Consider the following 56,124-nt stretch of genomic DNA (forward strand, 5'->3'; position numbering starts at 1 on the left):
CACACAAATCCATGTACATTTAGAACAAAAACATCAAAATAAAATTTATTATCGTAATTTATAAAAAAAAAAAATCAATTGTGGAAGTTTCAAGAGTTCCAAAATATTCATTTATTTTTTTATTTTCCAGTGCATTTGATTTTTATTTGTATTATTATTTATTTTTTGGTGAGTATTACTTAAATCTAATAATTCCAATTTTTTCTTTAAACCCAATCATAATTTGTTTTCAGTTTTGAAAGAAGTGCAATAAAAATGATTTCAGCTATGAACACATTATGACCCAAATAATTTAAATACCCAATCTACGTACATCTAAACCAAGAATGCATGAATTGAAGGCTGATTTTATAATGCTAACTTAAGTACTTATATATGTGTTCTTATCTAGTATATATCAAAATGCTTTCCATTATACGTTTGCTTCTACATATAATGCACAAAAATACGAAAATACAAATAAAAGCATTTGTAATCAAAATAAGTAATAATCATTTCCAATTGTATTCAAATATGTTCGTGACACAGACTTTTAAGATTAATGAGAGTTCATTTATGAAGAACCCTTAAAATATTTGTGGAATATATTTGAAAATGTGAATATTTGCATTTTAATTAGAAAGTTGTCATTTAAAATATGCAAGTATGAAATCTGCTTGTTAGAAACACATACACAAAATTTGATGGCGAGTAAATTAAAAACATATGTATAACGATTGCAATAAACGATTTCTGTAAACACACCTATACACATAAATATATGGTATATATATATATACAAAAATAGTTTTGAATTATATGTGTACTTCGAAAATGTATAATAAAAATATATGCAACCATTTGACAATTTGATGATATATATAAGCAAGTATATATGTATTTTTAAAAGGCAAACGCTTTTGATCTTAACATTGCGACATTTAAATGTATGTATGTGTTTGCCACGCCCCATATTTGGGCGTGTGAGGCACAAAACTGTTCAATAGTTGATTGAATTTGGTCAATGCGACTTTTTTTTTAAGGCAAAACAAAAACAAACGCATTGAAAGCCCTGCCTAAAATGTCGTCTGTGTATTTTTTCGCCAGTCTATCACAGAACTCCGCTCCCCCTTCTCCATGACACTGGGTGTGTGTATTCCACAACATGTGGTCAAGCAGGCAAACAGCAAAAAATAACACACAATACCACTTGATGACGATTCCGTTTTCCAATGTTTGTGGGTGAGTCAGTCATGCAGAGCGTTGACTGGCTGCTCGCTATTGTTTTCGATTTTGCAGTTGTTGATTAATTCGGGCACAAACTACGATTGTACAGCCGTGCATGTACATACATATATGTAGTGCATATTATTGCCTTATAAGGTAAACGATAGTGCCAACAGCTGTTTTGGTGTTTGCAATCGATCATGTGAAGTATGCCGGCAAGGGGTGCGGTCCGTTCCGCTGATAAGCCACCAAACGATGACCGCTGCTGAAACTTGTCCCGCATTTGCCACACAAACAACAGTGGCAGTTGAGATGAATTAAACATTTGTTTATCAAAGACTTCCTGCAAAATATGTACGTGCCTGTATGAAGTCGTTTGTTTATTTTTAGGAAAATATCAACCGATATTTGCTTAACACAGCATTAGTAAGCGCCTTATCGTCAACGCTCGCGCGATGACAAATATTATTTCCATGAGTTTTAAGTGTTAGTCATTTGAAGCATGAAACTAGTTAGAATGCTATAACCAAGAAAGCTCAACTAGGAAATACCCAGTACTAAGGGTTTTGATACAACAATATTGTAGGCCTAATGTATTCAAAATGAAACACGCTTCGCCTAGTTCGACTAAGTTGTTAATCCTGATCAAGAATATATACTTTATGTCCTTCTGCCATTGACATGCTTTTGCACAACTTCATCATACCCATTTTCCCTATTTTTAATCAGTTCAGGTTATAACAGAAACAACAACTATATTAATAAGACATAAAAAAAGTCGTTTAGCCATATTCAGTTCTTCATCGCTTTTTATTGTTTTGAAGCGGTTACAAATACGTTTTAGTTTTCATATTTTTTTGGGTATGTGTATTACATATATATGTCGATACATGTTGGAATGCTTGAGGAGGTTTAATGCCAAATATGATTACTTTTATAATACCAATGTGTGCGTATGAACTCGTGAATTTTGATAGAACATAAAAAAGAGCTTATTGCTTATGTGTAATAGTGTATGTGGTATGACTTCGTATAAAATTGTTAGAAAAAAAATAGATTAGTTTATCTTTGTTGCTGTTGATTTGGTTGCTATTTCTGTTGGTGCATGTCCTGTCTCGCCATGCTGTTGGTATTTTTTTATCCACCCTTTGCCCTTTGTCTGAATGGAAATCAATGGCAGTTTTTTTTGGGTAGGAGGCTTGTAGCAGACAGAACCACGCCCAACGGCTGCAGCATTCTTTTTCTTTTTTTTTTGCAACTTAGAAGCATTTGCGATGAACAATGGATGGGCCAGACTCGTCGTACTCCTGCTTCGAAATCCACATCTGCTGGAATGTGGAGAGAGAGGCCAAAATGGAGCCACCAATCCAGACGGAATATTTACGCTCTGGTGGCGCAACAATTTTAATCTTCATGGTGGACGGAGCTAGAGCTGTGATCTCCTTCTGCATGCGGTCAGCAATGCCTGGATACATTGTGGTGCCACCGGAGAGCACAGTGTTGGCATACAGATCCTTACGGATATCGACATCACATTTCATGATTGAATTGTAGGTAGTCTCATGAATACCACATGCCTCCATACCCAGGAATGAGGGCTGGAACAGAGCCTCGGGGCAGCGGAAACGCTCGTTGCCAATGGTAATGACCTGTCCATCGGGTAGCTCATAGGACTTCTCCAGCGATGAACTGGAAGCGGCGGTGGCCATCTCCTGCTCAAAGTCCAAAGCGACATAGCACAACTTCTCCTTGATGTCGCGCACAATTTCACGCTCAGCGGTGGTGGTGAACGAGTAGCCGCGCTCGGTCAGGATCTTCATCAGATAGTCGGTCAAATCGCGACCAGCCAAATCCAGACGCAAAATGGCATGTGGCAGGGCATAACCCTCATAGATGGGCACGGTGTGTGAAACACCATCACCAGAATCCAAAACAATGCCAGTAGTACGACCGGAGGCATACAAGGAGAGCACAGCCTGAATGGCTACATACATCGCAGGCGTGTTGAATGTCTCGAACATGATCTGAGTCATCTTCTCGCGATTAGCCTTGGGATTGAGGGGAGCCTCGGTCAGCAGGACGGGATGCTCCTCAGGTGCCACACGCAGCTCATTGTAGAAGGTGTGATGCCATATCTTCTCCATGTCATCCCAGTTGGTCACGATACCGTGCTCAATGGGATATTTGAGTGTGAGGATGCCACGCTTCGACTGCGCCTCATCGCCCACATAAGAGTCCTTCTGGCCCATGCCGACCATTACGCCCTGATGACGGGGACGACCGACAATTGATGGAAAAACGGCGCGTGGTGCGTCATCACCGGCAAAGCCGGCTTTGCACATGCCGGAACCGTTATCGACAACCAATGCAGCAACTTCTTCGTCACACATTATTCTGATGTTTTATTAGTTTTCTGTGGGAAAGAGATGAGAAAAGGCACACGCCAAAATATGTACACTTGAAATGACAAACTCAGACTGCCGTCGATGTCGATGTCGATGTACAGACTTCAGCTCAGACGACGCACACGCACAAAGAAAGACTGAATTTATTACCTTTTAAGGAAATATAAGAGACGAATGTAGTTTTTTGTCTTAACAAATTCTCCGCTGCGCAAACTTCACACAATGACTGACGCTTCACAATTGAACCGACGCCTACTTTTTTCAAAAGTGGTTGAAACTCGCCGTTGAATTGGCGTTGCCACCTCATACAAAAATACCAAACAGAAAATGCCAAATGCCAATGTCTATCGATAAGCGATGGAGGAAAACAGCTGCCTAAGCCGCCGATCTAGAGTTGTTGTGTTTGTTGTTGTTTTGTGTTCTTAATTCTTAATTGATTTTAATGTGCAATATACATTCTTTGTTTAATTAATGAAACGCTTTCGATATATTTTCACAACAAATAGCTCCTCTCTAGTCTAGCTACAGCCACCCACCCAACCACAACACACAACACCACCCGAAATCGAAAGCGGCATTGCGACTTATTTGATAGGCGCCGTGCTTTCGTCAACATGGTCGACATTAACTTAGAATGCGTGGAGCTGATTGAGCCACAGCGGGCGACATCCACAGAGCAACAGCAACAACAGTATCTGGAGGCGGCTCGCATACTGCTCGTCTTGCTGGAGAATGTGCTCAGTCAGCCAAATAACCTCAAGTTTCGCACCATACGTCTGGAGAACAAGGCGATCAAGGAGAAACTGCTCTCATTGCCAGGCAGCGAGCCGCTGCTCATTGCAATCGGTTTCAGACGCACGCCAAGCTCCAACGTGTACACGCTGCCAAGCGAGGTGCCGCTGCAGCAAATACAAAAATACAAAGACGTCCTAAGCAAGCGGCGGGAGGCATGGCTAAACGGCGCAATTCCAAAAAGTAACTAAATCAGATATTTATCTTAATCATTTCAATTGATGTGTAAATGTTTTTTTCTTTTTCCTATTTTCTAGGTCCATTTAATGCTCATGCAAAGCCTGTGTCAACATCACGCCGCGAAATGGCAGCTGTATGTGCAACGCCTTTGTTCATTCAACCTTCAGTGCCCTATAAACAACGCATTACCTTTCCACGAGTGCTGGTTAGTATACAATTATAATTTATGTATAGTATATTTGTATTAGGCCATTGTTCAAATTATTCTGATTGCTGAACGTACAAAAAATGAAGAAACTAATGAACCTACACTATATTTCAAATAAGCGACTAGGGTAAATAATTGACATACAAATAACAATTTTTAATGATCCACCTTCATGTTTAGCGCACACCGAACCGATTCCTGCAGTCTCTGGAATTGTACAGCGATGCCGTTATGCAGTACGAGGATGAGGCGCTGCTGGCCACCGGTCGCAGTCTAATACCCGTTGATGAGCTGACAACAAATGCCAGCTGTAAGCTCGTCGCCATGCAGGAGCTGATCTGCTCAGGCGAGTGTCAAGAAAAGGAGCCATGCATACGTGATTTGTTGCTTGTGGAACTCGTTAATTGGTTTAAGACGGAGTTCTTTGAGTGGGTCAATAACATACCGTGTCAGGTGTGCGGCAGTGAAGATGGCAAATTGCGTCGTACCCAAACCGAGGGTGAAGTCCGTGTCGAGGTCACCTTTTGTTGTGGCCAAGAAACCAAATTCCATCGCTACAATGACATTTCGCAGCTTTTGGTATCGCGCAAGGGGCGCTGCGGGGAGTTCGCCAATTGTTTTACATTCCTATGCCGTTGTCTGGACTACGATGCGCGGTTAGTGCACTCCCACTTCGATCATGTGTGGACTGAGGTCTACTCAGAGACGCAAATGCGCTGGCTGCATGTCGATCCATCGGACAATGTGGTGGACTCGCCGCTGATGTATCAGCATGGCTGGAAGCGGAGCATTGACTATGTATTTGGCTACTCCCGCGATGATGCACAGGACGTGACCTGGCGATATACCAACAATCATCAGCAAATACTGCAGATACGTAAACTCTGCACTGAGAAAGAGCTCATCGATACGCTGAATATGATTAGAACAAAGCGTCAGCAATTCGCAACTGTCGAACGCAAAAAGTTCCTAAGCCAGCGTAACATGTTCGAGGTCATCTCAATGACCGTGGAACGGTATGCATTGATTCTTTTTGTTGTTCTTTGTTGTTGTAGCTAAAGCTGTTCTTAACACATTTTCAACTTGCACAGCACCCCAACGGAGAGTGAGCTGAAGGGCAGAAGCTCGGGCAGCTTGTCGTGGCGACAGTCGCGAGGTGAACACACATTCACCAATGTGAGTCAGCAGCAGCGCGCCAATGTAATTGCCTGCTTAATTGTCTACATGATCATGATTATTTAATTGCAGATTTTCGTATTCACGCCAAACGACACCGAGCTGGAGCGGCGTCAGTTAAATCTACGCTACAGCTGTGCCAACGATATGTACGAACGATATACCAAAGGTATTTAACAGACCAGGCCACATTAGTGGCCCAAAATTGTTATCTATTCGCACTGACGATCGATTATCTTCTTTTGATAGATGGCGAACGGGTGAACGTGCTCGAGACATACAAAACATGGCAGAGTGCTCAATTTGCGTCGAAGAATATTTTTCGCAAGGTAGAGCGTGACTGGAAAATGGCCTATTTGGCGCGCTTAGGTAAACCCCCCCTAACTAATTAACCATTCATCAAAAACTAACAAAATCGTTTCTTTTTTTGCAGAGGATACGGACAGCGCTGAAATCATTTGGAAATTTAATTTAACCAAAACAAATCTTAAGGTGAAATCCTATAAACTTATCTTCGAAACGAAAACCTTTGGCGAGGGCAAAATAATTGTGAGCGTGGAAACCAACGATGGCAACCAGTGCATCGAAAACGCCAGTGAATTCCAGATTGTAGCCAAATTAAGCGGTGGCAAAGGTGACGTGGCTTGGCAGCATACACAGCTCTTCAGACAAGGTCTCAACTCAAGAGAATATCCTTTTGAGTTAGAAGTAGTATTGCACTAACAATTACATATAACTTGCATATGTCTGAAAAAAAATTCATATTCAATTGTAAATAAGTCAACCATATATATATATATTTATATACAATATACAAACGAATTGTTCAATGTATTGAAAGGATCTATTTTTGTTCTTACTATAAAAGAAAAGAAAATGGTATTACGAACTCTGCACTTAAGCCTAAAATAATGTGTACAAGTTTGTCAAAATAGAATATTGGCTCAACTGCGTCCAATATGCTGACTATATACAAAAACTAACTTATTATTCACTATTGACTAATTCGAACCATTGTCGCATGGCTTCGCTTAGCACCAGTGGCAGTTGGTTTAGGTCACGTACAATCACATAGTACGGAAAGGGAAAACTGTCCAAATATGAGTTAATTTTGACCGAACCATCAGCATTTACCTCCACGTGCTGTATGTCCAGAATGGAATTCTGCATGAGCAAATGTTATACATTAGAAACAACCATAATTCGAGTATATTTAAAATGTGTACCTTATTTTCCGGGTTATCGATGATAATATAAACGAGGAATATACGCTGCAGTCGTGCCAATTTAATGGCATTCTTGACCTTCTGATTGCCCTCACTGAATATGTTTCGACCATCGCTCAATATGAGCAGCAGATTCTCAAATAGTCCATTATCACCACCAAGACCGCTTTCCTCGATGTTCACGGTGCGTATAAAGTCGAGAAGACCCGCGATTTTGGTTTTATCTTGAGCGAAGTTGAGGGCGCTCACCAAACGCGGTCCATCAAACTGTTCCGTATGGTTCAGAATTATTTGCGGCGCTTCTCCAAACGAGACAATACTCAGGCGGCCACTCTCCAGCAGTGTCAGCGCTTGTGACACCAAAGAAATTGCCTCTAGTGTCAGGGTCTTGGAATTGTTATGATGCATCGACTTGGAATCGTCAATGGCAATTGTTATTTTATAGTCACGCTGTGCCGGTTTCGTGCGACGCAACCAAATCTTATCCTTGCGGAATTGAGACGCAATATACGGTATAATCTTCTTCATGTTGATGCGACGTCCTGTACGATAGTCACCCTTGAGGCGTGTGCATTTCGTTGGCTCCAATATCAGACGCAACTGTTCGCATAGCTCTCGAGCATTTTGGGTCATGCGATTTGATATGCTGGACCAGCTCTCATAATCCTCGTGATGCGGTAATATCTACAAAATATTTATTGTGCTTAGCAATTCTCTTAATTTAATCTATATAGATTTAACTTACGGCATTAGAGCTGGTCAACTGTTGCTGATACATTTGGCGTAGTTCAATTTGCTCGGTTGTGCTCAGCTCCTGAGCCAGTGTGCTCTTGTCCAGCAGCAACTCCGTACTACAAATATAATTGTTTATAATTTACAATTGTATATGATTATACGGCATTATAATGTGGCATTACTTGCTGTGCGCAGTGGTTTCAGTGCTGCGTGGAACCGTCATTGTGGGCACTACCTCGCCCTCGATTTCCATTTGCTCCGGTGTTTCCAAGCGTTCCTTGGCTTGCTCTGTCTTCGAGGGTTTCTCAGACTTTTGGTCAGTTTTTTCACAGCTAAGCTGCTCTAGTTGAGCATCTTCCTCCTCATGCGCTGTTGGTTCTTCGTCGGCCATTAGTTCATCTGCATTTTCCACGTCTGCGTTTTCCTCCTCTGTCGCCTCTTCTTCCTCTTGATGTTTGATTTGCTTGGACTGCTCCTCTGTGGCATTGTCCAACGTTGTCTTATCGCTGCTCTTTGGATCCTTGACATGCTGATATTCATCGGCCTCAACATTTTCGTCCGTTTGATCCTGTTGCTCGTTTTCATTTTGCTTGGACTCTTTCATTTGGTCGATTGTCTTGAGCTGTTTTAATTTGGTCTGCTCCGCTTCTCCTGTGAAGAGTATTCAAATTAGAGACTCGTATCGAGAGTGTGTGTGTATATATTTATAGCTACCTAAAGTGCGTTCCTCATTGGTGCGTCCTTGTTTACGCTTCTCCTGAGTTTGCTTTTCATTTTTACGTTCTTCCTGGGAGATTGTTTCCTTAGTCTCGGCTACGCCCTGATGGCCTCCATCGTTTGTCTGGAATACAAATGATTATAAATAGAAAAACTCTTCGCATTCAATTGATTCAAACTTACATCATTTTCGGCCTGTCCAACGCCATCCTTTTCTTCGCCCGTCTCCTGCTCGTCCATTTTTTGCTCCTGTTTGATATTTTCATCTTGCTGCTGTTGTTGCATCTGTTCTGCTGAGCTGTTCTGCTCGGTATCGGGAACGGATTGCACGTTGTCTTCCTTGCTGGACTTGTCCTTGGATTGTGCGTGCTCCTCTGGTTTCTCCTCACGTGCCTCTGGCTCGACAGGTGGTTCTTCCTGCTCTTCCTCTTCTTTATTTAATTCACCACGTGTTTGGGTTTCGGGCTCTTCCTGTTCCTTTTCATCTTCGGCAGAAGCTTCTTCCTCTTCAGCATTGTCTTTGGCATTTTGAGTGGTTTCATTTTCAGTGCCGCCTTCCTCAGCCTCGGAGTCGCTATCATCCGACTCGGGTTGACTCTCCTTAGCTTCCTCTTCGTCGGCGTCTGCCTCATCGGGCTCATCGGCTGCTTGCATGTTTTCCTTCATGGCGTCGATATCAAAAGGATTCTCATCATTTGGCTCGTCGGCGTCCTTGTCGTGACCTTCGTCGACGTTGTTCATATCGCCCAAATCCATTTCCTCGGGTTCTGGTGGCTCCTCGAGTTCATTGTGCATGGCATTCGTTTGCTCCTCATCTAGTTCTGGCTCTTTCATATCATCAATATCCTTGGCCTGCTCCTTACGCTTATCCTCGCCACTTGGCTCGCTTGTCGCATCGAGGGCATCCTTCTCGTGCTCGTCCTTACCATCCTCCTTTGCCGCATCGTTCTTGGTGTCCAGATCGTTATGGTCATCCTTCTCATCTTTGGTGCCCTTTCCCTGATCCTCTTCATTCATGTCGGGCTCCTCCTCTTCGGGCTGCTTTTCCTCATCATCGCCCCAAATCTGATCGTCGAGCTTTTCAGCGCCCTCTTCTGTTTCGCCCATTTCCTTGTTCAGCTCATCTTCATCTTCAGACTCACCACTGTCATCTTCCTCGTTTTCTGGTTTCTCCACGTCCTGCATTTTAGCATCGAAATCATCGCTCATCTCAATACCCTTTTCCTCCTTGCAGTCGGGCTCCTCTTTGTCGCCCTCATCCTTGCGGTCCTCCGGGCGCTTGGCATCATCCAGCTGATCCTCAGACTCTATTTTATCCGACGCATCATTCTCGCCGGTGCCATCTTCTAGACCAAAGCCCTCGCCATTCTTTGAGTCCTGCTTGGACTGACCCTCCTCGTCCTGCATTAGATCTGGTGGCACACAGAAACCCTTGCTGCCAATCTCCACGAATGCGGTCAACATAATTGAAAGCATTTTCGCTGAGACCTTATGCGTACCCAGATGTTGTAGAAGAACATAATCCGCCAACAGTTGATACTGCTCCAGAATTGGCAATAAGGCCACAGCTCGCCGCAAGCAAATAAGTTGCTTCTCGCTAGGATTGGCATGCTTTAGGACCAGGAGCACATTGGACAGCTTGCTTAGCGTACGTGGCATCCTCAAGAGCTGCCAGTCGGCATTCAATTGACCTGTCAAATGCTGCTTTAGATGCTGCTCTTTGAGGCTGTCCTCCTCCTCGGTTTCCTGCTTCTCCTCCTGCTTGCCATGCTGCTTGTAAATCTTTTGCAGCGCCAGCAGCACACCGTGAGCTATGTTTGCTAGCTCCGCATCCACATTGTTGAGCTCAACGGGCTCACCGGATGACACATCACAGGCCGTGTTGCTTTCCAGTTGAGCAAGCAGTGCCAGCAGCGGCTGTGCCAACGGCAAATGCTCCTCATGACCAGCATTAAGATGGGCCAAGGTCTTTTGCATGTTGTCCAAAATTGTTTGGTAGCTGCGCAGATATATAGACAGTTTATTGCTGTCCAGAAACTCCAAAGACGCACGCTCGAGTTCAAACAGCAATGCCTGGCTGCCGCTTAAGATCACGCCACACAGCTCCAGCAGCTCGGCTTGAGGAAGTGTCTGACTGGGAAGCAGCACACTGTGCTCGTTGGTAGCCTGCAATGGTGCACATTGAAGCAGCAGTTGCCACTGCCGGAGGACGTATTGTATTTGGCAGAGTTTATGCTTCAACTGCACACACTCGTCCGCATTGCGCGAGAAGCTGAGCTGCTCAATGGTTGCCTCCGTCGGCATCACAATATCAGCCACGTGGCGCAACTGGTGGAGGGCATTGCGCAACTCATGCAACTGTCGGGTGGCAGTGGACAACTGTTCGCGCTGCTGCTGCACGTGAAGAAACAGATCCACAGCGAAACCCTTGATGCGCTCGATGTTGGGTGGTCCCAGCTCTGAGAGCGGTGTAAGCATAATGTTCTGCAGCAGCTTCAACTTGAATACGCTCTTCATGTAGTAAAGATCCAGCTGCTGATTGAATTGTCGTCCACTGGAGTGCAGTTGGGGCAGCATTGCCTCAATGCAAAACGGCGCCAGTTCAAAGTTCTCAAACTCGCCGCGCAGCGAGAGCTCCATCAGGCCGGACTTGTAGCTAATGCCCAGTCGCGTGAGCAGCTTGAAGAGATCGGTTAAGGCTTTGCGCTTCTGCTGCAATATTTGCTTGGCCTGCAGCTTCTGCTGAGGACGCTCCTTGCTCCGATCGACGTTCAGGTTGCGCAGCTGCTCGCAACGCTCCAGCTGTGCAGTGACCAACTCGTCCAGTTCAGTAAGGAGCGGACCATATTCCGTGTGGCTTAGTGTCTGGCGTACAATGTTACGTGCGGTGCCAAAGTGTTTGCCCAGCTGCTGCAATAGTGGCAGTGAATCCGATCCCGAATCTGAACCCAAATCCACTGCGCTATACTTGTCGCGCAGTTGTTGCGGCGCCACAAAGTGCTGGCTGTCCAGAAGATATAGGTCGAACTTTTGCTTGTACCTGCTCTTATCCATGCTGTAGTCCTTGACGGTGGAATCTTTGGGCTGGAACACTTCGCTGATCTTCTGCTCGAGCAGCAGGCGATACTCCTTGAGGAACTTGCCCAGATTGCGATGCACACTGGCCACATTGTTACGCATGCTAAAGTAGCTAAGATCCTTGTTGTAGCTCTGGATCTTGACAAACTCGCGCAGTTTCTTCTCAATGGGCACTCGGCGAAGCTTGACGGTGTCCGCCACCTCCTGAGCAAACTGTGCAAAATACAATTGAAGATTATGCAGCGCCGCAATGATTGGTGGCACATCCATTTTTGCTTTGCCCGCACGCTCCACGTTGTGCAGATACATCTCGAAACCATGCAGCAGTTGGAGACGCACATGGAAATCACCGTAGCACGATGCCTCCACGAACTGACGCAGTGTGCGTATCGATTCCGGGAGGTCGGCTGCTCCCCCTTGGAGCAGATTGTAGATGAAGAACCAATAGCGATAGGCTCGCAATTCCACCAGTTGTGCGGTTTGGTTGAGGCAGTTGCGCCAGTGCTGCAGCTCCAGTTTAGTCCAGCGTTGCACAAACTCCGCCACCTCAATCTCCTCCGCTACCAGATTGTTGTTCCTGTGGGCCAGCTCGTTCCAGAGCGCCAGCTTCTGGCGCAGCAGCTGGAAGCCGGTGTTGAAGCGTACAACGCTAGCATTTGCTGGCAGCTTTCGGATGCGTGAAATGACCAGCTTAATATCTGCAAGACCAGCATGCTCCGGATACAGTTCCAGCTGCTCCAGCACACGCTTTTCAATGCGTTCCATGACATCCAAACAGCCATTGATCTCCGTTATATTTGAATCCTTATAGAAGTCATAAGTTGGACTGCTATGACTCTCCTCTAGGTGAATGTCCTGCAGCTGTCGCTGCTGCACCGCCAGCGCAAATGTTAGAGCATTATAGACGCTGTCATCCAGGGTGGCGCCCACGGCAGTCTTATAGTGTCCATGTAGCTGAACAAAGACCTGCAGTCGCGCCTGATAGGGTTGAATCAGTTGCAGTTCTTGCTTCTCCCGCTGTTGCTGTTCACGGTCCTTGTAGCTAACAGTTGTGTACCTGGTCATTGACTCTATAAAATTCCGTGCCAGGAATACATAATCCTGCTCGTTGACTATCTGTGCCAGTTTCGCTTTTGTCGCTGCCTTTTTGTCCAGCTTGAGCACCTGCTCCAACGTTGGCTGGTCTACAAATTCAGCAAAATCTTCGTCCAGGTTGGTGGGAAAATGCTGTTCAATCTCCTGCAGAGCCTCAAGTTCCTCATCCTCGACGCCGCCTAGTGTCTTAGTCTTGTAGAGACTCTCCTCCTCGGCACGCTGCTCGTTGCGACGCTGCTCCTCCTGCTGCCACGTGCGATTACAGATGCTTAGCGCATCATCGTAGGCCGCAAATATCGTCTCATCAATGCTCGAGGCAATGCTGATGAAGTTGCGCAGCTCGGTCAGCTTCGCTTTCAGCAGACGGAAGTATTCGTGCTCGCTGTGCGGCAGCTTGGCAAGCAGTCCATACACATGGGTATTCCTGATGGCCAATGGACGCTGTGCGGGAAACTCGCCAATCTGTGCGATTGTCTTCTCCAGTTTGATGGCCTCCACTGCGCTGCCAGCCATTAAGAGACGACTGAAGAGTTGCTTGAGCTGCTCCAATCCAAAACGCATTTGATTGACGGCACACTTGATGGGCAGCACAAAGTCCTGATAGTAGGCCTCATATCGGGCGAGCGTATGATGCACAAACCGTTGCGCATTCGCCAGCCACAGTTCCAGCTTGTTGAGCAGCTCTGCACCACGTCGCAGTTGCTGCTCACTCGCTGCCTGCTTACCTAAAAAGTGTGACCAGTTCTCGCGTATGACTTTAATCAGTTTGTGCAGTGCTGCGCAGTCGCAATTGGATTTGAGGAAGTGCATCAAATCCTGCACCAGGCTGGCATACAAGCATTGATCGGGACGCAGTGCCAGCTTTTGATTGAGTTGTTGCTGCTGCTGTTGCGCTGAGTGCAGGCGCTGCTGCACTTGCTCATAGATTTGCTGGCCAAAGTGCTTGTAGTTCATGATGATGCGCATAAAATCGTGGGCGGCACTAAAATGGACGAGACAATCAATATCCTCGGCTATGTATAGGTTCTTCAGACGATTCTTTTCCACGGGATCGATGAGTGGCGCATGCGTGAGCACGCACAGCTCCAGAACGCCAATCAGTGTGTTGGCCAGTGCCGCATTAAAGCTGGAGCTCAGTGGCTCAGTCTGATCTTGCGGCAACTGCAATTGTTGCAGCACCTGCTGTAATTCCTGAATGCAACGCTCAAAGCCCGCATCCATTTGCTGCTGCTGCTGCATCTGCTCCTGCTGCACATGTGTCACATACTCCAATTCGTTGAGCAACTGCCTGCCACTCTCCTGCACCAGCTGCAGATTGTTTACCTCGGGGCTGTGCCGACGGCTCTGCAGCTGTGCATTCTGCCAGAGCAGTTGACGCGTCTGCTGCAGTGTCTGACGCCAGGGCTGTAGCTCGCTGAGCGGGACCGAGAGCAGCTGTCCATTTGATTGGCAAACTAGTGACAGAAGAGCATTGCTCAAAGCGGGTCCCTGATAGCTGTAGCGACTTCCAAGCTCCACATCACTGGGCACCTGAGCACAGTCGAAGCGTGTGGCCAAATTCTCTAGCTGATAGCATTGGAGCGCCTGGCGAAACTGGCGTTGATAGCTGCGCAGCGCCTTGTAGCAACTGCTGCTGCCCAACTGCTGCTGCAACAGCGATACAAGCTCCGCCGGACTGTGTAGTTCCTGGGACAATTCACGCCAGGCCAACATGATGTTGCCATGAGTAGCACTACTGAGCGTGTTTAGGCACTGCCACATATGTCCATTTAGTGTGAGCAACTGCTCGCTGTACAGCTGATTCACTTGCTCATCGAAATCTGGATGAAGAGTCCTGCTCAGCGCCCGATCCATGAAGTAGTCACGCAATGCGGCCTGCAGCAGCTGATAGGACTTGAGCTCGCCGGCATTTAAATCAACCAGATGCTCATCCTCAGCTCCATCCCAGCTTGCAGTCAGCTTCTGTCTCACTTGCTCGATATCTATAAATATGCTCTCGTCTTGGTCTGGTTGTTGTTGTTGTTGTTCCTTTAACTGATGCTGAAGTCTACGAAGCGCTGCTTGCAATTCACCATTGCAAATACAGGCATCATTTAGCTCGAACTGTTTCATTTGGCAGCTGGTAATGTGGGTGCGCAGAAAGGCACGCCATTTATGCGCTTCATCCGATTGCAGGGCCAGCCATTTGTGCAGCCACAATTTGCTATCCATGTTGCCATACTGTGGGACCACATTCAGCAGCTGCTGCAGCTGCGACACTTTCTCATGCAATGTTATCTGTAAATATGATTAATGAATAAATATAATTTATATACTTGCTGGTATTACTCGGCACTCACCTGAGTATCCAGGTAATAGGGCTGGAACTGTGTAAATTGCTTGGCATAAATCTTGCAGGACACATTCATGGGACGCTTGGTGTCCTGCACATAGGAAGTGAGCTGCTCGAGGCTCTCTCGCAGTGCCACGTGAATGTGCAGAAAATCGGGCCATGCCTCCAAAATGGCAGCTAGCAAATGTTTCTCCAACCACTTGAAATGAAGCACGAGCTTGTGCATCAATGGAGCGTGCAGCTCATTGTGTTGAAGCAGCTTCTGTTGGGCCGTGTCCACCAGCCGATTAAACCAATGGAACTTGGTCAGAAACTTGCCATATTGCGATAGTTCAAACTTGGCTGCGCTCAAATGGTGCTGCAATGCCAGTTGCAAGCTTTCTAGGAAGTTGGATAGATGACACAGAAAATCGTTGCTATATTTCTCTGTAATCTTCTTATCCAGCAGTGCCTGTGAGTATTGCAGAGCATCCATGTGCTGTAGTTGAGTCACAACTCGCTTGGGTATCTGGGCGACCAGCAGCTGAGCCAACAAGGACGCACTAAGCGCCAAGGCAGCGTCTGGGCCAGCATCTCTTGATGGTGGCTGGGTGGCATAATCACGAAGACGCGGAAATAGTTTCCTATGCCAGGGCAGATTAGTTAAGCTGGTCTGGAATCGTTTTCCCTGCTGCATCAGGCAGTCATACAAGCTGAATGACAGCTGCTGTAGTTCGGGTTGAGCCTTGAGATATTGCTGCATATAGAGATGTCGCATATGCAGCTCACCAAAGGCGCTCATCTCGTAAAGCATGTAGATTAGGAAGCGGCTAATCTGATTGACGCTTAACCGATTTAAATCCAGTGCTGACATTGACTGAAAAAGTGATATTAGCTGCGCTTTGGGCAGCTCCCCATCGGTTGACGACTGCAGCAACAGCTTTAAGGTCACCGTTTGCAGTTTGATGAGTGTCAGGGCATTCAGCTCATCTGTGCGCAGTATAACATCGTTGAGGTAATCCTCCTGCTCTTCTTCACCTTCCACATAAGCCTCCGTTTGTGTCAGCACCACTTCGCGCAGCTTGTTCTGATAGTAGGCCAGACCATAGCCCATTAAATCCATGCTGGCTGCATACACATAAACCTCCATGGCGGCCACATAGATGGCGCGCTTGAGCTCATAGCCAATTCGCTTGTAGGCGGCACTTAGGAAAGCAAAGTGCGTCAGATGCGATATGGTATACGAGTTGAACTCAGTTAGTTGAGCTATATTCCGATGTATGGACAGCATGCAGTCAATGGCGGCTGTATGGTGCACTCCCTGGCCATGGACAATGGCGCGCATATCGTCAATGCTGTAGGCATCTTTGGACATGGACAACGACAGTTCGACGCAACGATTGCGCATTGCACGTGATAATTCTCCATTCTTGGGATCGATGGTGAGGAATGCGCGGAAGTTTGGCGATCTTTGCACCACCTCTGCGCTGTCGTGTGCACTGATGCCCTTCTCCGCTATCAAAAGACTGCCATTGGGCTCAAACACGGGATTCAAACGATCCAAGACTGCGGATGAACAAAGATTCACATGTTCCAGCAATATGTATTGGCCACACTTTAAAGAAGTCACGATATTCGAATCAACCCACTCAAAGGAGCCGCCTGTGTTGAGCGAGTCTGCAGATTTAATGTAGGTCTGCAATAGCAGGAGCTGGGATTTGTTTTGTGTCAGTTGCTCGAACAGTGGAACACGACACTCCAACGGCGTCTGCTCAAGCTTGGCAATGATCTCGTCTAGTGCAACCAAACGATGCGCGAACAACTCCAACTCCTCTGCAACGCTATGTTGTTGGGATTCTTCAAAGAAGGGGAGATAACGACATTGATCAGTAAACGAACATTGAAACTTCAAGTAGCTGCTCACCGGTGGTTAATCGAATCAACTGATTGTACTTGCTCCAAGTTTTCCATAGTTGTTGGACAAAAGCCGACTCTGTCTGCTGCAGAAATGCCTTTTGAGCTACGGCAAATATCAAACACTGCACATTTTTATAGATATCCTCAAGATGACGGTTGAGATCGACCTAAAAATTACAACATTTAAATAAGAAGTCAACGAAAAAATAGTGCTAGCTATTGTACCTGTTGAAAACTTCCCGTTACCGAATCATCAATGTTATCCGAGTTGCACTGACGATTGGAAAGCACGCAGAGTGCATCGATCAGTTTGGTTTTGCCACTGTCCGTGGCACCACAGAGCAGTAGTGGCTTCTCCATGTGCACCGTTTCCACAATTTGCTTGAGCTGTTGCCGTTGCGTGGCAAGCAACAGTGGCGCCTGCTCCTGTCGCTGTGCCGCTAATCCAAGAGCTAACGGCTCGCGCTCCAACACCACATCGTTGAGATAGACCTTATCAGCGGTCCAGTAGACCGCCACATCCTCAGCAATAGCGTTCAGCTGCTCCGCATTACAGTTGAAAACGCCCTGAAAGGCATTGCGTATATAAAGCTTGTCCTGGTCGCAGCGCATGCGCTGATAGTAGACCAGCTGCATGCGCTCGTAGAGTGTCAGTAAAAAGTCATGAAAGGCGCCATGGAAGTTATTGACACCAGGCAGCATAAGGTAGCCGGTGGCCGGATTGTGGAGTAGATCACACCAGCGTAGAATGTCGCGCAAATTGAACTCGTAGGGGCCACCTTTATAGCCAAACTCCATGGTGGCAACACCGCGATCCAGCACCTCCGAGAAGCGCACCAGGCGCATAGCCAAATCGAAACTAATTTCAGTAGCAGCTATCTCCGAAGAGTGTCCATTGTACAAATCAAAAACATTGCCTTTGGGCAGCTGCTCCGCATCAAGCAGTGCATTAAAATATGTGTTTAACTGATCAAAATACGAGGCGTACTTGACATTCACCACATGAAGCAGATCCTCGGTGGTTAATTTGCGCAGATAGACCTTATTAAATCGATTTAGGAAGGATTGAGGCAAACCCTTGCGTCCGCCGCCCTGTTTAAGTGGATTCTGGCAGGCAAAGATGCGTGTGGAGTCTGTCAACTGGAAGCTCTTATTCAGTTCCGGTATGTACACCTCGCCACGATGATCCAGCACGGCGTTAAGACCCTCGAGCACTGATTGTGGTGCTAGATTCAGCTCATCCAGCAATATCCAAGTGCGAGTAGCTTTCAGTGCGGCAAGCAAAGGACCATCGCGCCACACAAAACTGCCAAGCTGACTCTGAGCCTCGACGCGCTCCAGTAGATTATCCTCGGCTGGCAAATCGGTGCCAAATAGATCGGCGAGATCAGTGTGCTCGCACAGATTGATGCGTACGATTTGATAGCCAATCGCATGCGCTATACTCTCCACAATCGAGGTCTTGCCCACACCTGGTGGCCCCTCGAGCAGCACCGGCTTCTGCAACGACAGTGCCGACAGCAGACGAAATAGATTCTGTTTTGTGGTGGGCGCATCGAACAAGAACTCGGCATTGGCGGGCATCAGCCGCTCCGGATTGACGTTAATGAAGAAGGGACGTATACCGAAGCGTTTCTCATCCAGTTGCACCTGTTGTCCACGTTTCTCATCAACATACGAGAGCTCAAAGTGCTCATCAAGTATGACAGCTGCCTGTCTAATGGCATGGTCGATAATCCTGCACTTGAGTGCCTCGATTTGCGTCTGGGATTCATGTGGCAGCATTTCAAGTGCATCCAGAAAGATAGTCTCCAGTCCAAAGATGGCTTGCTCTGCGAATGTGAGATGCGAGTTGCTAACCATATAATTGGCCCAGGCGAGTATGTCGCGCACGGAAAACTTGAATTTTTCATTTGAATCGCGTATAAAGAGCACAATTTCCACTAAATATTCAGCTATTTTATGGGACGAACTCGATGTGACACTGGTGGCACTGGCTGATCCGCGTTGCATGCAATTGTGTGCAATCTCTATGAGATCGGATTTGTTATCTGATGGCAAGCACCAGACTTCAGTGAAGCGATTGCGCAGTGCCGGCGACAATTCCTTCTTGCCAAAATCACCACCTGGATTCATCGTGGCAAGAAACTGAAAGCCCGACTTGGCCTGAACAATAAAGTCCTTATTCAGATTGGATTCGCTAACTGTCACATCTTCCTCGACTACCCCTCCCTTTTCTGCAAGAAGAACGCTGCGCTCTGGTTCCAGTATGCAATTGAGACGTTCCAGCACTGAATCTTCAGCCAGCGATATTTCATCGGCCATAAAATAAGAACCCTCCAGCATGGCATAGATGAGCGGTCCGTCTGCCCATTCGAATAGTTTTTGCGCCTGTTGCTCCCCATTCTGCTGACCTCGACATGGACGCAATCCACCCAAAAAGTCTGCACCCTCCGTGTGCATATGACAATTGAGTATGCGCAGACGCACTTGCGCAATGCTCGCCAACAATTGGCACACAGTCGTCTTGCCACATCCCGTTAGACCCACGAGGAGAACAGGTTCATCGAACTGCAATGCCTTGGCCGTTAGCACCGCCATGCGGGTCATGTTGCGCGTCCAGACAATATCACCGCGCTGCTTAAAGTTGCGTATGGCGTCGAGAATGTGCCGGCTAACAGCAGAGCTCTCCCGCTTCGTTTGTATATCAAAGAGCAGCTCCAGGTCAATGCGCTTCTTGAAGTTCCCGTATAGAGTCTTCTCAATCAGCTGCAACTCCTCGCTGCTGCGTACTTTGGCGGAGAGAACCAGGTAACCCTCTTCAATGAGATGCTGATTCCAATCGTATTTGTGATCCTGCTGCAGCGCCTTATCCGCCAGCGTATAGCGATTACCCCAACGGAACAGATCACGCAGCGTGAAGACCTGCTTGGAGGTGTTCTTGCGATGCTGTTGCAACTGGGTCATGCACTGCACCATCTTGCGTGAGTAGGAGGCAGGTATCAGGCAACGCTGCTCCAATATAATCTCCAGCTCAGCGCGTGGTATGTCCGCAAAGTGCAGCTCAATGAAGCGATTCTTAAATGCACGCGAGAGCGTTTTGCGGCCACCATAAAGACCCGGAGGATTCTGTGTGGCAAATAGCATAAAATTGGGATGCGCTTTGACCAGCGTTTGCGTTTCGGCAATGTACAGCTCCCGATTGTCGTCCAACACTCGATTGAGTGCCTCGAGGATGTCCGTTGAGGCCAAGTTCAATTCATCCAAAATGATCCAGTAGCCATGACGCATGGCCTGCACGAGGACACCCTCGCGAAAGCTTAGCTTGCCGCTAACATCAGCCGCATAGGTGCCGATATATTCCTGCAGATCAGTGTGCTCATGATTGTTGATGCGTAGGCAACGATTACCGCTGCGCCGGGCCACATAATCGATGAGACTCGTCTTGCCAGCACTGGTTGGTCCCTGAAGCAGAATGGGTAGCTTCCCAATGGAAATGATGCGTGCCAGATCCTGTAGATTCTTCTTGACACTACCCGTCAATATATAATGTGCACAGGACTGCAATTCCAGACTGCCGTTCTGGATCCAGTAACCCTCAAATTGTAAATAATTCTCGCCCAGTCGAGGCAGCGATTGATTCAGCACCACCTTCGCATTGTGCAGCAGTGCATCTCGTATGAGCAGCAACACCAACTGATGTGATTCCGGATCCAGTTGAGTGAGAAAACTCAAGCAGAAGCTCTCGTACAGATTTCGCTCAATGGAGCCGCACAAATTTCGGGCACAAATGCGCAGACTGCGGCAGAGCGTGCGCAGCGAGTAGACAGGACGATTGCCGAGGCCATCGTTGAGCTGCAGCTCGGAGAGACGTCGCAGCGATTTGTAGAGCTGCACAATGCTGTGCACAGACTTGCGCTGGATGCCCGTATTGGCCAGATAATCGCCGACCAGTAGACCCAAATCCGCATCTGTGGTCAGCTCATCGACAAAGAACTCAGTAAATCGATTCCGTATGCCAACGGGTAAATCCTTTTTGCCAATGTCCGTGTTGGGATTCATGCAGGCAAATATGCGAAAATCGGGATGACGCTTCACGGGCATAAAATCGCCACGTTCCAGCAGCACTACAGACCCCTCCGGCTCCAGTATAGTGGACAGACATTCTAGGGTTTCGGCCGAGGCCAAATTTATTTCATCGAGAAGCACCCAGTCGCCATTGCTGATGCTATTGACCAGTGAGCCAGGTATAAAGGCAAAGGATATGTTAATGCTCTTTTCCAGCTGCGTTTGCAGTCGCTGCAGCTTCTCGTGCAGCGTTCGCCAGCGTGGTAGCAGCGGATTCAGCTTGTGCTCCTCCTTGCATAATATGCTGTTGCTCACATTGAGCATGGTGCGTATGATGACGCTGTGTCGTCCATTGTTAAAGTGGGTGGCAAATATTCTTAGAAATTGTAGATTCTTATCAGCATTAAATGTCTCGCCAAATAGATGCTCGAATTCATAACGTAACGGTGCAAGGACATAGTTAAGTTCGACGGGCTTAAAGCCACCAACCAGATCCGAGACGTCCGATTGATTATTCATGTTGATGGCAACAAGTTTATGCTCTGTACGTTCAGCTAGGTACTGCACTGAGGACGTCTTGCCCACACCAGTTTCACCCACCAGCAGAACTGGCTCCGAATGGCTAACACAAACGGCAATACGTTCCAGGATGCAGCTGGCCAGGCGAGTAAATGAGAAGGTTGCACGCTTGACTGAGGATTTGGAAATTGTTTTCTGCGTCTGCAACGTTAACTTTTGTCTCTTTGAGGCGCTTTGTGCCTTCTCTTCTTCGACAGATATTGTTGGCAGTGTCGCACGGCCTATTTTAAAGCTCTGCTTGCCAAACTCCACATCAGGTTTATATTCATTGGCAAAATGCTCACAACGTGAGCGTATGATGCCCAGTTTGGCGCCAATGTTTGTGATCAGAGCTGTCTTCTCCTTGCTTTGTGGCAAATACGAGCAAAAAACATCGACGGCATTTTGGAAGACAAAGTAAGCGCATTCGGCGCTGGTCACGGAGAACTGAGCATTCGCACGCTGGCACAGCTTGATCAGATCCCGCGTGGACACCAACCGACCCGAGTTGGGTATGCCGGTGCTTGCGACCTGTTCAAAAGGCAGTGCCACATATTTCTCCGTGGTATCTGCCTTATCGCTGCTCTCCTGTTGTCGTAAGTTATCGGCAGACATGTGATCGCCACTGGAGAAGGTCAAGAACACGTCCACAATACGATTGGCAACGGTGGCCAGCCTCTCATAGTTGGTGCTCACAACTTTGCACAGCTCGTTGCGGGACAGCGGAAGAATATTGATGGTATATAAATATTTTTCAAGCAGCGAGAATAGAGATTTCTGGCTGTAGTTATTTGAAGATTTGTTTGTCCTGTTGAGATTATAATTGGTTAATAGCTCAAGCGTAATAATTCAGCCTACATACCGCACTGTTACAAAGAGCTGAAAACCAGGCTCTATCTTGACACAATCCCGAAAGCCAGGTACACTCAGATAGTTGCGTTCCAGAAGACTGCTTAATATCGTATATGTGTCCTGAGTGGCGGCGTCCAGATCCTCCAACAGCAGCCAGTAGCCATGCATGACAGCCTGATATATACATTTTTGTGTGTAATTAATTGGATTATAATTGGTTTTTACGGTGCCGCAGTCTTCATTTTTTAGCGACCACTGTAATCCTCTTCCTTACCTGCGTCAGAACGCCGGGCAGCCAAACGAATTCGCCGGGCACATCTGTGCAGCGATATTGACCCAACAACATTTTACTATCGGTCTGATCACCCAACTGTATTCGCAAAAATCCATTTCTCTGGGCTAGACCATCGCCATCCTCCAGCACCATTAAATCTTCCATTGGTACATCAGCGATTTTTCTCTTTTCTCCAGCATTTTTAATCGCTTTCTGTTTTCGTTTTGGTTTAAGTAGTTCATCATCTTCTTCCGCTTCCCGCTTTGCTTTGTCACGTATTTCTATTTCCTTTGGTTTGGGACAAATGCGACCAGTCTTACGCGCCAAATACTCAATTAGCGTGGTCTTGCCACAACCAACTGGGCCGGAGAGGCAGATGGGCTTGGCAGCAGCCACGCCCAGAGCAATGCTACGCAAATTCACAATGCTTGAGTCCACTTTCACAATGCGATCATAGCAGCCATCGGTGTCTGCATAAAATGTCTGATTGTCCTTGTTGAAGATGGGCAAGATTACACCTTCGATATTGGTGACTGATTGGTTGGCTTTCTCCAGCTTAAGCGTTAAGTGCTGTTCCGGCAGATCTGATGAGTAATCGAATTTTGTGTGGGTAGCCAGCGTCTGGTGCTCATCGAATTGAAGCTGCACCTTGACGGGTATTTGGGCGTTCAGCGTGTGCAGCTGCGTGCTCGACATATCCGTCAGCATCGCCATTATGTGATTGCAATAAAGCTGCGACAGCTGACATTTAACACTGTTATCCGAATAGTTAGCCAGAAACTGTGACCAATCCCACAATTCCCGGTAGTAGACAGCATCACTGCTTAACAGCTGGTAGCAGCACTTAACGAGCTCCAAGTCCAACTGCTGTTTTTTCGTTTCCAGAACGCCATTTGTATGCGTCTTTTTTGTCCTCTTACTGGGTATCTGGACGTGCTCATTGCTCTGTTGCTTCTCGAATGGTGCTGGCCGGTACCGAAAGTAGCTCTTTGCAAATCTGAGTGAGTATTAATCGAAAAAGTATATACACAGCTTGTATGCAGATATATACAGAGGTAACACTTTATGGAGGAGACTTACCTTTTGGCATCAACCGAAAGGTGCAACAACTTGGCCAAAGCAATGCATTCCGATTTATATTGGTCCGCGTGCACAGCTGGATCCCAGCGCAGCGACATGGTCAGCAGCAGTAGCAGTTCTTCCTCAAAGCTCATGGCCAGAGGCACAGTGTAGCCCGGCATCGTTAGTTGCTGACTGAGACTGTTAAACAGACGCTCAACATCTTGTTCCACGTACCGCTTTAATAAATTCAAAAGCTGTGAACACGTTTCTTGTTAGCTGGGTGCTACTCACCTTTTTCTTGAGGAATTTCTGTAAGTTTAAGACAAAGACATCGTCCTGGGGCTCACTGGCAGTTAACTGCAAGAGCTGCTGCACACTGCGCCGCAGCTTGTTAATTTTCACGTCCATAGCTTTGTCTCCACTTGCATTCAAATTGAATTTCAACGCACAGCATGCAGGAAAAAGACGTATCAACAATGAGAGTTTTAAAACACGTGCAGTGCAATCGCCCGGTGGTAGTGTGACCGCGAACCGTGATAATACCAAATTCTTAATAACCATTCAGCTGGCTGTGCTGGCTGTTTGTTTACATTTTCGCAGCGAATGGCTAGCGTAGAAGAAGAGTGCCGCGTATAACTGTAACTTGTGAGCCATTCAAATCACGTAAAAAAATAAATAAAATGTGCTCCAATAATAACATTTTAAATCAATCAATCATTGATGCGCGTTCATTTGGCCATTTGTTTAACAATCACCAATTTCCAAACCTACGGTGGCCCTCACGGATAGGCGAATACTGCCTGTCCGCTGAGGGCATTTTCGAGAAATCCGCTTCGCGCCTTTATTTCTTAAGACAATTGGGAAAGGAATCATTTCCCTTTTCCCTGAGAGCAAACTGTAACGGAATCGATGCGGATGCAGATGCGAAACTATCAAACGCATACCAAAAATACTTGGACAATTTATTTTTCTTTTTGCGATCGACACAACCGGAGCAGTTTATTAAGCGTAACGATCGTGGACACCTGCAACTGAAAATGGATATTGTATGCACCCGACAGGTGCTGCAGCTGATGATGTGCACTCCGTACGAGAACACGGACAACTGGACGATAGCCGTGAGCAAGTATCGCAACACCATCTATATGTGTCAGGTGCAAAACTCAGAGGGCGGCTCATCATCACACTTTGACTGCAAGCGTCTGAGACAAGAAATTACGACTGCTTATATGAAGGTGCTCCGGCAGCACTGCCTTGTGGCAAGAGGTAGAAGAATTAAAATCCCGCAATTTGTTCATCAATTTAAGCATATTGTCAACAGATGGCTCCACGGCAAAAACTGGTCAACCAAACAATCTGAGCGGTCAATATTACTCTGTTTTTACCACTGATATATGCGGTATAAATATTCTTTACGATGCGCCCGTTATTGCACAGTTCAACCCAAATCCATAGTGAGTCCATAGCTATGAGACTTGGGCATTCCCAAAAATCACTTTCTTTTTCATTGTTCATATTCATAGCATACGAATGCCCAACACGTTTGTGGATCTGTACTTTCGCTTGGATACCATGAATCGTGCCGAGTGGTCAGCGCACAATCGCCACGATGTCCTTAAATGGTGGGCCGAGTCCTTCCTGGTGGGCATAGAGACAGTTTATATTGCGTATCACGATAGAAATGGCGTCGTGCACAGCATCAACAGCAAACAGATACGCGATCTATATCGGGAATGCGTAAGTAGTCGAAATGACCTAAGGCTATATAATTCATTTATGAACTACAACCGTATTCTGAATTTTAAGGATTCCGATTGGTCACCGAATATATGTGGGAACTTCCTGCATTGTCTCTTGGGTACAATACAGAAGTTGATGGCTCATATAGACTCCGCCAGCACCGTGTATCTGTTGGATTACAATGCAAACAATGGCCACATCACCTATCGAGTCACCGAGGATCGCAATGTTCACTCGTTCATACCCGACTGGTATCGCGTCATGCTGGAGGAGAACATGGAGCATCTGAACGCTGAAGTTCGATTTCAGCTCTGAGTGCGAGTTAACCGGCATGAGTGTGTTATTATTAAGAAGAAAATAGTTTTGACGTTTATTGACAGCAATAATTGAATTTCAAGAAACCGATCAGACTTTTATATAATTTAATGCACGTCTTGTTTTGCTATTATTATTGCATTTGCTGATCGCTTTTGACTGTTGGCTTGAGAATGCATTTGATTTTACAAAAATATGGAAATGCTACTTAGTTACACGCTAGATTTAGATGTATGCAGCTTACAGCTCGGTCTTCTTAGGCTTGCCGCTGCGGTCGAAGCCCTTCAGTTCTGTGCTTGCCTCCTTGGCAATGTACTTGACGAAATCATCGAGTTCGCGACCGCCATTATAGCTGACGGGCTTGTTCTTGGAATCCTTTGGCAGCCAGAAGAGCGTGGGGAAGCCGCGCACATTGAACTCTGGTGGCACATCGTTGGCAGTGGCATCCATTTTGACAATAGCCACATCTTCATCTTGCAGCTTCTCGGCGAGCTCGTCATAGATGGGTGTCAGTTTCTTGCAGTGACCACACCATGGGGCATAGAACTCGACCAGCGTATCCTTGCCATTGTTGATGACCACTTCGTCAAAGTTCTTGGCAACGGCAACCTTGACAGGTGCATCATTGGATTCGGGCAGCGGTTCGCTCTTGATGTACGGCTCCAATTCGTTGTCCAGCAACTTCTCAACGAAATCCTTCAGACTGTCCACAGAGAACTCATCCTTCAATGCATACTTGAGATTCTTAGCATCGCGGGCCAAAATGACGGGCTTGTCACCGACAAAATCATAGCCGTACTCATTCAACTCATGTTGGAAGTCATCTTTGGAGCTGATGGCAAAGTTAATTTGGCCGACAAACTCCTTGGCCACCTTGAGCACACGATTGCGCCAGTAGTTGGTGCCCTTGGGATTCTTCAGGTAGTCGACGGCATAGTAGGCGGTGATCAAAGGATTCTGGAAATCGCGCGATGTGTCCTGTGTGCGATGACCGACCAAACCATGGCTACAAAAGTCAAACATTTACTCAATATAACAGAGGAGCGACCGCGGTGAGATGGGAGTGTTACTTACAAGTTCTCTGTGACGAATGTGCTCAGATCGGATTCGGTGTCGCCCTCAAACTTAATAGTGGAAGACTCGAATTTGTTGCTCAAATGTGGGGCACGGATTAGCACAATCTTATCTCTGTTTATAAAGAGAACATAAAATACGTGTTATTAAGAGTTGGGTAAATATTCGATGTTTTGTCAAGCAAAATGATTAACTGGTTGATTTTCTATTCATCTCTACCCGTGATGGTCACAGCCATGACTAAGCTAAGTTCCATATATACAAATACAATGCAATGGAACTTATGGCAAGGGTCCTTTGCAAACTACAAACTATTTATTAAACTGAAGAAATATATATTGTATGCGATGTATGGAAATGGATGTATGATGGATGCTAGGACTGCTATGGATGCTGCCTATCTTGAAACTTGAACATGCAGTCGTCCCACTCTCGTCCCTCACTTACGTTTCCCCTTGTTGCTTCAGCACGTCCTTGTCTTCGCTGTGTCCGAAGCGATACTTCTCGCGATTCTTGTCCGCGAACTTCAAGAAGATCTTGGCCAAATTCGAATCCATCTCGCTGAAGTAGCCAAGGATTGTGGTGTCCTTGGTGTCCAAGAATTTGGCCAGGTCATCAATGCTGCGCACTTGTTTGGAGGCGGGTCCCACCTGGGCACGCATGTATTTCGCAATGCCAATTGCCTCGCGTGGTCCACTGTAGTCCTGCGAAACCTCATCGTGGCGGAAAATCTTCAGCGTTGGATAGCCGTTAACTGAATATTTGCCGCAAATCTCCTTGCCTGCCTCGGTACAGTCGACCTGTGTGCAGCAGACGAATGTTGTATTGGATATATATATATGTATTTATAGTTAAATATCAGCCAAGCTTACCTTGGCCAATTTGATTGGTGGATCGTCGTCCTTGACGATCTCAGCCGCCTTGGCATATTCGGGCTTCAAGCGTTTGCAGTGTCCGCACCTAAAAGTATATAGCAATGTTCATTTTAGAGACACGTCACATAATTCTTAAATTATTCTTGTATGTTTCTAAGAAAAGAACTATCTAAAGTTGGGAAGCTCGACTAAGATATACTCTGTAGTTATTTCTTTCTAATTCTGCTTGTCACAAACTTAATTATATATACCCCTCATACTCATTTGCAGTAGGTATAGAAAATAGTTTTTGCTGCGGGTCTTATCACGGGGGCCACCAAATTAACTCCTTATCAAACAAGCTGAAATGCGACTCAATTAAATTGCTTGTTTTGCGTGTAAGTTGCTTATATACGTGCTACAACTGATAAGGTTCGCCTCAGATGTGGCATTAGAAAGAAATATGAACTGCCGGCCGGCTAAATATCTTTCAATCTTCTTTGTCTCCACAAACACACACACACAAGCCTACACGCATACACATGCACAAGTTCAAGCAGACAAGTTTACAGTTTACTTTATAAACTCACACATACACTCGCACGCATACAGTCATAAAACGCTTCAAATGTATGTATGTGTACACAGAAACCTCCACTAAAATGGCCGACTCCACTGACTATTGTCAATCCCGATTTGTTGGCCCTTCTCCACGGTGCAGCGCTGACGTGTACATTTGATTCGCACAAAATTAATTGCCAACTGGCATTTGCAAGTGCCACGCCCACCTCCCCCACTCCCTCGCCAAACTTACCAGGGTGCATAGAACATAACCAATGTTGTTTCATGCTGTTTCAAAGTTGATACGAAATTATCGTCACCGAGATCCAGCACATCGTGCTCCGCACCGGCAACAGTTGCGATAAAAGCGAATAGAAGCACTGCAGCTACTGAATGCCTCATATTGTTATTTTTGTAGTTGATATCTTATTTTTTAATCTGAAATATATATTTTACGAATACTGTCTAACAACCGCCTGCTGGCCGAAAAACGATGTACGTCCAGACCGGTCAAATGCTTTACGAGAATTGAATTCGCTTTCATGGCGAGGGCCACGTCATTGACATTTTATAACACTGTTGGGAAGAATTACTCCACTATTCCAACAGAATGTGCTCCTCACTGAACACACATATGCTCGTTAAATAACAGTTGCACGATAATTGTACATGGTCACACTGTATATTGGAATTATTCGATATTTGCGAAGCAACTCGACAACGCCACGCTAGCAGAAACGAGGCTACAAGCTTCCTGTTTTACCGAACGCTCGTTCACTTTGTTCAAGTCTGTCGCCGGAATAGCATAGACTTTGTGATTTCTCATTTAATTTATTCGAGAGTAAGTTTTGCTAGGCAAGTGAAAATAAAATTAAGTGAATAAAGTATACCCAATGAACCAGCAATAGTGCAGTCATCGATAAGTTTATAAACAAATATGCAAGTGGACTTAATAAATCTGCATATTTGTTATTGGCCTGTGTATGTGTGAGTGATGCACTCAAAGCTAACCTAAAAGAGGCAAAGTGAAAGGTGATGACGCTGGCTAAAGCGTAAACACGTGGCAAGCAGCAGTGTTAATAGCACAATGAAAAATTGTTTATAATTCATGGCGAAAATGAGTAATTTAGTCACTTCTGCAATATGGTGTAATTGCTGCTGGTGCCACGCCCACAAGCGCCATATGCATACCACATGTGTGGGTGGTCGCCTGTTCTCTTGGCCTAAATCGAGTGCGTTCAATTTAAATTTCATTTGTAACGCATGTTGCTTGATGCAACGCATTTCAATTGCACAAATTTCACCTGGAGAATCGTGTTTTTGTTTTTTTGCATACGCAAAATGTGTTGCCTTTCTCTATACGTATGGGCATAGAATTTCAAGATGGCGGCTCACAAGCGATGGTGTGACTGCTGTCTGCCTAAATTAGTAGTGCTGGGAAGCTACAAAAAGAATGTACTTTCATTGACAGCTGCCTGCCTGCCTGCCACGGGTGCAAATTAAATTTATTCAATGTTGTGAAATTTCTCGAAACGTCACGATTTCAACGCTGGTGAAATTTGTTATCTTAGCATGAGCTCAGCCCAAAATGGCCGACCTACAGTGCACTTTAGTTCTTGATCAGTGCATCTCTATCGCGCTGCCTACCGTTGCTTGATCGCCCGTTTGCCTTTGTTCGAATCATTGCCCCGTCGCCATTTTACTTTGCTGTCTCGCTCGTTCTCTTGCGGTATAACGGCGGCCGGCAACAGCGGCACAAACACACGCACACACAGCCACATGTCTAGATTAAATTTGCTGGAAATTTCTTTTCCCATATGAATTATAAGTATGTGTGTTGTGTATGTATGCATACGTACACATACACATGCATACATATTGAATTTCATTTGATTAAATTTTAATTATCTCGATTTTATATGATGATATCTATTCAGTTCTGCTACTGAAGAATTTTGACGAAAGCAAAAATACCAAAATCACTGAAAAATCGAGAAATTATATAGGGTATTTTTTTTTTTTTTTTATAATTGACTTTTTTCTTTGCACGTTCCTTTTTGTTACCAGTTTCGCTTGTGGCTTTCTTACATACATACACAAACTGTTCCACCACCGAGAAACATGCGGCAGCGGCTAAACATAACCTCAAAGCAGAATTTGCTATACAAAGCAAAAATGTGTAAACTGCAAAAGCAAACACGTTTCGTTTTGAGGTTAGGTTTGACTTGCTGGCACTCGAAAATTTAACGTTCGAAAAAAAAAAGAAAATAGGACAATTTAAGACAATTTTCCCCTGATGTATTTACTAATGTTTGTACCCCTGTTAATTATTTGTTTGCTAACAAATTTTGTTTACCCATCTGTTTCTTCCCCAATTGCTGATTGTGCTTGTGTGATGAACCCATTTCCACACACACACATACATACAAACCTGAATGCACGCTGTGAACTCCCAACACAAAAAAAAAACCTTGAACCCAATAGCTCCTATAAGCCAACATGGGTAAAGAAAAGATTCACATCAACATTGTCGTGATTGGACACGTCGACTCTGGCAAGTCCACCACCACCGGTCACTTGATCTACAAGTGCGGTGGCATCGACAAGCGTACCATCGAGAAGTTCGAGAAGGAAGCTCAGGAAATGGGCAAGGGCTCGTTCAAGTACGCATGGGTTTTGGATAAATTGAAGGCCGAGCGTGAGCGTGGTATCACCATCGATATCGCTCTGTGGAAGTTTGAGACTGCCAAGTACTACGTGACCATCATCGACGCCCCCGGCCACAGAGATTTCATCAAGAACATGATCACTGGTACCTCCCAGGCTGATTGTGCCGTCTTGATTGTTGCTGCCGGTACTGGTGAATTCGAGGCTGGTATCTCCAAGAACGGCCAGACCCGCGAGCACGCCCTGCTTGCCTTCACCCTGGGTGTGAAGCAGCTGATTGTTGGCGTCAACAAGATGGACTCTTCTGAGCCACCATACAGCGAGGCCCGTTATGAGGAAATCAAGAAGGAAGTGTCTTCCTACATCAAGAAGATCGGCTACAACCCGGCGGCTGTTGCCTTCGTGCCCATTTCCGGATGGCACGGTGACAACATGTTGGAACCATCGACCAACATGCCCTGGTTCAAGGGATGGAAGGTGGAGCGCAAGGACGGTAATGCCGATGGCAAGACCCTCATCGAAGCTCTCGATGCCATCCTGCCACCTGCCCGCCCCACCGACAAGGCTCTGCGTCTGCCCCTGCAGGATGTCTACAAAATTGGCGGTATCGGAACAGTACCAGTCGGTCGTGTCGAGACTGGTGTCTTGAAGCCTGGCTGTGTTGTTGTGTTTGCCCCAGCCAACATCACCACTGAGGTCAAGTCTGTGGAGATGCACCACGAGGCCCTCACCGAGGCCGTTCCCGGAGACAATGTTGGCTTCAACGTCAAGAACGTCTCCGTCAAGGAGCTGCGTCGTGGCTACGTTGCCGGTGACTCCAAGGCCAGCCCCCCCAAGGGTGCCGCCGATTTCACCGCTCAGGTCATCGTGTTGAACCACCCTGGCCAGATTGCCAACGGTTATACTCCAGTGTTGGATTGCCACACCGCTCACATTGCGTGCAAGTTCGCTGAGATCAAGGAGAAGGTCGATCGTCGTTCCGGCAAGACCACCGAGGAGAACCCCAAGTTCATCAAGTCTGGTGATGCCGCCATCGTCAACTTGGTGCCCTCCAAGCCTCTGTGCGTTGAGTCCTTCCAGGAGTTCCCTCCTCTGGGTCGTTTCGCTGTGCGTGACATGAGACAGACCGTCGCTGTCGGTGTCATCAAGTCTGTCAACTTCAAGGACGCTTCCGGTGGCAAGGTCACCAAGGCCGCCGAGAAGGCCACCAAGGGCAAGAAGTAGCTGGTTTCCTTCCCAAACAATATTAACAACATCAATAACAACAATATGAAACAGCCACAACTCAGCAACAGTAACAGCAACAATGATAAGCACAACAGTAGCCAGACACAAACACCTTTCCTGGGCAGCATGAACGATAAGATGATGTTCCAGCAAAAGCAAAAGTTTAATTTTTTCCATCGCAAAGAATTTCGTCGGATACGAATGTTACACGCCATCGAAGCCGCCTAGACGATTGAGAGGAGAGGAGCGCAAGAGCAGCATACGAAACACAAACATTACCCTCAATCTTAAGTTTACCTACATATACTTATGATTTTTGTAATAAATTGATTTTATTATAATATCATATTTGATAGTTCGTATAATTGTGTAGCAGTAGAGCCAGGCGTATAGCATTTATATATCGTGTATTTGATTAAATTAAACTTTTGATTTTCTAAATCTTATCTATTTTTTTTGCACACTACTTTGTACACTATATTTGAAACAAAAACAATACTAGAAGAGAAAAAGAGATAAATAACCTTATTTACAACAAATAAATCCCACATTTTCTATTTATTCGTTTTTCATACAGACAAATGAAAACATTTTCCACAGTTTTTTGGTTTGCTTTTCAGTTTCAGCGCAGGTTTTAAATTTGCCTTTTCCCACCCAATTTCGCATTTTATCATTTGCCGCTTACATCATCGCCAAAATGTGAAAGTACAAACACAATACGACAAGAAGTACAAGGAACTGCAACAAGCTATACAACAATACTTTACCTCATTTACTTGAATAAATTGCAAGAGATTGAAAAAAAAACGAAATAAAATAATTGCATCTTGGAACATCGAACAGTCGTATTTATTTAACCAAAGTTTTTCGGATAAGTTAACTAAGTTTTACAGAATTTGAAACTGATTGTCAATTGGCTCATTTGTTTATGAGTAGCGCCGGATCTTTGTAACAAACTTTCAAATTTCGTCGTGGTTTCTCGCCGTGCTCCCGACACGGATCCTCATATCGTATGCCATGGGGTGTGACGATGGCGCACTTCATCAGGTACTTTCCAAACTTTTGCACTTGCATTGAGGTAATACTATCAAGGACCCAGATGGGCGACAGATAAATGCGATCATCATCGGCACGTCGCTTATCGCCCACAATGAACTTGGCTTTGTAGCGGTTCTCAGTTAACTTGGCGCCGCCAAGGAGCAACAACTCCTTTATATTGTTGAAAGTGATGGGTCGGCACAGAGATGACACGTAGAAGACCTCCATATAGCGGAATAGTTCGCAGCGATAGAAATTACCAAAGGCTTGCCGTTCGGTGCGGCAAATCTGGCAAGGAATAAATGCAAGTAAATAAGGCGTTTATATGTATAAATATTGTACGTAATTTGTCCAACTCACCACGACGGCACGTGAGAATGAGGTTAGCTCGTATCGTTGCTCGTCTAGCCATTTGCCGGCCTGCATCGATTCTAGGATCCACTCGTAGCTGACAATCCAGACGCCGCGTATGAGACCACGCAGCAGATTTAGCGTGCGACGTGGCTCCAAGCTAACCAGGTGTGTGGTGCGCTTTGTGACCGTGGGATCCAAACGCACTCCGCGAAGTTTGCGTATGGCCTGGGATGGCGTGCCAGAAACGAAAGTCAATTGATATGGGGGCGGGAGGATTTATATATATATGCTCAGTGGATGTGTAGATTAATGGGAACGAATTTAATCAAGGACAAATTAAGACCACTTAATATTTTGCCAATATTAATGTTTAATTTATTTGTGTGAAAGCTGAAGAAGTTATTTTATTGCTACTGCGTGTTAACTAAGTTTTATCAATAATTACTGAATTCGTGATGATTGAGTAGAAACTAAACTAAAACTAAACTCAATTGTGATTATGTTGAACTAATTGCAATTAATAATAACAATTAAGAAACTTTTTGAAATTACAAGCTAGAGTACATAGAGGCAAGGGGTTGGTTATCGAATTAATACAATTAGAGGACCTACATACAAGACTATAAATTTTAAAATACAAAAAAAAACTGTCGCTTAACGCCTCACTGCTGTATTACCAACCTTTTGGATGACCTGCACCTGCTCTCTATGCATATTGGTGTGCACCAAGGTGTGTATGGTGCGTCGCTTTGTTGCGCGCATCACGCAATCTCCATGCGACTCTGATGCGCTGGCAATGATGTCAACCGAAGCATTTGGTGTCACATACAAATCGGTGTCCGTCTCATTTTCATCATTACTCTGGAAATTTGTTTGCAAAATCGGTCCAACGGCCGCCGTGGGCTTCTGCGCTGCCAAAGAGCGACGACGCTTGACGGTGCCGGTTGAAGCGGTATTGCCGCTAATGCTCTGGCGTGATCTCTTGCTTGAGCTAGATGACGATGATAGGACAATATCCTCGTTTGGCGTAAACAGACGACGCATTTTTGGCTCTGTCGATTTTTCTTCGGGTACCACCGCCTGCAGTGGAGCCAAGGCGCGACTCTCGCCCAGCTCGGCCGCATTGGCCAACGCCAGTGAGCGTCTTTGCGAAGTGCTGTTTATCGTGTTGATGCGCTCATTGATCAGATCTATGTCGATGTGAAAGAGCGAGCGCCGACGATTGCTGGTGGAGCCAGCGCTGCCTGGCAGTCGTGTCGAGCTGAAGACTGGCACAGGCGTCTGCTCACCGATGTTGTCTAGTGATGTTTGCGTGGTTACATTCGCTTGGGTGCTGTACTCCAGATATGGGTTTATGTTTTCACCGTTCTCAACGTTCACTGCGCTTATTTCCATTGGATTGGTAGTGTATAGTGTGCGGCGTCCGGTTGCTTCACCAATTAAGACCGCTCGGGACATGCTAACTTCCATTGATTGTTGCACGTAGTTGGTTCTATTGTTAACTGACGTTCTTGCTTGAGCGGTTGTGGTGCCCATCCCCAGCGACATATTTTTAGATGTCGTCTCCAACAATGGCTCCTCGTCAATAGCTTGAAATGACGGCTTCTTAATCACGGTTGGTGTGCTGGGCTTCGTGGTAGAAATCGTTGTAAAGCTGCGACGACGCGAAATTTGCGAATCTTGTTGTACTGGCGGGTCTGGACTATTTTCTATCTTAGATTGTGCAGTTAGTTGCAAGCTCCGGCGACGCGTCAGTCTCGGCTCTGGCTGTGGCAGTGGTTGTGCTGTCGACTGAGACGAATTTTCATCTAAGCTGGAAATTTTGCTCATGTTTAATGAGCTGCGTCGCCTTGTCAGGCGCGGCTCTGTTTGTACTTGATCCTCTTTAGGCTCGTGTCTAGTGGACTCATGCATCGAAGTGCTACGACGACTGACACGTAGCGGAATTATATCTTGTGGCGGCACCACTGTCATCGAACTGCTTCGGGGCTTGTCCACTCGCTTTTCTTGGCCAAAGCTTAAAGTCTTTTTGGCTACTGGTCGCTTGTCGGTTAAGTCAGTCTCATTTGTTTTGTCCTTATGTACATCTGGCTGAATCTGCGTTGTGAGCGGTGTAAAACATCCGTTGGTCATTCTGTAGATTAAAGTAATATAATTTAGACGGTGGTTAATGCTCTGATATGATTCTAAATATATTATTAAAACTGGTGACCAACGCAGGAATGTTCGTTTCACAGGGTTTTGAAACGAAATTTTCAGTTTTGCGGGTAATTACTCCATTACTTACCTATTTAGCAACCTGGTCGCTGGTGACTCGGTTGATTCACTTTCAGTCAGTTGCTTATTCTGGCTTAAAGGCTTGAAGAAGCGTTGTATGTCGTTCTGTAAGGTTTAGGAACATTTTGTTCAAATATTTGTCATGGCTAACAAGAAATAAAAGCTTACCTTTGGCGTTGTTGTGGGCTCGTCTAGAGCTGATACCTTTTTGGCAACTTCTTTATCCTTGGTGCCAGTCGGTGTTCCATGGCGCTTGCGTGGCCGCCTCATGAGTTCAGAATCTGGTTGCATGCAACGAACGCGCTGCAATGTATTTGGAATAAACAGCGATAGTGTGATTAGTCAGACGCAAGGTCAACTGATAAGTGATAAAGGTGCTGCTGCTTTCGCAACTCGGTTCTGTCAGTCACTTTTAGCTAAAACCACTGCTTTATTTGTTTATAATGTACGTGATGTTGTCGCCGTTGGGCTTACGTTAATATTAGCGCGACTTTTATCTCTCTTTATCACTCTCTTTGACCGTAAAGAGTTGCAAACCGGTTTGGAGCGCTGTCTTTATGCTGGTCTACATATAACACATAGATTGAATAATAATAATTATTAATATATGTTTAATTCACACAATATACAATTTTTAATCGTAGTGAATTGCGCCTTGAATTTTAATTTTTCCACACGAAATTGTGGTTACACTTGCTCACGTCTGCAGCCCTGGTTTTACTCACTGGACATGCGCCGTTCTGACTGCGAGCGCAGAAAGAGCAACCGTCGCCGTCATATAAAAATTGCTATAATACAGCCATCAGCCTCAGTCTGCGGCTCATTTACTGTCCGTCGCGCTCAATTGGCTGTTATAACAGAAAACTACAACTAATCAAGCAGTATTAAAAGTATTCAATAGAAAACATTTCAATGCCAAAGAACGCATCCCCAAGCTGGCGATAAGCAACAATTGTGTAACGCCTCCGCGCCCCACCTCGCCGTAATTAATACAGCAGCTGAGAGATATAAACAAATCATAATAATGTTTTGAAGTTTTGTTTTGGTTTTGTTTTGTTTTGTTATTTGTCAACACTTGTCAACCAAATTAGAGTTAAAACATAAAGAAAACGCGCAAGGGAAATGAGCATCGGTGCGCAGAGCTAAAACCAAGAACGTGGCACTTTACAGTCAAGTAAAAATAAAAGGGGCGGACGCCGCCTCTGCATGCCAATATCGTGTCGTCTGCTTGGAAAAATAATTAAGAAAACTAGTTTTTTCCCCTAGACCACCGACATTGCAGCGAGATAACGCGCTTACACGTACATAAATTATATATGGTCGCTGAGCAACAACAAATCTTGAAGTAAAGCAGCTAAATAAAATAGACGCGAAAAGATGATACCTGGCTATGGACCGGTGACGCAAGCCCTTCTGGGCACCCTGCTCACCTGGGGCTTGACGGCCGCTGGCGCAGCGTTGGTCATATTTGTGCGCGGCACCCAGCGACGATCCTTGGATGCAGCGCTGGGATTTGCGGCCGGCGTAATGATTGCTGCCTCGTTCTGGTCGCTACTTGGGCCGGCCATTCATTTGGCCGAGCAATCGCATTTGTATGGCGTCTACTCATTTCTGCCCGTGGCCGGTGGGTTCCTGCTTGGCTCGATCTTTGTGTACGGCTGTGACAAGCTGATGTCGTACCTGGGTCTGAATAGCACCAACATGATGATACAAATGACACAGAACAACAAGGATAAGGCGAACATTGCAATTGATGAGCTTAAGCGCAATGGCGCCAGTGCCCGTCATGCCTCTAAGAGTCTGGACAGTTTCTCCGATTGTCTGAGTGTCCAGCACAGCGGAGAGTCGCGACGTCGCAAGAAAGGAAGCATTAGTGAGGTGGAGCAGTGCACTTATACGGCTGATACGACGCTCGAACAGCAGCGGACACAGGAGGCGCTCGCCCAATGGAAACATGTCATGTTGCTGGTAGTGGCCATCACCGTGCACAATATACCGGAAGGATTGGCGGTGGGTGTCAGTTTCGGTGCTGTGGGCACCACAAACAGCTCGACGTTCGAGAGCGCCCGCAATCTGGCCATTGGCATTGGCATACAAAATTTCCCCGAGGGATTGGCCGTTAGTTTGCCGTTGCATGCAGCAGGATTTAGTGTAGGGCGCGCCCTCTGGTATGGCCAGCTTTCGGGCATGGTGGAGCCGATCTTTGGCGTTTTGGGTGCCGTTGCGGTTACGTTTGCTAATCTCATATTGCCTTATGCGCTGTCGTTTGCGGCAGGCGCCATGATTTATATTGTGGCCGATGATATATTGCCGGAGGCGCATGCCAGTGGCAATGGCACAATTGCCACATGGGGCACCATCTCTGGATTCTTGATAATGATGTGCCTTGAGGTTGCCCTCTCCTGATCTGACCTCTCAACAACAACAAACAACCCCCACCCACATGTTCCTATGCGTGATATAAATATGCATTCCAGACGGACAGCAAAGGACTCCATCAATCATTACTAAGTAAATTTTAAAATTCTCACGTACTTATTGCGCATTTCTTGTGTGTAAATAGCAAACAGCATGCAAATTTAACTGTCATGCAGTATCTGAATATATGTGGACTTGATACAATCTCAGAAAAAACGTTGCACAGCGCGTTTAACGCCCGCCCCAAATAGAAGAAGAGAGATATGAAAAATACCCAACAATTTTAACAAAGTATTTTTTGCATATAAATAGGCTACTTGCAATATTCTATTTTTCCAGCGAGTTATGTAAATGACACGGGAGAAGAGAATCTGCTGCGGTAAACAGACGTGCATGTGAAATAGGTTTTAAGTTGTCAGCTGTGTCTCTGCGTTGATCAGCGTGTCTCTTTTAAAACTGTCGTAATATTTAAGTAATAAAACATAATGTCTGTACATAATAGTACAAAATGTATAAAGAAGAAACATATATGGTTATTTGTGATGCGCTTTTTTTTTTGCTCTTACCAACTTCCTACGATTTGATAAGCACAGAAGACACATAAAACGTTGTTACACACAAATTGAATTAGATAACCCAACGCTGACAAACAATAAGTGCTTGACATTTTGTTGTCGGCGATAAGAGTCTGTCAAGCAACTTATTTGTATTCGGCAAAATACGTGAACTTGCAGACGGCACTAAAAACCAGGTATATGCTTTTTATGTCTTTTTTTGTTGGGATTTCTGCTGCTGCCATTTTTGCAATACCCAGGGCCAAATTTGGTAAGCAGGGTATGCTCAAGTTGAGCAAATGTCGGCTGCATATAAAACAAGTTTAAGGTGACATATATACATACTGTATTTGTAATCTCATATAAATGAAATTCTAATAATTTTTTTATTTAGTGCGGTAACGCTCTTGAGCTAATTGCAGATTATATGGAAATCGGAAATTATCTTCTGAATCACTTTCCTAAACAATACTCAAGTTACTACATACGTAGTGGCTGAATTGAAGATATCGCTTTCTTATCTGATTCATTGGCGTAGCTTTGATATTGTTTTTCTTTTGTTTTGGCCTTATCGCAAATGTTTAGCTAACATAATAAATAATCAATAGTAGTGATATTATATGGCGGTAATAAGACAATTAAATAGCCACTTGCTTTGAGTACGGTAGTTGCAGATATGATTTACGACTGAAGGAACTAAGATTTAAATATATGTGCTTAGATATGTTATTGCAAGTGCGAGTAGATACAGCATTTTAGGGGATCAAGTAAGTTTATATATAATATACCGCACTCACCGCAATTTTACCATATATTTCTGGATATTCATATAAATGGATATTGCTGATGGGAAACTGGCTGGTCTCACATAGCCGTTTTTGTACTTTACAAGCTTCAATCCACAATATGGACACAATTGGTACATTCCAGCTCTTAGCGCGCTTGTAAGTAGATAAAAGACCGTCCTTAAAGACCACGTGTGTAGTATTACTGTTAGAAATATATATTATTATTATTAGATATCTTTCAGTTCGCGTTCTTGAGCTTACCGCAACAGACGATCGTTCACTTTTGCGCCCAGCTTGGCAATGATGGTCTTCACGCCCTCGGAGCGATTATCACTGCCAGTGCGCACCTCAACGTAGACTATCACGTCCTGTAAAATTTCGGAGAGAGTTGGTGGTGGACAGGGATTGCGCTCCTCTGTAGTGATTATGCTTATTTCATCATGTGGGATATCGAAATTGTTATAATGTTTATTGGGACTTCTGCTTACACCGAAAATACTCATATTAGTCAATTGAATTAGCAAAGGGATCGAATTGCAAATTTGTGCTTACTTCAGGGCACGTAAGGCGCGCAAGCGCAAAGCGGCACTGGGGCTGTCCAGATCGCGTTGTAAGTGAAAAAGATGGTGATCCCGTTTGGGCGGCCTTTGTGGCGTTTGCTGAGTATAGTCTTCAGGCCTGGATTTCGGCGACCCTATCATGTGAGCAATCGGTGGCGCTATAGCCATTGCAGGTATTGCAGTAGCTGTTTTGACTCCAACACAGTCTGAATTGCACACTTCCATGTTGTTTTCGTTCATTACTGCATTAGAGTGAACAAAAAATAATTCATGGTTAATTTTTGGAACAAATGCAACTAATCTGAACGCACTTTCACTCGGCCTTACAGGTCCACAAGTTACTTGAAATTTTGATAGGTACTTGAAATTTTGAACTCTCCAAAATTAAACAAGAATTTACATCGATAAATAAGTAAAATTACAAAGCCAATCTGCTGTGGTTTATTAGCTGGCTTTGAACTTCAACGGAACTCGATTATTTTCATTTGTGTCACCGAAGTTGATGCAACTTGTGCCAAAATAAGATTCTTTTACAGTAAATTATACATTTAAACTTTCCTTTTCAATTTTATTTTGTTTTGTATCTAAGATCTAGAAAAAATATGCTAGGACTTACAAGATTTATGCCGCCGCTTTAGGATTGGCAGTCGAATAGGGTTGCGTCAATGGCATCTACATTAAATTATCGATCTGATATGTTAACTAACATTGCTGGTTATGTTAACAATTATCAATGCATTCGATAAGTAATCGAAAATTTTTATGCGCCGATAGTTTTAAAATAAATTAATTAAAATGAATAATAACTGAAATTCACTATCAGACATTTTAAAAGAGCTTTGCTTGACATATGCTGTTGATATAAACTCATAGCAGCATGCCAGCTGGGCCAACGATAATTTGTTGTTTACAAACCGAATAATCATTTTGTCGTTAAGTGGCAAGTCCTGTTGCGGCCTTGGAAACTATTTGTTGAATTATGAGTTATTGTACGTGATCAGATAGAGTTCAGTCTATAACGTCTGTATGAAATTGAACACTTTTCTTGTTCTATTTTAAAACCAATTAAATAAATAAATACAAACAGTTTGGAAAACTTTCATTTAATGCATAAACGTTTACATAGTGTGTAATATTCAAACTTATTTACATATAAAATGTATTTACAAGATATAAAACAATAAAAGTTAATCGCCTAAAGTAGCAAACAATCTGCTTATGACAACAAATCCTCTTACTTACTTCTTTGTTTTCAAAATGTGCCAATTTCTTAAAATTTCTTTTCCTTCATTCGCTTATTTATTGTGCACAAGTCGACTCTAGGACGTTCTCAGTCTTAAACGATTTAAAAACTATGGCAAAATTTTAATTTTAATTATTACAAATTGCATAATTATTAAATCTCATCTCAGGTGTCTTATCATTAATTGTGGTTAATAAGTACTGTAAGTGTTATTGCGTATTATTAGTTATACGCCCAAAAGTATGCTGATAAAGATGGCTGCATTTCGAATAATTTATCATCACAAAACTGAGCGAAATGCATTCCACTGACCAAAATTTGAAACGTATGCTTTGACTAAATATTATATTATAATGCTAGGCGATGAATAAATTAAGGCCAGCTCGAATGTTTCATTCTGCAAGAGAAGAAGATAGAGGGAATTAGAGAAAGTGAAAGAAGTTTTGATTAAATTACCTACCATGTGCGCTGATTAGACTACGCGCATCCCACAGCGACAACTGCGACTGCGAGAGCCGATGCTGCGGAGGATAGAGCTTGTATGGGAAATACGAATGATGGAAGGTGGCTATTGGGATGGGCGTCGTCGTCTGCGGCAACTGCTGCTGCTGCTGTTGCTGTGCGGCCAACAGGAACTGATGATGCTGCGCCGAAATCTTACGCGAGATCTTCGGCTCCTTCTTGGGCTTACTGGCATGCTGTTGCTTGGATGACTTGATGAAGTTGGGTATGCGTGCAAGCAAGCCGCAATAATACGGATCATCTTGCTTTTTGCGCTGCTGCTGTGTATTCTTCTGACGCTTCTTATCTGCATAAGCCGGCGGCGTGGATGCAGTCAGCTCGTAGTCCGGCTACATTAGTATAAGAAAGAAAAACACAATAAGTACCAGATGCAAGACTACTTTATAAACCCAAGGGGTAAAGGCGATACAAATATTTTTAATAGACAGCTGGATATAACATTCAACTCAGAAAATTTATATATAAAATTAAGTTTATCTGGCCATCTACTTGTCTGAATGAGCACTCAAATTTTAAAGACTCGAGTCGGTCGAGATATTTAAATACATGGTATACTCATGTACCATATATTTTATATTTATGATAATATGCGGCCATCGTTTTGGCACGCATTTCTAACTTACCTTCGGCACATAGGGACTTTCGTTTAGGAAGGTCGCACTGAAGACGCTGCGTCTACCCTTGCTGGAATTGCTCGAGTTTTGGGAATCATCAGAGGCGGCTGGTGTGGGATAAATGAGACCCACTTGGCTCTCAATGGTGGAATATGGATCCTCGCTGGTCTGGGTCAATGTCAGTGGAATACGCATGCCAAGTGCATCCAACGATTTAGGCAGCGTTTGCAAGCGATTCTTCAGCATGTCCATGGCAACCACATTGACAACCATAATCCAGAGTGGCGAATTGAGTAGATTATTGTTTGACTTGACCAGAGAGACCGCCGACAGACACTGGCGCTCCAAACGGCTGCACTCCGGATAACTGCGTGAGCATTCACGATTTATGTTGGTCTGGAACTTCTTCATGTCAAACAACTTCGAGGAGGTGCCGGCCGTTAAGGACATTTGCGGCATTTGCATGATATCGGCGCCAATGACTGTCTCCTCGTTGGCCAAGGAAGTGTTGTTCACATAGATGTTGCTCTTGCCATAGCGCTTGATGAATATGTTGCCAGTATCGTCCATTTTGATCTTAAAGCCATCGCCAATGGATTTTTTAATGACCTTTGTTTCGGCATCACGCATGGGATTCTCAAATCCGTTCAAGCCAATTCTGGAAAATATAGTAACAGTTAGTAGGCAGTTGGCATGATAGTATTTGTGGGCTTACCGGACGCCATCGAAGCCATGCTTGGAACCGTTTATGGTTATCACATTGGAGCGCGCATAGGCCTTAGCTACGCGCCGATTTTTTTCGAACACAATTATCTTGGCCCAAATTTCATCATCAATTTGTTCCCACTTGGCCAGCACTTCGTTAATATGATCCTACATTAACGATTTATATATTTAGTATAAGTTCTGGTTTTAGAACAATTTAATTATCTACTCACGCGAAACAACTTTTCGCGATCGTGCCAAACATCCTCCTCTTGATCGTCTTGCCCAATGGCGTCCAGATTGTCCAAGGAACGTGATATAATCTTGCGGCGCGAAATCATTCTCGTATGTTTATTTATGTTATTCTGAAAGAGCGTTTTTCCCAATTATTATTATTATTTTTTTTTTATGTACTTATAAGTATAATTACAACTGCTGCTGGCATTTATATAACAACAGGAACAACAACAAGAACAATCCAATTCTCGTCGCTGTTGGTGCGAATGACTTTTCGAGCGCCATTTGAAATGATTAGATCTTGGACGCATATTAAATTGCTAGCGTGTACAACGAGAAAAAGGAATCAAATTATGTGTATACTATTGTAGATACTTTTTAATCCGCCATAAGATTATTAAGCAATCAGCCAATCAATCTGCAAGCCAATGAACTTCATCCAACATTTTTTTTTCTCGGTTTCCTCTACGCTGTTTGTCGCCTAAGTCTTTTCATTTTGAAATTGTTTGTAGATATTTTATAGAAAATGATTTAGTATATATAAATGAAATGATCAATGTCACTGTCTGTAATTGCTTGCGCCTTGACGACACTATTTTTTATTTTGCATTTTTTCGTCAGCAAAACTACTTGCATTGCATTTCAATTGCCTCCTTGGTTTTTCTTGGTTTTATTATGGATTTTTTTTGTGGTGTTGAAAACCGTTTCAAAGTCAAGCAGGCAGCAAGCTGATTTGCTTATGCGCATTGTCAACGTTTTGTGACAAAATTCAGCTACCAGCTTGGCATATCAGGTGTATTGGCGGTCACGCACGTGATTGGCATTCAATTTGTCTCCAGTCAAATGTGATCTATCAATAAATACGATACAGTATATATTGTACGCAATGTGTGTCACACGAACTGAAAGTGAGTCTGAGAATCAATCGAGCTACTTCTATGGTCGTTACTTCCTAACTCGAACTACTGCCCACCCATGCAATGCATTGCTAAGCGATTAGCAGCATTTAAGAGTGCGTATCGTACGTCTAATGGCCCAAATCAAGGGGAGTCAGTGACAAATTAAGGGCGCAATGCGTACTGCAATCCAAATGAGCAGCTGTGCTCTATTTTTGTTTGGCATTTAATAGCTGACAGGTCGCGCAGCATTTTAATCGTCGGTCAAATCAGACAATTCTAATGAAAACAACGCCTTTGGAGCTTTCTATTTGCTGGTTTGGCGTGGGTTTTAATTAGCAAACAAAATGGCCATAAAACTGATTTATGTCACGTATTATACCAAAATCTGTAGCCGGCTTATAAATTTCTAATTTCAACTGAGTTTTCTTGTTGATAATTTACTGAAATGACTGACAACAAGAACTGATTTCAATTCCATTAACCACATAAAAAATCCCCCTGTTAATATAAGAAACCATAAATAAATCAATGCTTCATTTACTCCATTACAAAGTTGCATTGTTTTTTAAACAGAATACGTAACGAAGTTCAAAATTCATTCATGAGTCAACTTTAGTTCTTAATGATGCCTTGGCCCCAAACTCCTCGAAACTACGCTGGTCGAAAATACCCGAAGGTAATTTTAAAATTCAGTTTCTCTGTTTCATCTTCTATTTAGAGTGCTGTGATTAAGTTCCCCCAGAAAGCCAAAAGTTTTTTTTGTTCAACCGCTGATTTTTTCTCATTTTATATGATAATTTTTTTTCGCGTTTTTTTTTTTCTCATCTGTTTTATATTGTATAATATACAACGCATAACATTTCGTTCTTTTCACCGCTTTGTTTCTTCTTGTTGTTGCCATTTGTCTTGCTAATATATATAAAATGTTTTTGTATGCCGAACGTGCTGTTGATTTTTTAGCGATGATCACATGGCATCAGCAGCACACCAATACACGTATACACACACCCATATAGATACATGAAATTTAATTAGCTAGCTGGCCTTTTGGCCATCTTCTTGATCACATTTATATGTACATCTGAGAGGTAACTGCATCGAAATTAACCACTTATTACATATAAAAAATGTATTCATTTTAACTCAATTATTTCGTTTATTCTGATCATCACAGCTACAAAAAAATAATAAAGCAAATATTGAATTATGTTTGTTTAGTTTTTGTATATTATTAATCAGTTAAATAAATTGAGTACCGGTCAGTTCAAAGCCAAAATTGACTAACAATACGTTTTGCGGGCTGTTAAGAGTGCATTAAGTGTTAATTGAGACGCCGGCGCTGTCGATTGATGTGTGTCACAGTTGCAATGGCAGTTGCCCCTTCAAGTTCGTGCCTCAAGTCTTTCGTTTGCACGCGCACATTTTCCGCATGGCAGCTAAAACCACTTATGAGTAAGTGTAAGCGTATGTGTGAATGTGACCGCCTAGCCGCGAGATCTTGATTGCAATTAATTATGTAAGTTGGGCCTGTTTCAAGGCCGCTGTCAAAAGCAGGCAACGCAACCAGTTAGTTTATTTATAGCACAGTGCATTCTGAAACTGTTCTCGGCGTGCGTAAAAAAGTACTACGTCTCCGCACTTCATCAACGTTGGCCCAAGGCCGTCCGGTTCCTGCGCAGAAGGAAGTCATTTTTGCCTTTGTCAGCGACTTTGCTAAGCGGCTTATATGAACAAACTTGCTGACTGGCCACAAATTGGCACAAACAGTGGCATTGTTTTATTAGTCTAATTGGCGCTTATGATTCATGCGGTAAATTGCGCAACTATCGCTTGGCATGTGCCACAGCAGGCAACAATAACAATAATTGCATTTGCGTTCTGTGCGCCTTTCAAACTGTTGTGGCGCGCGCGCTCGCTCGCTTATTTTTTGTGACTTGTCAACCTCAAGTGGCCAAAGTGGGGCACAACGGACCCACACCCAAATGCAATACAAACTTAGTATGACAGTTGCCGCCTTTCTGTTTGCTGTACTTCAGTTTTTATATATTTTTGCGCAAGTTCTTGGCGCAGCGCTGCAACCTTGAAAGCGGAAACCTAAACGACTTGAACTGTGAGCGCATTTATGCCTCATGCGTTGATTGTTGTTACTGTTGTTGTGGGGGAATTGTCTTGGGGGGCTTACATGTCCGGCTATGACTCTGACTAAAACGAGTTTGACTTTTATATTCAATTGCTTTGTTCGCGTAAAATACATTCTATACATTGCGGTCACCACTTTTTTTTTTTGTGGCTTTTTATTTTTATATGGCTCATCAATTTGATTAGGAAATATGCAAATATATTGCAAAGTGCTCCTGTTAAGCAGCACCAAAAACTAGAGATACTAGAGAACTTTATAACCGTTGGTAGCACAAAACAATTATAAATTTAATCATCTGTTTGCAGCAGATGACACCTAAATTAACAATTGTATAATTTATTAGACTATATTAAGATTTCTTATAAAATCATATATCAAAGCTGCATATAGAAAATAGACTGTTTTTTAACAAACAGAAGAGAGAAAAACAAACAATAATTGTGAATTGCTTGCACAATCACAAGGGCGGGGAAGAGCTGCTTATTGTTCCTATTTCCAACGAAACTGTAACAAACAACAATGACAGCAATGACAGCACTACAACAACAATAACTGTGGTTAACATTATTTTTATGAGTTGGCACTTTATTTCTTATTTTTCTTTGTTGCTTTTTTGTTTCATGTGAGCCAAACTCAAAAATTTCAAATCACATGTACATATGCACATCTAGTACTACTACCTGCTGCAAAAAAGGGCACGCAACATCATGAAAAGACAAGTACCTGCCAAATAACTGACATTGCTAGCACCGGGTCTTGTACTTAAATAGTGAAGTTATGGCCTTTTTGGCTGGGCGCTCAACACGTGCAGATGTCAAAATAATATGGCAGAAGCTACAGTAAAATATGCAACTAATATTTTTTGGGCTGTATTTAGCGGTAAAGGCATTCTAATTTTGTGGCATAATAGTAAAAATCTATTAGATAAATGCTGCTTTAATTAAGTAAGTCTAAAAATATAAACATATTTTCAATACAAAAACTGGCATAAAATTGACTAAGCGTCGTTTTTGAAGTTGATTTGATAGATATTGAAAATTTGGACATGGTAGATTACCAGAGAAACTTTCTGTTTACCAAAATCGAAACCAATAGAATCACGACTATAGAATCACACGTTGTTTTTATAAGAGCCTCAAAAACTTTTCTGTCTTACTTGGTTTTAAAACTGTATTTTAAGGTTTTTTATTTGTTGTTTTTAAGGTTTTTAGGTCAATTCTTATGTGTGCAAAGCAGAGCAAAATAAAGCAGAAGCTGCACTGTCGCTGATATCTGAAGAGTGCAGCTGCTCAAGTTGGTGGGTGCTGTTGTTGTGTTTTGTGTGTGTGTTGTGTGATGTTGTAGTTGGGGCAAGTACAATGCGGCGTATGTGCAACTTGTGCTCTGTCACTTGATGTGCATGTCGCTCATTACATCATCATCAAAATCATCAGCAGCAACAGCAACAGCCGCAGCGGCAGCAACAATATCAGTGGCAGCTTCAGTGACAAGTGCCAGTGTCTGTTGGCAATCCCATTCATGGAACGCGAGGCGGGGTCGCAGGCGTCTGTTTGCGGTTGAAAATCGACCGCGCTGCATGGCACGAAAATTAAAAATTCCAATTTTCACTTGCATTTTCATAGCGAGTTGGGCTTTCATAATATTTTCGCTAAGTTATTTGTCTATCGCCTGTCTGCCTGCCAGCCACTGTTGCAACTGTTGAGAATTCTCACAAAAATATTTTTATTCGCATTGGCAGTCGTATTCCGTGCCAGGAAGGCGCGAAAGAGAAAAGACAAAAATTACACAGCGCTTTCGTGCGACTTTGACTTCCGCTTTTGTTATTTTTTGGTTATTTTGTTATTCGGTTATTTGTTATTGTTATTGAGTGATTATTATTTTTATATATTGCCGCGACGGCATTGTTTCAGTGTGTACACAATAAAATTACTTGCAAAATATTGTGAACGTGCACGATTTGAGCCTTGGCTTTTTTTTTTGGCTATTCTTAGGCTGTGACAAGTGGCGAATCTTTATTAAAAAACCAGAATCACTCAAGAACAATGTAGATATGAGCATGTTTTTTGATTATGTTTGCTCATGTTCTACGAAGCTGCTTGGAAAAAATGTGTCTCGGTATGCTTGAAATTTGACAGCAGCTCATTTCAATTAGTCACTTAGTCATTCATCGCCAATCAATTTGCCTATGGTAATTTTTGCCATTTACTCGTACTTGTAAATGATATTATGATTCACTCTACAGTATATATTGATGCTGTTGCATTTATTTTCCAGTTATAGTCGCTATTACATCATAAAGTTATCACAAACAAATTACAACCGATTTTCACACCATGCCAATCAAAGGCAGAGCAAACGGCAAATCATTAACAAATTTAAACAACATTATATATATATGTGGCATATAAAACTCTTACAGCTTAATATAATAATACAAAATAAGACACAGTCTCACAGACCGTCAGAGAGCTGGACGAATAACAATACACAAGTTTGAAGTCTTTATGATACTTCCAATGTGTTTTTCTGGTTTTCGGTTTACGCTTAATTGGAGTTCATTAATTTTGGCTTCAATTTGAAAATGAAATTGAAATTGAGCTGTGTGAACAATCAAATTCCTAATTAAATATGAAATAGCCCACAAATTATTAAGATATATCATTAAAAAGACATAAGTAGGACGTAATTCAATTGCGCTTGATAATTTGGTTAAAAATTCTAGCAAGTAATCAACAAATTCAGGGGCGAAAGACTTACGACACGAACTGGTTTTGATTTTCTAAAATAAATATATCGAAAATAAATTGAAAACGGATCCCACAATGGAGAAAAGATTTAGTTATACACGCGTTGTATTTATGAATATAAAGACTTGAAGAACTAGGTCGCATGTAAATGAGAGTGAGAGGCACATATATTATATACAATATATTATACAATATGTAGTTCTTTCTTTTTTTTTTTTAGCGAAAGACCCAATCTGGATGTGTCACATGTTTATGCGAGGAAAGAACCCACAGATTAAGCCAAGTCGGCTTTCTTTCACAACAAAGACAAAACGTAGGCCAAAGACCCCAGCGAGGTATTACGATAAACATCTGTCACAGGTAAAAACGGCACTATGATACCCAAACGGGGGCTACGCATCGGAGTTGTGTGTTCTCTGCGGTTGCTTTGGAAATTTTGCATGCGATCAGTTGCAGATTATATCGCCAATTTGTGACTGAGACTAAAAGGCACAAAATTCTGTCAAGGCAAGCCAAAAATTAAATGAACGTCTGACATTTTCAGTTACTGAAAATGTGAAATTATATTAATGCAAATGTTAATCTGGGTGTAAATTAAGCACACGCAGTCCAAGTTGATGTCAAACGGGTTTTTTACATTGAAGGTTGACAAGGCGACAGCAACAATAACAACAGCAATAATAATAATAATAATAATAATCGCTGCACAATAATTTTTATCCACTTTGTATGGTGTACGCTATGATATGGTCAGGTATGCTTTTTTAACATTATTGTGATTATTAAATGCGTTGGCTTAGTTTCTATTTCATGCTTAAGAACCTTTTGTGCCTGCTTATAACAAAAGACTCGATTTTGTAATTTACATGCCCACAATGCCTATGAGTGGTTTGTAGTTTGTTGCTCTATTGTTGTTGCTCTTTAGTTTTTATTTCACATTCACGGACAACAACAGCAACATGGATTTTATATGCAGTGGCCTTTGCCGTTTAGCACATCCACAACACACACAAATACATGCACATTCTAAAAACTAAACATATATGTATATTTATAAGCCACAGCAAACCGCTAATTAAACGGCAAAGCGCCAAACAAACCAACAACAATGTCTACAACCAATTCAGAAATAATTGCACAACTTAGCTGCCAATCAAATGATTGCTGGACGTGCTGTGCTTTTAATTAGCAAAGAATGACAAATTGCTATATTTTTTTTTCACTCCCTAAATGTCAAGGTTATAGTTGCAACTACATATATAAATATGCAAAAGTCAAACCAATTGGAACACTTACCCGTGCAATGTGCTATGCGGCGTATGCGCAATGTTCGAATATCCAAGCAAGCAAAAAAAAACCCAACTGATGATGCGACGCACTGAAGTTTTGGGCCGGCTGCTGATTCAGAACTTGTAGTTGGCTAAACGCCCACAATCATTCAACGTTTATATCTTTTATATGTTTATTTTATCTGTTTATATTTTTTTCCCAATTTTTTTTATGATTTGTTTAAATCTATTGTGGGTTTTATTTCTTAGCACGCTGTCTATTTTGTTGTTGTTTTTTTTTTTTGTATTTCTATTTGCACAACACTCTCCGTGACTTTAGAACGGATTGACGACGCGACTTGACGACGGCTGCTGTGTCTTTTCTGTTAGTGTTTTAGTATTATATTTAGCTCTAGCTGGTTGCTCTTCAAGAAGCGCGCGCTAGAACCGTTCGCCTCAAGCAGCGTATTTCAACTGGCCAAGTAACGGTGTGGCCTGACCAGAAGACAGCACCAAACCGCAGAAGCGGCCAAAAAGTGCCGAGCGCGTCGAAAGCTCTACACGAATGCCAAAAAGCCGCCAGACGACCCATAGCCGAACAGCAATGGTGTTGCCGAGTCGAGTCACAGTTGCAGTTTTAGTGTTTTGGCTAGACACACGTTTCAGAAGATTGGCAACAGTTCCACGCTGAGGTTGTGTCGCTGCTAGTCTTCTTTTCTTTTTGGCTACTCATTGAATGACGCACGCAGCTACAGCACTTATGCTAATGTGTTTGGAGCATTAAGAATATGGCTAACACGCCCCAAAAGCTGAAACATAACGATGCTTTCAATTTAACATAATTAATTCACAGCTTGTTCAATTGGCCCCGCAATTTTGTTATTATGTTTTCGCTTTATTTTGGGCGTGTGAATTAGTTTCGAATTTTATTCTGACTACAGTTTGCGGATGTGCCGTTGTTTCTGTTTCTGTTTCTGTTTGTGCTTCGATTGCTACTGCTGCGGGGTATTTCCCGGCTGGAGCGTTCTGTCTACAAAACCACTTCAAGCTGCTTTATTTGGCCATAGATTTCAGTTTTTGTTGTTGTTGTTGTTACTTTTGATTAACTCAACGAGCGACATAATTCAGCTTAGTTTTCGTACATTTATGGCAATTGTCTTATATGGCATGCGGCTAAATGCAATTTATTTGCTCAATCCCCTGACCAAACTATGCAAAAAGCGGCTCACTTACGTATGATGGGTTGATTGCGTGATTCATGTTGCCTGCTGTTGGTGGGTGTGGCAATTTCCCACTTCTTCCTATGGTCGGGCGTCAGTATCAAAGATATTTATCTGCATCAGTGTTAATTGATCTTTCTTTAACTGCACTTTAAAGTTCAAAAGTATAACAACTTAATAAATAAACATCGAATCCACTTTCACACTTGAGCAATATTTGAGAAGTTTTATTCAATTTAAATAAAAAACGGGTTGCATAAAAAATATAAAAGAATGTATTAATTTTCAATTCAAAAGTATCTTTTTTATTGACTTTTAAATTTTTATTGTAAATTTAGTGTTTTTAAGCCGAATTCCAGTTGTATACCCTGCACGTTGAATATTTTTAAGAAATTTATGCATTAAACTTATTTCTTTTAACAGATTTGTCTCTGTCTGAGCGTCTTTCATCTTAAATACTTTAAAAGCTATAGTTTATGGAAGTATGTCCGGTAAGCATTCCTTAACTATAATATGTACTTAATTTAATTAATTAATTGTTATGATTGACCTCAGTTCTTTATTGATATAGGTTATGATTGTAGCTTGATGTTCAGGGTAATTCATAGTCGAGCAGTTTTTACATTCAGTCGTGTTTAATATATGCATTATGAAACTAGTTTATATTTCTCGTCCATAAATAACTTTACTCAACATTTGGCCAACTCTAAATCTAAACATTTATTTTGCATAATGAAATTAAATTCGATAAATTAGCAACCTTTTGGGCAATTTTCATTGTCACCAGTGACAGTTTGCTATATTTCAGTTAGCAGTTTCTATCCTTTATACAAATTTCGAAATGAATGTGAATTTGTTAATTTTGATGTATTTCAAACTTCCCAATCAAAATAGATGAGTATTCCAAGATTTAATTACATCAAGTTTTTGAGCTCCACTTGTGTTACAGCTCTCACTCGCAGTGAGCAAATAGCATAGGAATGCTGATACCTGTTGTTACCTGTTGCTTTAAATAGAACTTTTGAATGTTTTAAGTGACCGGCTGTCATAATCAATGTTCATGGATATTCAATCACAAATATATAACGAAACAATGTGGTAATAATTGCTCAAGAATAATACCCACACAAGAAAAGAGGTGGAAGCGGGCCACGGGAAGGGTAGGTCGTTTGTTGAACTGGTCATGTTGTAATCCAATATAATTTTAGCTGCTGCTTTGTTATTATTATCGCTATTTTTTTTTTTTTGTACCTTTTGCTTTTGTGTTTATCGTGTATGTGTGTTTTGTTATTGGTTTCAATTAAAATGGTAACAACAATAGTTAAGCGCTTGGTGAATGGTTAACACTGAAATAAATGTACAAATTTGTAGAGAAATATGCCTCGTTTTGCATGGGTATCATGGCTATAAACCATTCCATGCCAAGTGGGGCCCGTTGTTTTAATAATCATTACAAATTGCTTTGGCGTCGCGCAGAAACAGACCCAACAACTTGGGACCAACGAACGACCTTGCTACACAAGCAACTTGATAAATATAACGAAAAGAAAGAAACAGTCGCAGATTTGCGACAGCCAAAATAAACTACTGAAAGACGAAAACACGCGAATAAAACAAAAAAGGTTTCGTAAAATTACAAGACAAAAAATAGTGGACGCTGCTTGGGAAATAGGCGGAGGGAAAAACTAAATGTCAAGACGCTAACAGCAAACACAAATCGTAAACACGACGTGTCAACTTGAAAGATATGGTAGCCACAAAAAGATAAGAACAACAAATTAGCTAAGCCAAGCCGAAATATATACTGCTTAAGTAGCAAAGATATTTGTGTCAAAACTTTGCAGCGTTTTATGAGTTATTAATGAAGTATGCAGCACTGGCGGGAAATAAATGTACTTTCAATAATGTGAATTAACTTTTGAAATCTATAACATTCGAAATTAATATATATATATTGCACAGTGAAATGCTCAAACGGACAATGTATATATGTATATATCGAAATAGTTTCTATCGACGAATAAATATAAGTTAGGCTGCTTGATGTTTTTAATTGTTATCCATAAAAAATAACAATTTTTACTTACACAAGCAAAAGCTACTAACATAAATTCTCTATCCAATGCCTCACACGAATGCATGACAAATTTTCGCTACTCTCGCACAATAAATGCTTGTTGCATATGCAAATTGGAAGACCTCGTCGACTGTCAGTCAGTGCTCCATGGCATTTTGTAGCAACAAGCTGAAAACATTTGTAAATTCTAATCGGGCACTGAATAATTCAATCGATTTCGATGCCACCGAATCTGAACACCAAAGTGAGCTGCGATGGCCGCTGGGCAAAGCGGAGCTTAAACAACGATTTGTGTTTAATTATTTGCAGCTCATCGGGCAATAATAATAATGAATTGTTGTTGTTGCTTGATTGTCTGTTGCGCGTGTTTTGTGGCTCTTTGTTTTTATTTTTATGTGTTTATTTTTTTTTTTTTTTTTTTGCATATTGTACTATAACTACAACTACAAGCAATTTCCGCATGGCACTAGAACAGCTTCAACATTGTATTTGCTCGTCTTCTTGCTGTTGCTGTTTTTTTCTTGTGATTTAAGTCCATAATTCGTGCGGCGCTGACACACAAAAATTCTTTGCGCCAACTCAAGTGCGCAATGTGGGCAGCAGTTATAGACAACGCTGCGTATGATTGATAAGCAAATTACACAAAAATAGTTGGGGCGCAGTGTGGGCGTTTTGAGCGCATGTTGCGTATACGTCATGTATGCACATTTCTACTAATGACACGCCTGTCCCTTTTTCACGCCTCGCCTTTAGCAATGGCTCAATCAATCCATCAATCAGGAGTCCTTCAACGAAACGGAAATGCTTGTTACAATGAAAGAAAATCATAGCAGCAACAAAAACAAATGAATCATGGTGGCAGCAACAATGACGTAACAAAAATTATGGCTAAAACATTGAGTTGATTCAAAATTAACAACCTAGTGTCAACGACACCATCAAAATAAGAGATACCAAAGTTAAGGTCAAAGCAGTTGGAATCAGCTCAACTTGGCTGCAGGTTGTCGTTGTTTTGTTGTTGTCATCACAGTTCCAAGACCTTGATGCTGACAATTTTATGACATTATCGCTTTTGGCATGCAAATCGCATTGCAATCGAGAGCTTCTTAACCCGAAATAAGTTTGATTATGCCTAAAAAGTCAGGTAGACAATTCATTTTCGATTCCCATCCCAATTACATGAAACAGAAGAAGCCACTCAACATTTTGTACTATAAAATAATTTCAATAGTTAGATATTCTGTTAATAATGTTTAAAGTAACACTAACTTAAATCACTTTATTATTAGCTATATACCTAATATGACTATATTACTGGTGCCTTTTCAATTGACAAAAAGATTGATGAAATGTGCTTCTGCAATTTTATTTCTGAATAAACTAGTTTAAAATATCATATTATAAGTGTTTTTATAACTCTATTGTATTTAGCAATATTTCCCACTTCTTAAGAACTGCGCGATCGTTACCAAATGTTCGCTTTCAACTCACAGGCCCAACTCCCCCTTTTTACATTTTGTATACAGGGTAGTTAAGCAGTAGCATTTGTGATTGGAGTGAGTTGTTGGATTTTTGGTGGGAAAGAGATTTGTGAGGCGTTAATTGAACTGAGTGGGGCACTTTGGTCCAGTGCTTCAAGTTATTTGCAATTTCCGCGTATAGAAATCAACTTATTAGCTGGCGCTGTTTAACCTTGGTCTTTGGGAAACCTCCACAGATTTTACCTTTTCTTGGCGATGGGTAGGTTTGTTGGGCGCGTTAAAATATAAATCACAATTTGTTTGGCATATTAACTAAACGTGTTAAAACAATTGTTTTATAAACAGCCCAAAGCCAATGGCGATGACGTAGCATAAGTTGAAAGTGTTTAAATGTTAGTCTTAGATATGCGCCGCAGCATACGCTAATTGATGAAATTTTGTGGCATGGCCATAATCATGGGTAATGGACATTAATAAGCTGACACGTGTTCTAATATGTCTTATTTCTGAGAGCGCGGCCTTGACTTAAGTCGCTTCAACAGTGGCCAACCAATTTTGAGATGCTGAGTCAGCAAACGACTTTTCACATATCACAAACTGAACGAGCGATCGCACAGCGATTGCAGAGGTTGCAACCTGTGCCAACTCGATGTTCGATAATATCAACAAACATGCACCAAGCTT

The 56,124-nt window shown here is 43.2% G+C and overlaps 9 protein-coding genes and 1 non-coding gene across 14 annotated transcripts; 5 read left to right on the top strand and 5 right to left on the bottom strand.

The window, feature by feature from the left end:
* Positions 1–1,997: 1,997 nt before the first annotated feature.
* Positions 1,998–3,897, bottom strand: LOC6560454 (actin-5C). Of its 2 annotated transcripts, none has more exons than XM_001986611.2 (2): positions 3,762–3,897; positions 1,998–3,619 (listed from the first exon to the last, which is right to left on the bottom strand). In XM_001986611.2, exon 2 carries the CDS (start codon positions 3,594–3,596, stop codon positions 2,466–2,468), a length of 1,131 nt encoding a protein of 376 aa, XP_001986647.1. In that variant the 5' UTR covers positions 3,597–3,619; positions 3,762–3,897; the 3' UTR covers positions 1,998–2,465. The 2 variants fall into 2 exon arrangements, with proteins under 2 accessions (XP_001986647.1, XP_032591401.1); XM_032735510.2 differs by having other exon boundaries at positions 3,679–3,800.
* Positions 3,898–4,016: 119 nt separating this feature from the next.
* On the top strand, positions 4,017–6,810 carry LOC6560753 (peptide-N(4)-(N-acetyl-beta-glucosaminyl)asparagine amidase). The gene is made up of 7 exons (XM_032735509.1): positions 4,017–4,586; positions 4,661–4,788; positions 4,972–5,807; positions 5,883–5,967; positions 6,040–6,136; positions 6,217–6,336; positions 6,401–6,810. Exons 1-7 carry the CDS (start codon positions 4,226–4,228, stop codon positions 6,688–6,690), a joined length of 1,917 nt encoding a protein of 638 aa, XP_032591400.1. The 5' UTR covers positions 4,017–4,225; the 3' UTR covers positions 6,691–6,810.
* A 66-nt stretch (positions 6,811–6,876) lies between these two features.
* On the bottom strand, positions 6,877–24,355 carry LOC6560957 (midasin). Its single transcript, XM_032735503.2, has 13 exons — positions 24,152–24,355; positions 23,879–24,096; positions 22,799–23,795; positions 22,535–22,698; positions 17,272–22,480; positions 17,054–17,213; positions 15,158–16,986; positions 8,829–15,095; positions 8,643–8,769; positions 8,111–8,579; positions 7,939–8,044; positions 7,194–7,877; positions 6,877–7,131 (listed from the first exon to the last, which is right to left on the bottom strand). Exons 1-13 carry the CDS (start codon positions 24,266–24,268, stop codon positions 6,955–6,957), a joined length of 16,524 nt encoding a protein of 5,507 aa, XP_032591394.1. The 5' UTR covers positions 24,269–24,355; the 3' UTR covers positions 6,877–6,954.
* Positions 24,356–24,478: 123 nt separating this feature from the next.
* On the top strand, positions 24,479–25,937 carry LOC6560792 (protein cutoff). The gene is made up of 4 exons (XM_001986614.3): positions 24,479–25,126; positions 25,182–25,314; positions 25,384–25,597; positions 25,667–25,937. Exons 1-4 carry the CDS (start codon positions 24,541–24,543, stop codon positions 25,913–25,915), a joined length of 1,182 nt encoding a protein of 393 aa, XP_001986650.2. The 5' UTR covers positions 24,479–24,540; the 3' UTR covers positions 25,916–25,937.
* Positions 25,938–25,940: 3 nt separating this feature from the next.
* Positions 25,941–28,977, bottom strand: LOC6561149 (protein disulfide-isomerase A3). Its single transcript, XM_001986615.3, has 5 exons — positions 28,658–28,977; positions 27,862–27,949; positions 27,437–27,789; positions 26,990–27,103; positions 25,941–26,921 (listed from the first exon to the last, which is right to left on the bottom strand). Exons 1-5 carry the CDS (start codon positions 28,804–28,806, stop codon positions 26,156–26,158), a joined length of 1,470 nt encoding a protein of 489 aa, XP_001986651.1. The 5' UTR covers positions 28,807–28,977; the 3' UTR covers positions 25,941–26,155.
* A 125-nt stretch (positions 28,978–29,102) lies between these two features.
* Positions 29,103–32,855, top strand: LOC6559322 (elongation factor 1-alpha 1). 2 transcript variants are annotated; one of them, XM_001986616.2, is made up of 2 exons: positions 29,103–29,245; positions 30,889–32,855. In XM_001986616.2, the coding sequence occupies exon 2, from the start codon at positions 30,904–30,906 to the stop codon at positions 32,293–32,295; it is 1,392 nt and encodes a 463-aa protein (XP_001986652.1). In that variant the 5' UTR covers positions 29,103–29,245; positions 30,889–30,903; the 3' UTR covers positions 32,296–32,855. The 2 variants fall into 2 exon arrangements, with proteins under 2 accessions (XP_001986652.1, XP_032591322.1); XM_032735431.1 differs by having other exon boundaries at positions 29,181–29,259.
* Positions 30,319–30,393, top strand: LOC6559916. Its single transcript, XR_047115.2, has one exon. It is a non-coding gene; the product is annotated as a small nucleolar RNA snR61/Z1/Z11 (small nucleolar RNA).
* Positions 32,856–33,118: 263 nt separating the features above from the next.
* LOC6559323 (microcephalin) lies at positions 33,119–40,934 on the bottom strand. Of its 3 annotated transcripts, none has more exons than XM_043216376.1 (9): positions 40,904–40,934; positions 40,280–40,529; positions 39,989–40,207; positions 39,737–39,929; positions 36,136–36,270; positions 35,978–36,072; positions 34,372–35,824; positions 33,697–33,915; positions 33,119–33,624 (listed from the first exon to the last, which is right to left on the bottom strand). In XM_043216376.1, the coding sequence occupies exons 2-9, from the start codon at positions 40,525–40,527 to the stop codon at positions 33,217–33,219; spliced, it is 2,970 nt and encodes a 989-aa protein (XP_043072311.1). In that variant the 5' UTR covers positions 40,528–40,529; positions 40,904–40,934; the 3' UTR covers positions 33,119–33,216. The 3 variants fall into 3 exon arrangements, with proteins under 3 accessions (XP_043072311.1, XP_001986653.2, XP_032591321.1); XM_001986617.2 differs by lacking the exon at positions 40,904–40,934 and adding an exon at positions 40,599–40,688; XM_032735430.1 differs by lacking the exons at positions 39,737–39,929; positions 39,989–40,207; positions 40,280–40,529; positions 40,904–40,934 and adding an exon at positions 36,442–36,512.
* On the top strand, positions 36,726–38,909 carry LOC6559324 (zinc transporter ZIP11). The gene has a single exon (XM_001986618.2). The coding sequence runs from the start codon at positions 37,345–37,347 to the stop codon at positions 38,371–38,373; it is 1,029 nt and encodes a 342-aa protein (XP_001986654.1). The 5' UTR covers positions 36,726–37,344; the 3' UTR covers positions 38,374–38,909.
* A 549-nt stretch (positions 40,935–41,483) lies between the features above and the next one.
* Positions 41,484–50,714, bottom strand: LOC6560221. The gene is made up of 6 exons (XM_001986619.2): positions 50,691–50,714; positions 43,605–43,736; positions 43,382–43,539; positions 42,676–43,324; positions 41,991–42,381; positions 41,484–41,927 (listed from the first exon to the last, which is right to left on the bottom strand). Exons 2-6 carry the CDS (start codon positions 43,710–43,712, stop codon positions 41,923–41,925), a joined length of 1,311 nt encoding a protein of 436 aa, XP_001986655.1. The 5' UTR covers positions 43,713–43,736; positions 50,691–50,714; the 3' UTR covers positions 41,484–41,922.
* Between the last annotated feature and the right edge of the window lie 5,410 nt (positions 50,715–56,124).

The sequence above is a fragment of the Drosophila grimshawi genome, unplaced genomic scaffold (genome assembly GCF_018153295.1).
Source record: "Drosophila grimshawi isolate 15287-2541.00 unplaced genomic scaffold, ASM1815329v1 contig_1367, whole genome shotgun sequence".
Lineage (NCBI taxonomy): Eukaryota > Metazoa > Arthropoda > Insecta > Diptera > Drosophilidae > Drosophila > Drosophila grimshawi.

Excerpts from the sequence above, each read along its gene's own strand:
- LOC6560454 (XM_001986611.2), bottom strand. The coding sequence starts at position 3,596 with ATGTGTGACGAAGAAGTTGCTGCATTGGTTGTCGATAACGGTTCCGGC.
- LOC6560753 (XM_032735509.1), top strand. The coding sequence starts at position 4,226 with ATGGTCGACATTAACTTAGAATGCGTGGAGCTGATTGAGCCACAGCGG. Across the intron at positions 4,789-4,971 it reads TTACCTTTCCACGAGTGCTG|CGCACACCGAACCGATTCCT; the intron begins GTTAGTATACAA and ends CTTCATGTTTAG. Across the intron at positions 5,968-6,039 it reads GTGAACACACATTCACCAAT|ATTTTCGTATTCACGCCAAA; the intron begins GTGAGTCAGCAG and ends ATTTAATTGCAG.
- LOC6560957 (XM_032735503.2), bottom strand. The coding sequence starts at position 24,268 with ATGGACGTGAAAATTAACAAGCTGCGGCGCAGTGTGCAGCAGCTCTTG. Across the intron at positions 17,214-17,271 it reads TAACGGGAAGTTTTCAACAG|GTCGATCTCAACCGTCATCT; the intron begins GTACAATAGCTA and ends TGTAATTTTTAG. Across the intron at positions 7,132-7,193 it reads TCGATAACCCGGAAAATAAG|AATTCCATTCTGGACATACA; the intron begins GTACACATTTTA and ends TTGCTCATGCAG.
- LOC6560792 (XM_001986614.3), top strand. The coding sequence starts at position 24,541 with ATGTGCTCCAATAATAACATTTTAAATCAATCAATCATTGATGCGCGT. Across the intron at positions 25,315-25,383 it reads CAGTTCAACCCAAATCCATA|CATACGAATGCCCAACACGT; the intron begins GTGAGTCCATAG and ends TCATATTCATAG. Across the intron at positions 25,598-25,666 it reads GCGATCTATATCGGGAATGC|GATTCCGATTGGTCACCGAA; the intron begins GTAAGTAGTCGA and ends CTGAATTTTAAG.
- LOC6561149 (XM_001986615.3), bottom strand. The coding sequence starts at position 28,806 with ATGAGGCATTCAGTAGCTGCAGTGCTTCTATTCGCTTTTATCGCAACT. Across the intron at positions 27,950-28,657 it reads GTTATGTTCTATGCACCCTG|GTGCGGACACTGCAAACGCT; the intron begins GTAAGTTTGGCG and ends ATATACTTTTAG. Across the intron at positions 27,790-27,861 it reads CACCAATCAAATTGGCCAAG|GTCGACTGTACCGAGGCAGG; the intron begins GTAAGCTTGGCT and ends TGCTGCACACAG.
- LOC6559322 (XM_001986616.2), top strand. The coding sequence starts at position 30,904 with ATGGGTAAAGAAAAGATTCACATCAACATTGTCGTGATTGGACACGTC.
- LOC6559324 (XM_001986618.2), top strand. The coding sequence starts at position 37,345 with ATGATACCTGGCTATGGACCGGTGACGCAAGCCCTTCTGGGCACCCTG.
- LOC6559323 (XM_043216376.1), bottom strand. The coding sequence starts at position 40,527 with ATGAACGAAAACAACATGGAAGTGTGCAATTCAGACTGTGTTGGAGTC. Across the intron at positions 35,825-35,977 it reads GCGACCAGGTTGCTAAATAG|AATGACCAACGGATGTTTTA; the intron begins GTAAGTAATGGA and ends TTTAATCTACAG. Across the intron at positions 33,916-34,371 it reads AGGTGCAGGTCATCCAAAAG|GCCATACGCAAACTTCGCGG; the intron begins GTTGGTAATACA and ends ACGCCATCCCAG.
- LOC6560221 (XM_001986619.2), bottom strand. The coding sequence starts at position 43,712 with ATGATTTCGCGCCGCAAGATTATATCACGTTCCTTGGACAATCTGGAC. Across the intron at positions 43,325-43,381 it reads CATGGCTTCGATGGCGTCCG|AATTGGCTTGAACGGATTTG; the intron begins GTAAGCCCACAA and ends TATATTTTCCAG. Across the intron at positions 42,382-42,675 it reads AAAGTCCCTATGTGCCGAAG|CCGGACTACGAGCTGACTGC; the intron begins GTAAGTTAGAAA and ends ATACTAATGTAG.